At 36.7% G+C, this 72,089-nt stretch overlaps 2 protein-coding genes and 1 pseudogene across 2 annotated transcripts; 2 read left to right on the top strand and 1 right to left on the bottom strand.

Moving 5' to 3' along the window:
• The first annotated feature begins 41,135 nt into the window (after positions 1-41,135).
• LOC116110078 lies at positions 41,136-41,951 on the top strand. Its single transcript, XM_031396311.1, has one exon. It carries the CDS (start codon positions 41,136-41,138, stop codon positions 41,949-41,951), a length of 816 nt encoding a protein of 271 aa, XP_031252171.1.
• Positions 41,952-47,513: 5,562 nt separating this feature from the next.
• LOC116110077 lies at positions 47,514-50,613 on the top strand. Its single transcript, XM_031396310.1, has 4 exons — positions 47,514-47,856; positions 48,476-48,609; positions 48,702-49,329; positions 50,537-50,613. Exons 1-4 carry the CDS (start codon positions 47,514-47,516, stop codon positions 50,611-50,613), a joined length of 1,182 nt encoding a protein of 393 aa, XP_031252170.1.
• A 15,705-nt stretch (positions 50,614-66,318) lies between these two features.
• LOC116110068 lies at positions 66,319-71,524 on the bottom strand (annotated as a pseudogene).
• Between the last annotated feature and the right edge of the window lie 565 nt (positions 71,525-72,089).

Raw genomic sequence — 72,089 nt, 5'->3', positions numbered from 1 at the left:
GGCCAGAAAGATGTTAAGAAAAGGGTGCTCGGGGTATATTGCTCATGTAGTGCACAGTAGTGATGTCCCACAACTAGAGATTTAGAATTTGCCAGTAGTTTGGGAGTTTTTAGATGTATTTTCAGAAGATTTTTTAGGTTTACCTCCGGAAAGAGAAGTAGAATTCAGTAGTGAGCTGGCACCAGGGACCGCACCAATTTTTAAAGCCCCTTACCGGATGGCCCCAGCAGAGCTTCAAGAATTGAAAAAGCAGCTTTAGGAACTCTTAGACAAGGGTTTTATTCGACCTAGCCATTCTCCTTGGGGTGCTCCAATTTTGTTTGTGAAAAAGAAAGATGGATCTCTACGAATGTGTATAGATTATAGAGAGTTAAATAAAGTAACAGTGAAGAATAAATGCCCGTTACCTCGCATAATTGATTTGTTTGATCAGCTGAAAGGAGCAGCAGTGTTTTCAAAGATTGATTTGATGTTGGGTTATCACCAAGTAAGGGTTGCAGAGCAAGATATTGCCAAGACTGCTTTTCAGACCAGATATGGGCATTATAAGTTTGTGGTGATGCCTTTTGGGTTAACCAATGCCCTAGCAATCCTTATGGACTTAATGAACCTGGTGTTTTAGGATTGTCTTGATCGATTCATAGTGATGTTTATTGATGATATCTTGGTGTATTCTAAGACAAAAAAGCAATATGAAGAACAGCTAAGATTTGTGCTACAACGATTACGAGATAAGAAGTTGTTTGCCAAATTTTCTAAGTGTGAATTTTGGCTAGATCAAGTTATCTTTCTGGGCCATACCGTCTCAAAGGAGGGTGTATCAGTGGATCCAAGTAAGGTAAAAGCAATTCTGGTAAAAGCAATTCTGGAATGGCAACAGTCGAAGACAGTAAAGGAAGTTAGAAGTTAGAAGTTTCTTGGGGCTAGCAGGCTATTATAGGCGGTTTGTAGCGGGGTTTGCTCAGTTGGCTAAACCGCTTACAGCTCTCACTAAACAGAGAACTCCTTTCATTTGGTTGAATGCCTGTGAAGAAAGTTTTCCAGAGTTAAAAAGAAGAATGACCACAATTCCTATTCTTGTGTTACCATAGGAGGGTGTAGATTATGACATTTATACAAATGCCTCATTTCAAGGACTTGGTGCAGTATTGATGCAGTTGGGTAGAGTAATAGCCTATGCTTCTCGTCAGTTAAAAGAGTACGAGATGAGATACCCTATACATGATCTAGAGTTGACTGTTGTAGTTTTTGCACTGAAAATATGGAGGCATTACTTGCATGGAGCAAAGAGTAACATTTATACAGATCATAAAAGCTTGAAGTATTTCTTCACCCAAAGAGAGTTGAATATGAGACAGAGGAGATGGTTAAAGCTGGTTAAAGATTATGACTATGAAATTAAGTATCAGCCGGGAAAAGCCAATGTAGTAGCTGACTGATAAGAGCTTGAAAGTATATATTTTGTTAGTGATTTAATTGGATTATTTATGGAAAAATGAGTTTAAATTGTGGAATTTGAATTAATTCTTTCATAAGTACCTTTTACGGGATCACGGGTGTATTCTGAGTATTTTCAGGTTCAAACTGATATTTGAAGGAAAAAGAATGATGTCTATGGAATTCATGACACGTAGGAACAAACGGTTCAAGAATCGGAGTTGAAACGAGAAAGTTGTGACACGTCGAAGATACAACGTAAAATCTAGAAATCCTTGAAGATGAGCATGCTTCGATGTTTCTGTCATAACTTGAGCTGTAGAGATCAGAATTCGACGATTCTTGTGGCGTTGGAAATCTTATTCAGAGAGCTACAAAGTTTATGTGAAGACTTCACCAAATTCTGAAGATGATGGATTCATAGGACAGAAAGAACGATCGCTGCGGCGACCGTTTCTTATCGCCGCAGCGATGGGTCACGAGCCTGTTTGGGTTATTGCATTCTCCTAGTCCGAATCTGAATGGGCTCTTTCCTAAGTAACCTCCAAACCCTAGTACTATAAATAAGGGTCTTTAAGTAGTTTAAGAGTTCTGAGAGAAGGAGAAAGGACGGCTACTATTTTGGAGATCAGAATTCTTGAAGTTCTCGTTCGCTAGTTAGAGAAGTTTTTCTATTTTTCTTTCTTGAACTCATGTTATTGAATACAATGGTTGTTTTTATTACTATAATTATGAACTAAATCTCTTTTCTAGGGCTAAAGATGTAGCCCAATTTATGAATATGTGTTGACGTTTTCTTTATCGATTTCTTATTAAGCATTGATTCTAAGTTTTATTATTGTGTGTAATGCTTTCAATTCTTAAGGATCTGAGGGTTGAATGATATCATGGGTTGGGTTGAGATCAAGAGATGAAACCTGATTTGTCTAAGGTAATAAAACCATAGATTGAGCGAACGCTAGAGATAGGTTGCCGCAATCTATGAGGCTCTGGTAAATTCCATAGAACATAATGATCTCTTAGCTTCTAAATCCAATTTAGAGATATTTTGGGTTGTTTTTTAAGGTTAATTCACTAATTGTTCGAGAGAAAATTAGGGGAATATTAGGGAGTTTGGCCTTCAGAATAAGCTTAATTAGGTTAGTAATGATCGTCAATACATAGGATTAAATTGGTGTGAAATTTGTGCTCTAGGGTTTAGCCATATTGATTTTTATACCAAAGTGATTCTAAAATTCTAATTTTGTTTAGATTTTAATTTGCTTTCTTTTTCAATTAAAGTCATCCATAACGTTCTATTTCATCAAATAGCAATACAATAGACTAGTTTGGTACTTGGTAGGTAGTTCTCTTGGGATTCGACACTCGTTTACTCGAGCTTTATTACTTGCACGATTTCGTACACTTGCAAATAGCCTGTCAAGTTTTTGGCGCCGTTGTCGGGGAACTATTTTTTTTTTTTTTACCAATATCAATACGAAATATTTTGTTGCTAATTTGATTTTTTTTATTTTTTTTTATTTTAATTAGTTTAGTTTTAATATTAGGTTTAGTTTGTTCTTTTATAAATGCATTTTTTTTTAGCTTACCAAAGTTTTCTTGTTTTTAGGTCTTGGATCGTGCACATACTAAGAGGGTAGACTTAGTTCATTTTAACCCTAAAAATGAGAGAACACTATGATAGTTAAGAAAAGTGATGGCAAGCAACAACTATATGATGCCTTCAGAATGGAATTTTTCAAGGAGAGTAGTAGGAATTCATGAATTAGATTTAGATGGTTACACTGCTTTGGCCACTCAAGTTTCAACTATTCAACAACAATTGGGTGCTGCACTTAAAGTTAGTGCTATCAAGTCTCCTACTTCAATTTTTGAAATTAGAGATTGCCAAATAGAGAGTTTGTTTGCACAACCCGAACACTTCAATTACATCAACAACTTCCAAAGAAGGCAAGGGAATCCATATTCCAACAATTATACCCCAGCATGGCAGAATCATCCTGATTTCTCTTGGAGTAGCAACAACAATCCTACGCCACCTCCTGTTTTTCAAACTCAAGAGCCAAAATCTAACTTGGAGAATGTGCTAACCAAGTTCATTGAAGAGACAAGCAAGAGGTTTCAGAAGACTGACATCCATGTCCAAAATCAATCAGCCTCTATTAGGAACCTTGAGACTCAGATTGGGAATATTCATAACATATTAGCGGGAGGAGTTCAAGGAGTTTTGCCGAGCGATACAGAGAAGAATCCCAAGGAACAAGCGCATGCAATCACCTTGAGGAGTGGATGAATGTTGGAGAATTCAGAGGGTGGAAAATAGAAGCAAGAACAAGAGAAAGATTTGAAGGAAGAGTAGAACAACGATCGCCGTGGCGATGACATTTATCGCCACAGCAATCGTGAAAATTTGGAGAAGCTCGTCAACAAGAAGGACGATCGCTGCGGTGATGATACTGGTGGCCATGGCGAGCGTGAATCTGCTCCCAATTCGTTAGAATTTTCAACTCATCGCTGCAGCGATGAATCTGGTGGCCGCGGCAAGCGTGAATCTAAGCAAAAACTTCCTTTGAGTCAAGAAAACCTTCCATACCCACAATGGTTGAAGAATCAGAAGCTTGATAAGCAATTCGGTAAGTTTATTGACATGTTTCGAAGTTTACATATTAATATCCCTTTTGTTGATATGTTAGAACAGATGCCGAAATATGCGAAGTTCCTGAAGGAGATCCTCACGCACAAGAGAAAATTCGAGGAACACGAGAAAGTTATGTTAACGAAAGAATGCAGCACGTTGATTCAAAAGAAACTATGACCTAAACTACGAGATCCAGGGAGTTTTACTATCCCTTGTATTATTGATAGTTGTTATTTTAATAAAGTTTTATGTGATTTAGGGGCAAGTATAAATTTAATGCCGTTTTCTATTTACAGGAAACTTGGATTAGGAGAAGTGAAGCCAACAACCGTGTCTCTCCAATTAGCTGATCGATCAATAACATATCCTAAGGGGGTGGTAGAAGACGTCTTGATTAAGGTAGACAAATTGATTTTCCCAGTAGATTTCATAGTGTTAGACATGGAGGAAGATTGAGAAATGCCTTTAATCCTAGAACGACCTTTCCTAGCCACGGGTAAATCATTGATAGATGTTCATCAAGGGAAACTAATCTTAAGGGTGGAAGATGAGCAAGTAGAGTTTAATGTTTTTGATGTTAAGAAGCGTCCATCCGACTTAGACACATGCTTTGAGATTAGTGTCCTTGATAACATAGTGAATAAAAAATTAGAAGAAAACTACCCTTGTTCACCCCTAGAGAATTGTTTAGTCAACTCTAGGACTATGGAGGTTGACTTTGAGATGGTAGATGAACAACGATTAAAGCCCTATGTGAATGGTGAAATTAAGGATATGAGGGCTTGGATTCTCCTAGATGATCTAGATTGAAGAAAATGAAAAGTCAAGCTTACGACTTTAACCAAGCGCTTTTGGGAGGCAACCCAAACTTTTTATTTTTATTTTTATTTTTTTTCTTTTATTGATTAGTGTGTTATTTTGTAGGTGTTAATTTTCAAGTATGTTTTTTTTTTTTTTTCTGCTCAGTGTAAAGAATTTTGATGTTGTGTTTGTTTCTCTAAATTCATAAATTTAACACGTGATGTGTGTGTCCAATGAGGTGCACCGCAAGCTTCTTTGTTTTGACAGAATTAAAAGGTAACAATGGAATGAAACAAGTTGGTGATCGAATTGTCACGCGTATTCGCACTTTACTATTGCAAAAGGGGGTAGCTTTTCTTTTTCTCTTTTGCCTTTTGTTTACATTTGTACATTGAGGACAATGTTGATTTTAAGGTTAGGGGTAGGAATTCACACCTTTGTGCAAATTATAGACATATGGTTTTAGGGAGCATATTTTTTTTTTCTTTTATAGTTTTTTTTTTTTTTNGCATTTGCATCATGAATATGCATAATACCATGCTCATTATCATGAGTAGTAAAAAAATTAGAAAACAGAGAGAAAAACATAGAGCAAAACAGAGAAAGAATGAGAAAGAATAGAAAAAGAACAGAGAAAGAATAGAGAGAAGAACAGAGAAAGAATAGAGAATACTCGGGAAATGAGTTGTAAGGAAAGAAAATTCAGGATTTAAGCAACGGAGAAAGAAGGGTAGCATAGCGGGTTTACTTACTGAGCAATTAGTGCTCACTCCATTGTTTTCAATATTTTTGTAGGTAATAGGTGAGTTGTGGTCGCCCAGAACGTCGCGCAGTGGAAGGGTTGGGCTACACTGTCAAGTTGCTATTTTGAGTATATTTTGTAAATTTTTGTATATAAAGAAAAATTAAATATTGGCCCATACTTTATTACTCATTTATATATGTATTTTCATATATATATTTTTAATGAGTTTTATTGATTATTTTACAAGTATACTAGCTAGAAAGAAAGTATTACATAACATAAAAAGTTTCACATGCCCATTGGGAATCTATGGGTTCAATCAATCCGGAACAAGTTAGGCTGAGTAGTCAAACATCTTGTACCGAATACCATTAGGGAGGATTATAAGTTTATTGAGTTTGGAATAAACATCAAAACCTAGAACCATATCTTTGCCAGGTAAATTAGAACCAAGAACTTTGTGAAAAATAAAACATATTCTAGAAAAAAATTTGATTTTAATGGGTTTGCTGACTAGATAAGTAGTGAAATTTCACTATTAGCATTGTAGAAAACTTCTTGATGAGGTTTCCCTTGGAAGGATGGGAGGATCTTTGGATTGATGATAGTGCGGGTAGCACCATTATGAAAAAATGCTATAACAGAAATAGGATTGGAATATTTAGTGGGGAAGATTTGGACTTTTGCTGTAGGTATGTGAAATGAGAAGGCTAATGATGGAAGAGATTGTGGTATTTGTTGAATATGGTCCTGGTTATGTGTTATGTTTTATGTCCTTAATTTGTTATGTGTTATGTTTTATATCAATGATATTCTTCTCTTCTCAAAAGATGGGGAATCTCATGTTCATCTTCTTCGCAAATTTGCTGATATCATACATTCTTATGGTATTATGCTCTCTGAGAAGAAAATGCAGCTAGGTCAGACAAAGATGGATTTTCTTGGTATTTGCTAATGGAAAATATGACCTCTAGACTCATATTGCTAATGAGTTACAAAAGTTCCCAGATGTTCTCATAACCTAGAAAAAAATACAACAATTCTTGGGAATTGCCAATTACATGCACAGTTTCATTCCCAACATTTCTCAACTCACCTATCTACTTTCCCAGATGTAGAAAAAATCCCCCTTCATGATCTGCCAAGCAACCCAATGCAGTCAAGAGTCTTAAATGCAAATCCTTCCATACACAACCATTGAAGATTCCCTCTTTTGGGAAACGAATCCTTTAGACGGATGCTAGTGACACCCACTGGAGTACAATGCTTTTTGAACAAGATGATGACAAAGTATGACATTTGTATGAATACCAGAGTGGACAGTTCAAACCGCATCAACAACATTATCATTCTACTTTCAAGGAATTATTAGCAGTAAAAAATGCTATTAAGAGGTTTGAATTTCATCTGGTTGGACATCATTTCTTTGTTGAAACATATATAAAGTCTTTTGATAAAATGCTCCGATTCAATAAGAAAAAAGTTCCACATCAGCAATTACTCCTATGGGCAGCATGGTTCAACAAATATTCTTTCATTGTCCAGTACATCAAAGGTCACACCAATATCATTATAGATTATTTATCTAGACCTAAACCTAAACAAGTTTGTTTCATGAACTCTAGGTCAAAACCACTCCCTTGTTTCATGTATCAACCACTAATCCAGTCCCGTTCTTGTTCATCTTCTTCTTCACCAAACCATATGTCGGACACACCTCCTGAATTCGATGACCCTGTTAGACCTCATACCATTGATGAAAATGTCACCCCTTCATGTTTTCTTATTAGATCCAATGAATTGAAAAGTGTGGACAATCCATGTATGATATGCTAGGTGTCCATTCAGATTACCCCTTTTTTAAAAATCTTATGTTTACCACCTGGTCCAGATATCATATTTCTAGAAGAATTATTATGGTTCTTTTGGTATATGTTACACTAGTACCACATTGCAGTTCAATTCTCAGTCCATTATATGTTGAAAATGATTTTCCAGTATCAGACATCCTCAAGCTCTGAGTTACACTTTTTGATGATAAAGTTATTAGAGAAGGAGAAAGGACGGCTACTATTTTGGAGATCGGAATTCTTGAAGTTCTCGTTCCCCATTAGAGAGTTTTTCTATTTTTCTTTCTTGAACCATGTATTGATACAATGGTTGTTTAAATTACTGTAATTATGAACTAAATCTCTTTTCTAGGGCTAAGATGTAGCCCAATTTATGAATATGTGTGACGTTTCTTTATCGATTTCTTATTAAGCATTGATTCTAAGTTTTATTATTGTGTGTAATGCTTTCAATTCTTAAGGACCGAGGGTTGAATGATATCATGGGTTGGGTGAGATCGAGAGATGAAACCTGATTTGTCTAGGTAATAAAACCATAGATTGAGCGAAAGCTAAATGGGTTACCGCGATCTATGAGGCTCTGGTAAATTCCATAGAACTTAATGATCTTAGCTCTCAAATCCAATTAGAGATATTTTGGGTTGTTGTTTAAGTTTAATTCCCTAATTGTTCGAGAGAAAATTAGGGGAATATTAGGGATTTTGGCCTTTAGAATAAGCTTAATTAGTTAGTAATGATCGTCAATACATGATTAAATTGGTGTGAAATTTGTGCCCTAGGGTTTAGCCATATTGATTTTTATACCAAAGTGATTCTAAATTCGTTTTCGTTGATTTTAATTTTGCTTTCTTTTCATAAAGTCATCCATAACGTTCTATTTCTCAATAGCATATAGAACTATTTTGGTACTTGGTAGGTAGTTCCTTGGGATTCGACACTCGATTACTCGAGCTTTATTACTTGCACAATTTCGTACACTTGCGAATAGCCTGTCAAGTTTTTTGGCGCCGTTGCTGGGGAACTTTTTTTTTTACCATATCAATACGAAATATTTTGTTGCTAATTTGATTTTTTTTATTTTTTGTTATTTTAATTAGTTTAGTTTTAATATTAGGTTTAGTTTGTTCTTTTATAAATGCATTTTTTTTAGTTTACCAAAGTTTTCTTGTTTTTAGGTCTTGGATCGTGCACTACTAGAGGGTAGACTTGTTCTGTACCCCTAAAAACGAGAGAGCAATCTGATAGTTAAGAAAATGGATGGCAAGCAACACTAATGATGCCTTTGGAATGGAATTTTTCAAGGAGAGTAGTGGAATTCATGAATTAGATTTAGATGGTTACACTGCTTGGCCGATCAAGTTTCAACTATTCAACAACAATTGGTGCTGCACTATAAGTTAGTGTTATCAAGTCTCCTACTTCATTCTGAAATTAGAGATTGCCAAATTGGAAGTCCGTTTGCACAACCCGAGCATTCAATTACTCAACAACTTCCAAAGAAGGCAAGGGAATCCATATTCCAACAATTATACCCCAGCATGGCAGAATCATCTTGATTTCTCTTGGAGCAACAACAATGATCCTACGCCACCTTCTGTTTTTCAAACTCAAGAGCCAAAATCTAACTTGGAAAATGTGCTTACCAGTTCATTGAAGAGACAAGCAGAGGTTTGAGAAGACTGACATCCTTGTCCAAATCATCAGCCTCTATTAGGAACCTTGAGACTCAGATAGGGAATATTCATAACATTTAGCGGGAGGATTTCAAGGAGTTTTGCCGGCAATACAGAGAAGAATCCCAAGGACAAGCGCATGCAATCACCTTGAGGATGGATGAATTTTGGAGAATTCAAAGGGTGCAAAACAGAAGCAAGAACAAGAAAGATTTGAAGGAAGAGCAGAAGCCGATCATCGTGCTGTACATTTATCGTCGCAGCAATCGTGAAAATTTGAGAAGCTCGTCAGCAAGAGGACATCGCCGCGGCGATGATACTGTGGCCATGGCAAGCTGAATCTGCCCAATTCGTTAGAATTTTCAACTCATCGCTGCGGCGATGAATCTAGTGGCACAGCGAGCGTGAATCTGAGCAAAAACTTCCTTTGAGTCATGCAAACCTTCCATACCCACAACGGTTGAAGAATCAGAAGCTTGATAGCAATTCGGTAAGTTTATTGACATGTTTCAAAGTTTACATATTAATATCCCTTTTGTTGATATGCTAGAGCAGATGCCGAAATATGCGAAGTTTCTGAAGGAGATCCTCATGCACAAGGAAAATTCAGGAACACGAGAAAGTTATGTTAACGGAGGAATGCGCGCGCTGATTCAAAAGAAACTACCACTAAACTACGAGATCCAGGGAGTTTTACTATCCCTTGTATTATTGGTAGTTGTTATTTTAATAAAGTTTAGATTTAGGGGCAAGTATAATTTAATGCCGTTTTCTTTACAGAACTGGATTAGGATAAGTGAAGCTAACAATCATGTCTCTCCAATTGCTCGATCATAACATATCCTAGGGGTTAAGGTAACATTGATTTTCCCAGTAGATTCATAGTGTTAGACATGGAGGAAGATTGAGAAATGCCTTTAATCCTAGAACGACCTTTCCTAGCCACGGGTAAGGCATTGTAGATGTTCATCAAGGGAAACAATCTTAAGGGTGGAAGATGAGCAAGTAGTTTAATGTTTTTGATGTTAAGAGCGTCCATTCGACTTAGACACATGCTTTGAATTAGTGTCCTTGATAACATAGTGAATAAAAAATTAGAAGAAAACTACCCCCGTTCACCCCTAGAGAATTGTTTAGTCAACTCTAGGACTCTGGAGGTTGACTTTGAGATGGTAGATGAACAACATTAAGCCTTGTGTGATGGTGAAATTAAGGATTTGAGGGCTTGGATTCTCCTAATGATCCGATTGAGAAAGAAAAGTCAAGCTTACGCTTTAACCAAGCGCTTTTGGGAGCAACCCAAACTTTTTATTTTTATTTTTTTTCTTTTATTGATTAGTGTGTTTTTGGCAGGTGTTATTTCAAGTATGTTTTTTTTTTTTTTTTTTTTTTTCTATTCATTGCAAAGAATTTTGATATTGTGTTTGTTTCTAAATTCATAATTAAACACATGATGTGTGGTCCAATGAGGTGCACCGCAAGCTTCTTTGTTTTGACAGAATTAAAAGGCAACAATGGAATGAAACAAGTTGGTGATCGAATTGTCCCGTATTCGCACTTCACTATTGCAAAAGGGGTAGCTTTTTTTTCTCTTTTTCCTTTGTTTACATTTGTACATTGAGGACAATGTTGATTTTAAGGTTGGGGTAGAATTCACACCTTTGTGCAAATTATAGACATATGATTTAGGGAGCAATTTTTTTTTTTTTTTCTTTTATAGTTTTTTTTTGTTTTTTGTGTGAGTTTTTTCTCTGGATTAAATTATATGTCTATAATAGGAATATGATTGCAATACATGTAACAAGTAGAGGACATAATTTGTTCCTTTAATTAGGGATGATTGTGAATATTAATGACATTTAGTTTGAGACCCCAGCGGTTTGTGGATTGAAAGTGTTAAGTTTACTTACTTAGAGACGTTTTATTGTGATATTTCATGGAAATTTTGCGATCTCAACAAACTCTAGAACTTATTTGATAACCACTTGAGCGAAATCCTAGAGTTCAGATCACTTAGGAAATGATTTAGCTGTTTTTGGATCGATTGAGCCTTTCAAGCCGACCTTTTTTTTTATTGCCGCTAGTTAACCCTCTGAGCCTTTAGCACAATTTAACCTTCTTTTTCTTTTTTTGAACTTAATTTTACCCTACCCTGATTATGAGCCTAAAACACATCCTACCCTTTTATCCTTAGAGACTTAATTGTTATTCAAGCTTAGTACGAGTATTGGTGAGGAAGTGTAGTTTTGCCACAACCCAAGTTTATGCGAAGAAATTGGTTGGGGGTTGTGGATTGCTTGTAATCAGTGGGGCTATTGTGTGTTTTCTACTTTATTCTTTATTGTTGTAAAAAAAAAAAAAATAAATAAAATAAAAATAAAAAATAAAAAAAAGAGGAAAAAAATAAAAAAAAAGAGAAAGAAAAGAAAGTGGGCATGTAAAGCATTGTGAAGATTTGGAATTATACAAATAGGTTTATATTACTGTCGAAAAGAAAGAGCTCGATAAGGTTGGGAAGCTACTTAGTGAAAAAGGGAAGTGTTTTTGTATGTATTAATAAGAATAAGGAAATTAAGTCTCTTAATTTATTTTTGTTAATTTGCCTTTTCGTTCCTTCATGAACTCATACCCTAGCCTAACTTTACAACCTTTACAAAGACCTATTGATCCAAGGTATGTGAAATTCTACATTAGTGGAGAGGTTTGAAAAGTGAGCCTATGGAGTTTGATTCTATGATTCACTTATAAGTCATAACCCGAATACTGAGATCAAAATTTTGTTCATGAATGTTATGCATAAAACCATCAGGTTTGTCTACTAATGTTTTGTGGTCGTATGGATGTTCTAGGTCAATAACAAAACAGAATTGATGTTTGCATTGTCTGTGAGTTTAGGTGATTTTTAATTATTCTATTTTTTGTTTGTGTATATGCAATTTTGGAGACACCTTTATGATTGATCCAAGAATTTTTGTTAGTTTAGTTTCTTTTATGTTTATTTTTATTTTGGAGTTCATGTTAAGTTTAGTGTGATGTTTGTGGGTATCATCACTGGAAACCCTCCCGAGACTACAACTCATCCAACTAGGGCTGCCTAGGGGTTTAGGCTTGTTGCATACGCTAATGCAATCGTGTCAATCTACAAAAGTGATTTAGTAGTTTTAGATATAGGTTTTAATTGTTTGTTTTATTTTCAAGCTTAGAGAATTTTTTATCGCTTAGTTTGCTAGGGACAAGCAAAAGCTAGTTGGGGGCTGTGATAAGAGCTTGAAAGCCTTGAGTAGAAAAGCTTACTTGTCCTGACTCACAAGGCAGAAAGAATTAATAAAAGAATTGTGCAAAGAAAGTTGAGTCATACTGGGAAGGCTTCCAGGTTAGACATTCAGTCCACTTTGCTGGAAGAGATTAAAGAAAAACAAGCTGTCGATGAGTGGTGTCAAATAGTCAACAATTGCTTGAGGGTAAGATACCAAAGTTCCATCTGTTAGATGGTGTCCTCGTTTCAGAGTCGTTTTGTGCATTCCTCAAGATGATGAGTTAAAGAAGAGAATTCTTACGGAGGCTCATGACACACCATACACACTACTCATCCTAAGCAACCAAGTGTATCAAGATTTAAGAAATGCTATTGGTGGCCAGGTATGAACAAGGATATTGGAGATTTTGTAGCTAAGTGCCTGTTGTTTGTCAACAGTGAAAGCAGAACACTAAGCCGTCAGGGTTGCTTCAGTCGCTTAGTATTCCTGAATAGAAATATGAGAGTATTTCAATAGATTTTATTACAGGTCTCCCTAGAGTGCAAAACGGTTTAATGCTATTGGGTGATAGTAGACAGATTGACCAAGTCAGCCCATTTTCTTCTAGTAAAGTAGCACGACCTCAGATTAGTTGGCCCAGATCTATGTCAGGAGATAGTCAGACTCCATGGTGTACCCAAGACAATAGTATCAGATAGAGATTCCGATTGGTCTCAGTTTCTAAACTAGTTACAGAGGAACTTGGGTACCAGATTGGCTTTTAGTACTGCCTACCATCCTCAAACAGATGGCCAACAGAGAGAACGAATCAGATACTTGAGGATATGTTAAGGGCTTGAAGCATGGATTACATAATGTCCTGGCATGAGATGTTACCCTTGGTGGAGTTTGCTTATATAATAGCTACTCTATAATTAAGATGGCTCCTTACGAGCCTTGTATGGTAGACGTTGTAGATCTCCACTACTTGGGATAAGACAGGCGAGAAAAATGAGTTGAATACAACGCTTGGACCAGAACTAACTCGAAAATGATAGAAGACGTCAAGTTAATCAGAAATAGAATGAAACAAGCCCAAACAGGTAGAAAAGCTATGCAGACTTGAAGAGGAAAGATGTTGAATTCGAAGTGGGTGATAAGTGTTTCTAGAGTTGCCCCCTACAAACGGATGATGCGTTTCGGTAGCAAGGGAAATTAGCACCGAGACACATTGGTCTGTTTGAAGTATTACAGCGAGTGGAAGGTACCTATAGGTTGCTTTACCATCCAGCATGGACAGAGTACACCATGTATTTCATGTCTCGATGCTTCGGAAATATGTAAGTGATCTCTCCCATATATTAAGTGTAGAAGATGTGGACTTAGAAGAAAATCTTGTGTAAGAGGCCGTCCAGTTCAGTATTGGACAGAAAGATTAAAGAGCTCTGAAACAAGATATCCCTTTAGTGAAAGTCCTTTGAGAAATAATAAAGTTGAAGAAGCTACATGGGAGGTGGAGCAAGATATGCAGAAACCGTTACCCGGAGTTGTTTTGTTTGAATTCGGGGACGAAATTCTTATAAGAGAGGAGAATTGTAATACCCACATGGAGGTACCTGATTTAACTTATGATCTTATACCTTTAGTTGATTTTTGCTATGGTATTTTAAGGAAAATGTGAAGAAATGCCTAAACTTGCATTAAGGGTAAAATGGTCTTTTCACTCAAATTAGTTGAAAAAGTGGGAGTGAAAGAGATAGAATTTCATGGAGAATGCAATAAAATGAGGGCTTTATGGTAATTGACTAAGGGACATAGATGGAATTTTAAAGAAAGTGCAGGGGCAATGGGAAACTAATATATAATTTTATGTTATTCAATTGAAGAGTGAAACCCTAGCCACTCTTCAACCCATTTCACGCCACCTTCTCCTCCAAATCCTCTCAATTTCTTCACTTTCTTTTCAAAAGAAATTCATAACGTTTGGGTATTTTTGAGTGGATTTTCAATCCCACAACTTTAGGTAAGATCCTTGCACTAAGAAGTGATTTTTAATTTTAAAGTGTGGAATTTTAATGGTTGGTGCTTATAGGATTTAGAGGAGAAGAGTTTGATCAAGAGACTTAAAGGGTTGGATTGCTCACATCAAAGGTAAGTAAATCCCACCAAGTTATGATTTGTAACGCCCCACATGAGGTACGTGTTACTGTTTCCTCTTCCGCTTTGTTGGTTTTTGGTAAATTGTTTAATTTAGTGTGTGTTTGAATGTTTGCCCTGAAATTGGTTGAAAATAGAAGAAGTTTAGTGTTTCAGTCGTCGCCGGGGCGAAGAATAATCTTCGCCTCGGCGAAGAGGTGTTGAAGCCGCAGGGAGCTGCTGGCAGTTTCGCCGCGGCGACAGAGTTTCTTCGCCGCGGCGACAGGCCGTTAAATTGTTGTTGAGTTTTAGATATTTTCTTCCTAAGGGCTATTTGACCATTCTACCCCTAATTAGCAGGAAAAGTGGGGAGTTAATTGTAGAATTTTTCATGGAGAATTGTTGCTATGGGGTTTTGTAATGAATCAAAGGATATAGATGGATTCCCAAAGAAGAGTAAGGGCAAAATGGGAATGATTGTGTTATATTTCATTAAAGGAATTAGAATTACAAACCCCTAATTCTTCTTCTCAAACGCAACTCTCCATCTTTACTCCTCTCAACTTCTCTTTCTTTTGATCAAGGAATTTCAAGGGGTTTTTGAAGTGATTTGGGGTAGAAAAGCAACCTAAGGCTTCCTAAGGTAAGGATTCTATTTAAGTTGTGTGATTTGTGAGGTTTGATCCATATTGAAGTTTAAGGTTTTGTTCTTTGGTTAGAGTAAGAGAAAGTTAAGCAAACAAGTGAAAAGAAGAGTTGGTGAATTCTCTCCATAACAGGTAAGTAAAACCCAACCCAAGTTGAGATTTATGAATTTTCTTGATTAGGGTTTTGATAGAAATGATGTATGTATGTGATGTACATGTGATTATGCCATGTATGGAGGTTTAAATAGAGATTTCTATGCCTTAAGAATGCTTATATCTTGCAAATGTAGAAATGAGTTTTTGGGTTGGAAAGGTAGTTTGAGATGGAATTGAAGGGCATTGTGGATCCCTTTTTAAAGTGTTTTGTTTGACAAGTTTATGGCTTTGTGAAGGGGTTTTTCCCCATTTTGGATGGTTAGAGAAAGATTTAGAATCATTGCATATAGAGTTTTATAGTGCACATGAATGTTTGATGAAATGCCTAATAGAGGTTTGAGTATGATTAGTGAACCTTAATTCTGCAATTGGCCTGTTGGCATTTCTAACTATTAGTGATGAACCATCCATAGGCACTAATTGTGCATTGAAAGTGACCTAAGAAAGTGTACGAAAATTGTGTATGCAATTCCCTATGAGTAGAGAGCTGGTAGGTACAACCACTTTAAGGGTAGAGAGCATTGAAAAGTACTACAATAAGTGAATTAGAAGAGTAGTATAGTTGGGATGATGCTTTGTGACCATCACCCGATAGTTATGGGATCGGTTGATGCTTTGTGACCACCACCCGAATAGCCCTTATGATGGGTCGACGCTTTGTGATCGTCACCCGATGAGTAGTGAACGGGTAATGCTTTTGTGACCACTACCCGGTAGTAATAGATAGTAGGTTGATGCTTTGTGATCTCATCCGACATTTAGTAGAAAGGGTTGATGCTTTGTGACCATCACCCGATAGTGACTAGAGACGGTAAATGCTTGGTGATCGTTACCCAATTCATAGGAACGGAGTGCTAGGTGATCTCCCCCCGATAGTTGAAGAATCGAGTTGGTGCTCTGTGATCCTCACTCGGTAGTCACTAAGAACGGGTTGGTACTGTGTGAATTCCACCCGATAGCCTAGAGAGAGATGGTGCTGTGTGAACACCATCCCCGTACCTCCGTAATGAGGCCATGATGTTTAGTAGAAACAGAGATAGAATCAGAAAAAGTAAGAAAGAATAAGAGTTATCATACGGGAAAGACGATAGAGGGTTTTACTTACTGACCTTATTTTTTGTGCTCACCCCGTTTTTTCCTTTGTGGATGCAGGATCTAGGTGATGATTAGTCGCGCGGGCGTCGGCAAGCGAAGAGAGATAGCTACACTGTTTCCCCTGTTTTGTCTTTTAAACAATTTTTGTAAACAGTACTTTTTGTGTATAAAAGACATATGAATTGTAATGAAAAGAAACTTTGGGCCCAATTTTCTATTGTTTTATGCATGCATTGTAGAGTTTTTCAGCATTGTTACATTTTTGGTATCAGAGCAAAGATTTTGGGATTGAACAGTGTACTATTCTCATCGCCACGACGTCCCTATAACCAGCTGTGTGAGTAATTCTTTCCTTACGTAATTGTTTCTTGAGTTCATTAGTGCGATATTATTTGTAGATAGGGCGTAGTTTATCGAAATCGCGGTAAGGGTGTGGTGAATGAAGGAGAACTTCTAACCCACCAGAGTCTACGCCCCCTCCCTTGATGAAGCTAGAATCCGGGGAATTATTCAGCAAGTTATGGCAGAAACTCAGGGAGAGTTGTACCCCCTGTTCAGGTACCGCCAGTTACACATGTCGAAGAGGACAACCGGTATCCTCCCCCAGTACAGAACAGAGTGGAAACCGATTTACGGTCTTTCTAGTCAGCATCAACCCTCAGAGTTTAAGGGTACTACAGACTCCGTAATAGCAGAAGAGTGGCTTGGTCAGTAGAACGAGCCACAGGTTTATTTCCCATGTCGGACCGGGAGAAGATCCGGTATGCGAGTTTCTTGTTGGGGTGATGCCCGAATTTGGTGGGAATTAATGGAAGAACTCATATGTGACAGTAATGACGTGGAAGAGTTCAGGCAAGAGTTTAGGCCGAGTATAGAACAGAGGACCAAGTTCATGAAAGGTCCAAGAATTTATCAGTCTCCAGCAAGGGACTAGCGCTGTGAAAGAGTACTCAGTGAAGTTCAACGCTCTTGCAAGGTTTGCACCCGGAATAGTTAGCACTCCGGCCTTGAGAAGGGATAAGTTTGTACATGGATTGAAGCGGAGATACCCGAGATATAATGACAAGCTCCACCCTCCTCGAAATTATAGTGAGGCTTTGAGGCGGCGATGAAGGCAGATTTTTGAGAATAAAATCTTCCCCGTAGGATCCTCGACAGGAGGACCAAAGGAGCTACCCTCTACTCCCCAGAGAGAGAAGCATGAGGGTGTAGAGGTAAGAATGAAGAATAGAAGAAGAAGTTTCAGTATAGACAAAATAGAAAAGATGGAAGAATAAACGACCTCGGACGGAAGGGTTTCCTCCTTGCCCGAAATGTGGGAAGAATCACCCGAGAAATGTCTGGGGATCAGAGAGTGTGCTATAGTGCCGACAGCCAGGGCACATGATGAGAGATTGTAAAGCTCCTCTTCCACCAACGACTCATAGTTCAGGAGGTACTGCGAATGCCAAGTTTTTACGTGCACAAGGGAAGCAGAGGCCATTCCATCAGCCGTTACTGGTCATTTTATTTCATTCAGTTCCTCTATCGTTTAATTGATTCAGGCGCTACTCATTCGTTCATATCTTATGGGATGCTTGAGAAGTTAGGTTTGAAACCTACTAGAGCGACTCAACCCATTAAGATAGAACTACCCGATGGTGTTAGTGTTGTGCTCAGAGATTTTGTTAAGAGAGTCCTTAGTGATCCAGGGTAGGAGTTAACTGTTGACTTAATAGTTTTCAATGCCCGACTTTGATGTGATTCTGGGCATGGGACTTCCTAGGGAGATATGGAGTAGAGATTGACTATCGAGAAAGAAGGCGAGGTTTAACCTCATAGTGGAGATAAGTTTAGTTTTGTGGAGAAGGCCATCAGTTGAGCATACTGATTAGTATGTGAAAGCCAGAAGATGTTGAGAAAGGGGTTTCGGTTATATTGCCCATGTATGCAGATGGTGATGTTCCACAGTTAGAGATTCAAAGGGTGTCAGTAGTTCGAGACTTTCTAGATGTGTTTCCGGAAGAGTTACCGGGTTTGCCTCAAGAGAGGGAGGTAGAATTTAGTATCGAACTAGCACCAGGGACAGCACCAATATCTAAAGCCCCTTATCGAATGGCCCCAGCTGAGCTCCAAGAATTAAAGAAGCAACTCCAAAGCTTTTAGATAAAGGCTTCATCCGACCGAGTCATTCTCCTGGGGAGCTCCAATCCTGTTTGTGAAAAAGAAGATGGATCACAAGGATTGTATTGATATAGGGAGTTAGATAAAGTTACAGTGAAATATACCGCCTACCCCCGGATAGATGACCTTTTTGATCAGTTGAAAGGAGCGGCAGTGTTCTCCAAAATTGATTTGAGGTCCGGGTATCATCAAGTAAGAGTGGTTGAGCAAGATGTGGCTAAGACTGCCTTTCGTACAATATAGGGGCATTATGAATTTGTAGTGATGCCTTTTGGCTTGACTAATGCCCCAGCATTTTTATGGACTTGATGAACAGGGTGTTCCATGAGTATTTGGATCAGTTCATTGTGTGTCTTCATCGACGACATTCTGATTTACTCAAAGTCAAGAGAAGAACATGAGAAGCACTTGAGATTAGTATTGCAACGGCTGAGAGAAAAAAGTTGTGTGCTAAATTTTCTAAGTGTGAGTTTTGGCTGAATCAGGATATTCCTGGGTCATACCGTGTCGAAGGAAGGGATTTCGGTAGATCTGTAAAGTGCAGGCAATCCTGGAATGGCAAAGCCAAACAGTGAAAAATCAGGAGTTTCTTAGGCTTAGCAGGTTACTACCGGCGATTCGTAGCGGGATTCGCCCAGTTGGCTAAACCGTTGACAGCCCTTACTAAACAGAAACACTCCTTTTGTCTGGTCAGCAGCATGTGAAAAGCTTTCAAGAGTTGAAAGAGGTTAACATCAGCTCCTGTACTAGTGTTCCGTAGGAGGGTGTAGATTATGACATTTATAGAGCGCCTCTTTGCAGGGACTTGGCGCCTGCTGATGCAGTTAGGTAGGGTTATAGCTTATGCTTCTTGTCAATTGAAAGATACAAACCAGATACCCTAGCCATGACTTAAAATTAGCAGCCGTGGTCTTTGCCTTAAAGATTTGGAGGCATTACCTTTATGGTGTGAGAGTAATATACACCGATCATAAGAGTTTAAAGTACTTCTTCACTCAAAAGAGTTAAATATGAGGCAAGAAGGTGGTTAGAGCTGGTCAGATTATGATTGTGAGATTAAGTACAACCGGGGAAAGCCAATAGTAGCCGAGCCTTGAGTAGAAAAGCCCATTTTTTCCGGCTTCCAAGCAGAAAAAGTTAATAGAAGAATTGTCTAGGAGCAGATTGAAGTGGCTCCGCGAAGAATTGCCAGCCTAGAGGTACAGTCTCTTTACTAAGGAAATTAGAGAAAAGCAAACGGTTGATGAGTGGTGTGTCAGAAAACAGTTCAGCAAGTGCTTGAGGGCACGCAGCAGAGTTCTTTGTGAAGATGGTGTCCTCTTTTCAGAAATCGGTTGTGCATTCCTCCAACAGGAGTTAAACAGAAAATTCTTATGGAGGCTCATGACACACCGTACCCACTCATCCGGAGCACCCAAGATGTATCAGATGTAGAAAGCTACTGGTGGTCAGGTATGAAGAAAGACATCGCCGAGTTTGTGTGCTAAATTCTAACTTGTCAGCAGGTGAAAGCAGAACATCACACGGCCATCAGGTTGCTTCAACCACTGAGTATTCGAGTGGAGGGAGAGTATTCAATGGATTTTATCACGGGTCTTCCCAGAGTGCAGAAAGGATGTAATGCTATATGGGTGATTGTGGATGGTTAACCAAGTCAGCCCATTTTCTCCCAGTAAAGGAAGTACCACTAGAGTCAATTAGCTCAGATATACCTCAAGGAAATGTCAGATTGCATGGTGTGCCCAAGACATAATGCAGATAGAGATTCCAGATTTGTTTCAGCCTTCTAGACAAGTTTACAGAGATTTTGGGACCCTTTAGCTTTCAGTACTGCCTATCATCCTCAGACAGATGGCCAAACCGAGAGAACGAATCAGGTGCTCGAGGATATGTTGAGAGCCTGTTGCATGGATTATAGAGTATCCTGGCATGAGATGTTACCATTAGTGGAATTTGCCTAACAACACATTTCATGTCTACATTAGAATGGCGCCTTACGAGGCTTGTATGGTAGACGTGTGTAGGTCTCCGCTTCATTGGGATGAAGTAGCGAAGAGATGAGTTGAGTACCGCGCTTGGGCCAGAGATGACTCAGAAACTGGTAGAAGATGTGAAGTTAATCAAAATAGAAATGAACAAGCCCAAGATCACAGAAGAGTTATGCCGACTTGAAGAGAAAGAGGTAGAATTCCAAGTGGGCGATAAAGTGTTTCTGAAAGTTTCCCTTACAAGCGATAATGCGCTTCGGAACAAGGAAAGTAAGCACCATAGGTATGTAGGTCCTTTTGAGGTCTTGCAACGAGTAGGAAAAGTGGCCTACAGATTGGCACTAACCACCTAGCATGGACAGGGTGCATGATGTCTTCCATGTCTCGATGCTACGGAAATATGTAAGTGATCCCCTCCACATCCTGAGCATAAGGAACGTTGAAGTAACAAGATCTAGTATATGAGAACGTCCTTTTAGATTTTAGATCGAAGGGTTAAGAACTTCGGAACATAGTGTTCGCCTAGTGAGGTCCTTTGGAGGAATCACAAAGTGAAGAGGCCACTTGGAAGTAGAGCGGGACTGCAGAATCATTTCCAAGTTATTTGCATGAATTTCGAGGATGAAATTCTTTTAAGGGGGAAGATTGTAACGCCCCACTTGAGGTACGTAGTTTTGTTCTTCCTTTGCTCTTTTTGAGTTGGTTTTTGGTAATATTGTTTGTTTGAGTGTTGTGTTGAATGCTTGCCCTGAAATTGGTTAAAATAGAAGAAGTTTGTGTACCAAGCTTCGCCGGGCGAAGAAGAATCTTCGCCGTGGCGAAGATGTGTTGAAACCATGGGAAGCTACTGGACAGTTTCGCCGCGGCACAGCCCTTTAAATGTTGTTGAGTTTTAGATATTTTCTTCCCTAAGGCATTTTGACCTTTCTACCCCTAATTAGCAGAAAGTGGGGAGTTAATTGTAAGATTTTTCATGGAGAAATATTTTGATATGGGGTGAGTTTGTAAGGAATCAAGGATATAGATGAATTCCAAAGAAGAGTAGGCCAAAATGGGAATGAGTGTGTTATATTTCATTAAAAGGAATTGAATTAGAAAACCCCTCATTCTTCTTCTCCAAAAACGCACTCTCCATCCTTACTCCTCTCAACTTCCTTTTCTTTTGATCAAGGATTTCCAAGGGGTTTTTGAAGTGATTTGGAGAAAATCAACCTAAGGCTTCCTAAGGTAAGATTTCTACTTAAGTTGTGTGATTTGTGAGTTACTTATTATGAAGTTTAAGGGTTTTTGTTCTTTTTGTTAGAGTAGAGAAAAAGTCAAGCAAAACAGTGAAAGGAAGTTGGTGAAGTCTCTCCTTAACAAGGTAAGTAAATCCCAACCCAAGTTGAGATTTAAGAATTTTCTTGATTAGGGTTTTGATAGAAATGATGTATGTATGTGATATGCATGTGATATGCCATGTTGAAGGCTTAATAGAGTTTTATGCCTTGTGATTATTAATCCTTTCAATATGAGAAAGATTGTTGGTTGGAAAGGTAGTTTGAGATGGAATTGAAGGGTTATTGATCCCCTTTTTGGAAGTGCTTTCTTTGACAGGTTTTATGTTTGTGAAGGTGGTTTTTCCCCATTTTGGATGGTTAGAGAAAGTTAGAATCTTGCTATAGTAGAGTTTTATAGTGCACTTGAGTTGTTTGATGAAATGCCATAGAGGTTTGAGTATGAGTAATGAACCTTAATTCTTGCAACATTGCATGTTGGCATTTCCATAAGTGCATTGGTAGTGAACCATCCATAGGCACTAATTGTGCATTGAAAATGACCTAAAAGTGTAGAAAATTGTGTTTGTAATTACCCTATGAGTAGAGAGCTTGTGGGTACACTACCTTAAGTGTAGAGAGAATTGAAGAATGTTAGAATAGAGTGAATTAGAAGAGTAGTATTTGTTGAGCTTGTGATCATCATCCGACAGTTATGGAATCGGGTTGATGCTTTGTATCACCACCCGATACCCTTAGATGGGTCGATTTGTATCGTCACCCGACGAGGAGTGAAAGGTTAGATGCTTTGTACCCTACCCGGTTAGTTGTTGGACAAGTGGATTGATGCTTTGTGATCACATCAACATTAGTAGAACGGGTTGATGCTTTGTACCATCACCCATAGGTGACTAGAGACGGTTATGCTTGGTGTCGTTACCCAAAATTCATGAGGACGGGTAGGTGCTAGTGATCTCCACCCGATAGTTAAGAAAACCGAGTAGGTGCTTGTGATCTCCACTCGGTGTCACTAGAACGGGTTTGTACTGTGTGAATTCCACCCGATAGTCTAGAGTGATGTGCTGTGTGAACGCCATCCGGCCGTACCTCCGGTAAATGAGGCCATGGTATTAGTAAACAGAACAAAACAGATTAGAAAAAGGAAAAATTAAGAATTATACATACGGGGACAGACAGTTAGAGGGTTTACTTACTGAGCATTATTTGGTGCTCACCCCGTTATTTTCCTTTGTATGCAGGATCGTAGTGATGATGCATCGGAGAGCGTCGGCAAGCGAAGAGAATAGCTACACTGTTTCCCCTGTTTGTCTTTAAAATGAATTTTGGTAAACAGTACTCTTTGTGTATAAAAGACATATGAATTAATAATAAAAGAAATTTTGGGGCCCATTTTTATATTGTTATTATGCAGCATTGTACTAGTTTTCAGTAGTTGTTACTTTAGCTTCATCGATTTCTCTAATTCTTAAGGCTGCCACTAGATTAAATCTTGAGCGCTTGTCTAGGGTTGTTTAGTGGTAAGATTAATTAAGATCGCTTGTTTCTTAATTAATTACAATTAAGGAGAGATAGGAAAATAGTTCCAATGGTGAATATTCAGGTATGAATTGATTTAATTTTGCATCAATGATCAGTTGTAAGATTCCGATGGTGGATGTTGACTGAGACCAAGTTTCGTTGTATTAATTGATTTTGATTTGAATTGTTTTTGTTTTTGCTAAGATTGTTTTCTGTTTTACTCAAAAACCCCCAGCCTTGTTCACATCATTGAAAATTTGGCTAGACACTCTTCGTGGGATCGACCCTTGCTTACCCTGTTTATAGTTCAGTAGTTAGGTTAGGAAGGTTTTTAATCTTGGTTGCCTACGACAGCACACCATGGAAATAAGTTTAATTTTGGCGAGGGTCACCAGCTTAGTATGTTAATCAGTAGTGTAAAGGCTAGAAAGATGTTAAGAAAAGGGTGCTCGGGGTATATTGCTCATGTAGTGCACAATAGTGATGTCCCACAACTAGAGATTCAGAATGTGCCAGTAGTTCGGGAGTTTTTAGATGTATTTCCGGAAGATTTGTCAGGTTTACCTCCGGAAAGAGAAGTAGAATTCAATAGTGAGCTGGCACTAATGACCGCACCAATTTTTAAAGCCCCTTACCGGATGGCCCCAGCCGAGCTTCAGGAATTGAAAAAGCAGCTTTAGGAACTCTTAGACAAGGGTTTTATTCGACCTAGCCATTCTCCATGGGGTGCTCCAATTTTTTTTGTGAAAAAGAAAGATGGATCTCTACAGATGTCTATAGATTATAGAGAGTTAAATAAAGTAACAGTGAAGAATAAATACTTGTTACCTCACATAGATGATTTGTTTGATCAGTTGAAAGGAGCAGCAGTGTTTTCAAAGATTGATTTGAGGTCGGGTTATCACCAAGTAAGGGTTGCAGAGCAAGATATTACCAAGACTTTTTTTTGGACCAGATATGGGCATTATGAGTTTGTGGTAATGCCTTTTGGGTTAACCAATGCCCTAGCAATCCTTATGAACTTAATGAACTAGGTGTTTCAGGATTGTCTTGATCGATTCATAGTGATGTTTATTGATGATATCTTGGTGTATTCTAAGACAAAAAAGCAACATGAAGAACACCTAAGATTTGTGCTACATCGATTACGAGATAAGAAGTTGTTCGCCAAATTTTCTAAGTGTGAATTTTGGCTAGATCAAGTTATCTTTCTGGGCCATATCGTCTCAAAGGAGGGTGTATCAGTGGATCCAAGTAAGGTAAAAGCAATTCTGGAATGGTAACAGCCAAAGACAGTAAAGTAAGTTAGAAGTTAGAAGTTTCTTGGGGCTAGCAGGCTATTATAGGCAGTTTGTAGCGGGGTTTGCTCAGTTGGCTAAACCGCTTACAGCTCTCACTAAATAGAGAACTCCTTTCATTTGGTCGAATGCCTATGAAGAAAGTTTTCAAGAGTTAAAAAAAAGATTGACCACAACTCCTATTCTTGTGTTACCACAGGAGAGTGTAGATTATGACATTTATACAGATGCCTCATTTCAAGGACTTGGTGTAGTATTGATGCAGTTGGGTAGAGTAATAGTCTATGCTTCTCGTCAGTTAAAAGAGTACGAGATGAGATACCCTACACATGATCTAGAGTTGACTGTTGTAGTTTTTGCACTGAAAATATGGAGGCATTATTTGTATGGAGCAAAGAGTAACATTTATACAGATCATAAAAGCTTGAAGTATTTCTTCACCCAAAGAGAGTTGAATATGAGACATAGGAGATGGTTAAAGCTAGTTAAAGATTATGACTGTGAAATTAAGTATCAGCCGGGAAAAGCCAATGTAGTAGCTAACTGATAAGAGCTTGAAAGTAATATTTTGTTTGTGATTTAATTGGATTATTTATGGAAAAATGAGTTTCAATTGTGGATTTTGAATTAATTCTTTCATAAGTACCTTTTACAGGATCACGGGTGTATTTTGAGTATTTTCAGGTTCAAACTGATATTTGAAGGAAAAAGAATGATGTCTATGGAATTCATGACACGTAGGAACAAACGGTGCAAGAATCGGAGTTGAAACGAGAAAGTTGTGACACGTCGAAGATACAACATAAAATCTGGAAATCCTTGAAGATGAGCATGCTTCGATGTTTCTGTCATAACTTGAGCTGTAGAAATCAGAATTTGACGATTCTTGTGGCGTTGGAAATATTATTCAGAGAGCTACAAAGTTTGTGTTGAAGACTTTACCAAATTCTGAAGATCACGGACTCACAGGACAGAAAGAACGATCGCCACAGCGATGGGTCATGGGCCTATTTGGGTTATTGCATTCTCCTAGTCCGAATCTGAATGGGTTAAGGAATTTAACTCTTTCCTAAGTAACCTCCAAACCCTAGTACTATAAATAAGGGTCTTTAAGTAGTTTTAAGAGTTATTAGAGAAGGAGAAAGGACGGCTACTATTTTGGAGATCGGAATTCTTGAAGTTCTCGTTCCCCAATTAGAGAAGTTTTTCTATTTTTCTTTCTTGAACTCATGTTATTGAATACAATGGTTGTTTTTATTACTGTAATTATGAACTAAATCTCTTTTCTAGGGCTAAAGATGTAGCCCAATTTATGAATATGTGTTGACGTTTTCTTTATCGATTTCTTATTAAGCATTGATTCTAAGTTTTATTATTGTGTGTAATGCTTTCAATTCTTAAGGATCCGAGGGTTGAATGATATCATGGGTTGGGTTGAGATCGAGAGATGAAACCTGATTTGTCTAAGGTAATAAAACCATAGATTGAGCGAAAGCTAGAAATGGGTTACCGCGATCTATGAGGCTCTGGTAAATTCCATAGAACTTAATGATCTCTTAGCTTCTAAATCCAATTTAGAGATATTTTGGGTTGTTGTTTAAGGGTTAATTCACTAATTGTTCGAGAGAAAATTAGGGGAATATTAGGGAGTTTGGCCTTTAGAATAAGCTTAATTAGATTAGTAATGATCGTCAATACATAGGATTAAATTGGTGTGAAATTTGTGCCCTAGGGTTTAGCCATATTGATTTTTATACCAAAGTGATTCTAAAATTCTGTTTTCGTTTAGATTTTAATTTGCTTTCTTTTTCAATTAAAGTCATCCATAACGTTCTATTTCATCAAATAGCAATACAATAGACTAGTTTGGTACTTGGTAGGTAGTTCTCTTGGGATTCGACACTCGATTACTCGAGCTTTATTACTTGCACAATTTCGTACACTTGCGAATAGCCTGTCAAGTTTTTGGCGCCGTTGCTGGGGAACTATTTTTTTTTTACCAATATCAATACGAAATATTTTGTTGCTAATTTGATTTTTTTTATTTTTTGTTATTTTAATTAGTTTAGTTTTAATATTAGGTTTAGTTTGTTCTTTTATAAATGCATTTTTTTTTTAGCTTACCAAAGTTTTCTTGTTTTTAGGTCTTGGATCGTGCACATACTAAGAGGGTAGATTTAGTTCATTTTAACCCTAAAAACGAGAGAACAATATGATAGTTAAGAAAAGTGATGGCAAGCAACAACTATATGATGCCTTTGGAATGGAATTTTTCAAGGAGAGTAGTAGGAATTCATGAATTAGATTTAGATGGTTACACTGCTTTGGCCACTCAAGTTTCAACTATTCAACAACAATTGGGTGCTGCACTTAAAGTTAGTGCTATCAAGTCTCCTACTTCAATTTCTAAAATTAGAGATTGCCAAATAGTTAGTTTGTTTGCACAACCCGAACACTTCAATTACATCAACAACTTCCAAAGAAGGCAAGGGAATCCATATTCCAACAATTATACCCCAGCATGGCAGAATCATCTTGATTTCTCTTGGAGTAACAATAACGATCCTACGCCACCTCCTGTTTTTCAAACTCAAGAGCCAAAATCTAACTTGGAGAATGTGCTTACCAAGTTCATTGAAGAGACAAGCAAGAGGTTTGAATAGGCTGACATCCTTGTCCAAAATCAGTCAACCTCTATTAGGAACCTTGAGACTCAGATTGTGAATATTCATAACATATTAGCGGGAGGAGTTCAAGGAGTTTTGCTGAGCGATACAGAGAAGAATCCCAAGGAACAAGCGCATGCAATCACCTTGAGGAGTGAATGAATGTTGGAGAATTCAGAGGGTGGAAAACAAAAGCAACAACAAGAGAAAGATTTGAAGGAAGAGCAGAAGAACAATCGCCGTGGCGATGACATTTATCACCGCAACAATCGTGAAAATTTGGAGAAGCTCATCAACAAGAAGGACGATCGCCATGGTGATGATACTGGTGGCCATGGAGAGAGTGAATCTGCTCCCAATTCGTTAGAATTTTCAACTCATCGCTGCGGCGATGAATCTGGTGGCCGTGGCAAGCATGAATCTGAGCAAAAACTTCCTTTGAGTCAAGAAAACCTTTCATACCCACAATGGTTGAAGAATCAGAAGCTTGATGAGCAATTTGGTAAGTTTATTGACATGTTTCGAAGTTTACATATTAATATCCCTTTTGTTGATATGCTAGAACAGATGCCGAAATATGCAAAGTTTCTGAAGGAGATCCTCACGCACAAGAGAAAATTTGAGGAACACGAGAAAGTTATGTTAACGGAAGAATGCAGCGCGCTGATTCAAAAGAAACTATCACCTAAACTACGAGATCCAGGGAGTTTTACTATCCCTTGTATTATTGGTAGTTGTTATTTTAATAAAGTTTTATGTGATTTAGGGGCAAGTATAAATTTAATGCCGTTTTCTATTTACAGGAAACTTGGATTAGGAGAAGTAAAGCCAACAACCGTGTCTCTCCAATTAGCTGATCGATCAATAACATATCCTAAGGGGGTGGTAGAAGACGTCTTGACTAAGATAGACAAATTGATTTTCCCAGAAGATTTCATAGTGTTAGACATGGAGGAAGATCGAGAAATGCTTTAATCCTAGAACGACCTTTCCTAGCCATGGGTAAATCATTGATAGATGTTCATCAAGGGAAACTAATCTTAAGGGTGGAAGATGAGCAAGTAGAGTTTAATGTTTTTGATGTTAAGAAGCGTCCATCCGACTTAGACACATGCTTTGAGATTAGTGTCCTTGATAACATAGTGAATAAAAAATTAGAAGAAAACTACCCTCGTTCACCCCTAGAGAATTGTTTAGTTAACTCTGGGACTATGGAGGTTGACTTTGAGATGGTAGATGAACAACGATTAAAGCCCTATGTGAATGGTGAAATTAAGGATATGAGGGCTTGGATTCTCCTAGATGATCTAGATTGAAGAAAATGAAAAGTCAAGCTTACGACTTTAACCAAGTGCTTTTGGGAGGCAACCCAAACTTTTTATTTTTATTTTTTTTTCTTTTATTGATTAGTGTGTTATTTTGCAGGTGTTAATTTTCAAGTATGTTTTTTTTTTTTTTTTTTCTATTCAATGTAAAGAATTTTGATGTTGTATTTGTTTCTCTAAATTCATAAATTTAACACGTGAAGTGTGTGTCCAATGAGGTGCACCACAAGCTTCTTTGTTTTGACAAAATTAAAAGGCAACAATGGAATGAAACAAGTTGGTGATTGAATTGTCACGCATATTCGCACTTTACTGTTGCAAAAGGGGGTAGCTTTTCTTTTTCTCTTTTTCCTTTTGTTTACATTTGTACATTGTGGACAATGTTGATTTTAAGGTTAGGGGTAGGAATTCACACCTTTGTGCAAATTATAGACATATGGATTTAGGAAGCATATTTTTTTTTTTTTCTTTTATAGTTTTTTTTTTTTTTGTTTTATTGTGTGAGTTTTTTCTCTTGGATTAATTTATATGTCTATGATAGGAATATGATTGCAATAACATGTAACAAGTAAAGGACATTAATTTTTTCCTTTAATTATGGATGATTGTGAATATTAATGACATTTAGTTTGAGACCCCGACGGTTTGTGGATTGAAAGTGGTTAAGTTTACTTACTTAGAGACGTTTTATGTGTGAATATTTCATGGAAATTTTTGCTATCTCAACAAACTCTAGAACTTATTTGATAACCACTTGAGGCGAAATCCTAGAGTTCACATCACTTAGGAAATGATTTAGGCTATTTTTAGACCGATTGAACCTTTCAAGCTGACCCTTTTTATTGTCAGCGCTAGTTAACCCTTTGAGCCTTTTAAACACAATTTAACCTTCTTTTTCTTTATTTGAACTTAATTTTTACCCTACCCTAATTATGAGCCTAAAACACAATCCTACCCATTTTATCTTTAAGAGACTTAATTGTTATTCAAGCTTAGTATGAGTATTGGTGAGGATTTAACCTTCTTTTTCTTTATTTGAACTTAATTTTTACCCTACCCTGATTATGAGCCTAAAACACAATCCTACCCATTTTATCCTTAAGAGACTTAATTGTTATTCAGGCTTAGTACGAGTATTGGTGAGGAAGTGTAGTTTCGCCACAACCCAAGTTTATGCGAAGAAATTGGTTGGGGGTTGTGGAGTGCTTGTAAGATCAATGGGGCTATGTGTGTGTTTTCTACTTTCTTCTTATTATTGTTGTAAAAAATAAATAAATAAAAATGAAAAAACAAAGAGGAAAAAAAAATTAAAAAAAAAAAGAGAAAGAAAAGAAAAGTGGGCATTGAAAAGCATTGTGAAGATTTGGAATTATACAAATGGGTTTATATTACTGTCGAAAAGAAAGAGCTCGATAAAGGTTGGGAAGCTACTTAGTGAAAAAGGGAAGTGTTTTTGTATGATAGTAATAAGAATGAATGAAAATTAAGTCTCTTAATTTTATTTTTGTTAATTTCCCTTTTCGTTCCTTCATGAACTCATACCCTAGCCTAACGTTACAACCTTTACAAAGACCTATTGATCCAAAGTAATGTGAAATTCTACATTAGTGGAGAGTGGTTTGAAAAGTGAGCCTATGGAGTTTGATTTCATGATTCACTTATAAGTCATAACCCGAATACTGAGATCAAAATTTTGTTCATGAATGTTATGCATAAAACCATCAGGGTTTGTATACTAATGGTTTGTAGTTGTATGGATGTTCTAGGGTCAATAACAAAAATGGAATTGATGTTTGCATTGTCTGTGAGTTTAGGTGATTTTTAATTATTCTATTTGTTTTGTGTATATGCAATTTTTGAGACACCTTTATGAATTGATCCAAGAATTTTTGTTAGTTTAGTTCTTTTTATGTTTATTTTTATTTTTGGAGTTCATTTTAAGTTTAGTATGGATGTTTGTGGGTATCATCGCTGGAAACCCTCATGAGACTACAACTCATCCAACTAGGGCCGCCTAGAGGTTTAAAGACTTGTTGCATACGCTAAATGCAATCGTGTCAATCTACGAAAGTGATTTAGGATAGTTTAGATATAGGTTTTAATTGGTTGTTTTATTTTCAAGCTTAGAGACTTATTTTATCGCTTAGTTTGATAGGGACTAGCAAAAAGCTAGTTGGGGGTTGTGATAAGAGCTTGAAAGCCTTGAGTAGAAAAGCTTACTTGTCCTGACTCACAAGGCAGAAAGAATTAATAGAAGAATTGTGCAAAGAACAGATTGAGGTCATACCGGGAAGGCTTGCTAGGTTAGACATTCAGTCCACTTTGCTGGAAGAGATTAAAGAAAAACAAGCTGCCGATGAGTGGTGTCAGAAAATAAGTCAACAAGTGCTTGAGGGTAAGATACCAGAGTTTCATCTGTTAGATGGTGTCCTCCATTTCAAGAGTCGTTTTGTGCATTCCTCAAGATGATGAGTTAAAGAAGAGAATTCTTACGGAGACTCATGACACACCATACACTGCTTATCCTGGAGCAACCATGATGTATCAAGATTTAAAGAAAGGCTATTGGTGTCCAGGTATGAACAAGGATATTGGAGATTTTGTAGATAAGTGTCTGGTTTGTCAACAAGTGAAAGCAGAACACTAAAGGCCGTCAGGGTTGCTTCAGTTGCTTAGTATTCCTGAATGGAAATATGAGAGTATTTCAATGGATTTTATTACAAGTCTCCCTAGAGTGCAGAACGGGTTTAATGCTATATGGGTGATAGTAGACAGATTGACCAAGTCAGCCCATTTTCTTTCGGTAAAGGATAGCACGACCTCATATTAGTTGTCCTAGATCTATGTCAAGGAGATAGTCAGACTCCATGGTGTACCCAAGACAATAGTATCAAATAGAGATTCCAGATTTGTCTCAGTTTTCTAGACTAGTTTACAGGGGAACTTGGGTACCAGATTGGCTTTTAGTACCGCCTACCATCCTCAAACAAATGGCCAGACAGAGAGAACAAATCAGATACTTAAGGATATGTTAAGGGCTTGAAGCATGGATTACAGAATGTCCTGGCATGAGATGTTACCCTTGGTGGAGTTTGCTTATAATAATACCTATCAGTCTATAATTAAGATGGCTCCTTACGAGGCCTTGTATGGTAGACATTGTAGATCTCCACTACATTGGGATGAGATAAGCGAGAAAAATGAGTTGAATAGAACGCTTGGACTAGAACTAACTTAGAAAATGATAGAAGACGTCAAGTTAATCAGAAGTAGAATGAAACAAGCCCAAGACAGGCAGAAAAGCTATGCAGATTTGAAGAGGAAAGATGTTGAATTCGAAGTGGGTGATAAAGTGTTTCTAAGAGTTGCCCTCTACAAACGAGTGATGCGTTTCGGTAGCAAGGGAAAGTTAGCACCAAGATACATTGGTCTGTTTGAAGTATTACAGCGAGTGGGAAAGATAGCCTATAGGTTGGCTTTACCATCCAGCATGGACAGAGTACAACATGTATTTCATGTCTTGATGCTTCGGAAATATGTAAGTGATCCCTCCCATATATTAAGTGTAGAGGATGTGGACTTAGAAGAAAATCTTGTGTATGAGGAGCGTCCAGTTCAGATATTGGACAGAAAGATTAAAGAGCTCCGAAACAAGAGTATCCCTTTAGTGAAAGTCCTCTGGAGAAATCATGAAGTTGAAGAAGCTACATGGGAGGTGGAGCAAGATATACAGAACCGTTAGCCGAAGTTGTTTGTTTGAATTTCGGGGACAAAATTCTTATAAGAGGAGGAGAATTGTAATGCCCACATGGAGGTACGTGATTTAGTTTATGCTCTTATACCTTTAGCTAATTTTTGCTATGGTTATTTTAAGGAAAATGTGAAAAAAATGCCTTAAACTTGCATTAAGGGTAAAATGGTCTTTTCACTCAAAATTAGTTGAAAAAGTGGGGAGTGAAAAGAGATAGAATTTCATGGAGAATGCAATAAAATGAGGGCTTTATGGTAATTGACTAAGGGACATAGATGGAATTTTAAAGAAAGTGCAAGGGCAAAATGGGAAACTATATATAATTTTATGTTATATCAAGGATTGAAGAGTGAAACCCTAGCCACTCTTCAACCCATTTCACGCCACCTTCTCCTCCAAATCCTCTCAATTTCTTCACTTCTTTTTCAAAAGAAATTCATAGATCTTGGGTATTTTTGAGTGGATTTTCAATCCCAAGCAACTTTAGGTAAGATCCTTGCACTAAGAAGTGATTTTTAATTTTTAAAGTGTTGAATTTTGATGGTTTGTGCTTATAGGATTTAAGAGGAAGAGAGTTTGATCAAAGAAGATTCTTAAAGGGGTTGGATTGCTCACATCAAAGGTAAGTAAATCCCACCCAAGTTATGATTTGAGAAATCAAGTGTGTAAAGATTTTACATATATGTAAATGCTTATGATTTTGAGAATTTTTGATGAAATTGATGAATTATTGATGAGTTTGATGATTATTGATGAATATAATTTAGCCATGAGAAGTGGTTTTGGTTGTATGATGATTAATTGAAGTTAGAAAGAGTTGAGTAGAATTTTTGAGAGTGTATTGTTTTGGACAGGTTTATCAATTGTTTAAGGGAGTTTTACTCCAAATATTGGTGGCTTGAGAAAGAGATAGAATTGTAGTCAAATTAGAGTTTTATTTTGCATGTAATATGTTTGATGAAATGTCCAAGAGAAATGTATGCATGAGTTTTATTCATTTATGAATTGATATGAGTTTGTAGATGGTAGAGAGAAACTTATTTTTATGCTACATGGCATCCTTGCATTTAAACATTTGCATTTAGAAAGAATTATAAGCATGAAACCATCAATATGCATATATCTCCATAAGAGCATGAAAAAACACTAAAATATGTTAAAGAGAAAATAGAAAGAAATCAGAATATTAAAGATATTCAAATCTGAATTCTTACTTAAAGATGTGTAAAAAAAATAAAAAGAAGAAAAGGTTGTTGCGATGGGGAGCTCGTGAGTGACATAGTCCCACATGCACGCCGCCTTTAGTGGCGGCCTCAGAATTTAGAAAAAAGAATTGTACAGTCTGTTAGAAGTGCGTGTGGATGAGGACTGTACCAAGAATTAGAGAATTCACTCACACGACTAAGGCTCCAAATCCATGCCTCAACCGAGTCCGATCGGCAAGAAAAGAATAGAAAGAAAGAAAGAAAGAATAGAATAGAAAGAAAGAAAGAATAGAATAGAAAGAAAGAAAGAAAGAAAGAATAGAAAGAAAAGAAAGAAAAGAAAGAATAGAAAGAAAAACTAGAAAAGAAATAAAGAAATAAAGAAAAAGAAACAGGAAACAGAAAATAGAAAATAGAATAAGAAAAATAGAAAAGAAAATGCATACTTTATGCATTTGTGCATTTGCATCATGAATATGCATAATACCATGCTCATTATCATGAGTAGTAAAAAAATTAGAAAACAGAGAGAAAAACATAGAGCAAAACAGAGAAAGAATGAGAAAGAGTAGAAAAAGAACAGAGAAAGAAAGAGAGAAGAACAGAGAATACTCGGGAAATGAGTTGTAAGAAAAGAAAATTCAGGATTTAAGCAACGGAAAGAGAAAGGTAGCATAGCGGGTTTACTTACTGAGCAATTAGTGTTCACTCCATTGTTTTCAATATTTTTGCAGGTAATAGGTAAGTTGTGGTCGCCCAGAACGTCACGCAGTGGAAGGGTTGGGCTACACTATCAAGTTGCCATTTTGAGTATATTTTGTAAATTTTTGTATATAAAGAAAAATTAAATATTGGCCTATACTTTATTACTCATTTATATATGTATTTTCATATATATATTTTTAATGAGTTTTATTGATTATTTTACGAGTATACTAGCTAGCAAGAAAGTATTACATAACATAAAAGTTTCACATGCCCATTGGGAATCTATGGGTTCAATCAATCCGGAACAAGTTAGGCTGAGTAGTCTAGGATTGGAAAAACATCTTGTACCGAATACCATCAGGGAGGATTATAAGTTTATTGAGTTTGGAATAAACATCAAAACCTAGAACCATATCTTTGCCATGTAAATTAGAACCAAGAACTTTGTGAAAAATAAAACATTTTAGAAAAAAATGGACTTTAATGGGTTTGCTGACCAGATAAGTAGTGAAAGTTTCACTATTAGCACTATAGAAAACTTCTTGATGAGGTTTCCCTTGGAAGGATGGGATGATCTTTGGATTGATGATAGTGCGGGTAGCACCAGTATCAAAAAATGCTATAACAGAAATATGATTGGAATATTTAGTGGGGAAGATTTGGACTTTTGCTGTAGGTATGTGAAATGAGAAGGCTAAAGATGGAAGAGATTGTGGTATTTGTTGAATATGGTCCTGGTTATGTGTTATGTTTTATGTCCTTAATTTGTTATGTGTTATGTTTTATATCGATGATATTATCCTCTTCTCAAAAGATGAGGAATCTCATGTTCATCTTCTTCGCAAATTTGTTGATATCATACACTCTTATGGTATTATGCTCTCTGAGAAGAAAATGCAGCTGGGTCATACAAAGATGGATTTTCTTGGTATGGTCTTTGCTAATGGAAAATATGACCTCTAGACTCATATTGCTAATGAGTTACAAAAGTTCCCAGATATTCTCATAACCTAGAAAGAAATACAATAATTTTTGGGAACTGCCAATTACATGCGCAGTTTCATTCCCAACATTTCTCAAGTCACCTATCTACTTTCCTAGATGCAGAAAAAATCCTCCTTCATGGTCTGTCAAGCAACCCAATGCAGTCAAGACAACCATTGAAGATTCCCTCTTTTGGGAAACGAATCCTTTAGATGGATGCTAGTGACACCCACTGTAGTACAATGCTTTTTGAGCAAGATGATGACAAAGTATGACATTTGTATGGATACCAGAGTGGACAGTTCAAATCGCATCAACAACATTATCATTCTACTTTCAAGGAATTATTAGCAGTAAAAAATGCTATTGAGAGGTTTGAATTTCATCTGGCTGGACATCATTTCTTTGTTGAAACATATATGAAATCTTTTGATCAAATGCTCCGATTCAATAAGCAAAAAGTTCCACATCAGCAATTACTCGTATGGGCAGAATGGTTCAACAAATATTCTTTCATCGTCCAGCACATCAAAGGTCACACCAATATCATTATAGATTATTTATCCAGACCTAAAACTAAACAAGTTTGTTTCATGAACCCTAGGTCAAAACCACTCCCTTGTTTCATGTATCAACCACTAATCTAGTCCAGTTCTTGTTCATCTTCTTCTTCACCAAACCATATGTCGGACACACCTCCTGAATTTGATGACCCTGTTAGAACTCATACCATTGATGAAAATGTCACCCTTTCATGTTTTCTTATTAGATCCAATGAATTGAAAAGTGTGGACAATCCATGTATGATATGCTAGGTGTCCATTCAGATTACCCCTTTTCAAAAATCTTATGTTTGCCTCCTGGTCCAGATATCATATTTCTAGAAGAATTATTATGGTTCTTTTGGTATATGTTACACTAGTACCACATTGCAATTCAATTCTCAGTCCATTATATGTTGAAAATGATTTCACAGTATCAGACATCCTCAAGCTCTGAGTTACACTTTTTGATGACTTTTCTCGAATGATTCAAAACCCTGGAAAAATGGAAGTTTGTGTTTGCTCATCAACTTGCTCAATACAGAGTCCTATGTCCACCAAAATGGCATGGTCCATTATGTTTTTTCATAGACACCACTCCATCAGATCCGATGGCCTATGTTTTTCACAGTATCAAGTCACATTTCATCGATCATATCCATATGATCTCGTCCATAATATGTTTGACCATCCTCTTGAGATTAGGTCAATTTAGAAAATTCTTTTTTAGAAAAATCAAACGATTCTAGATGAGATATGGCCATCTTTTCGCGATGATGCCCCGTGGGAACGCTTTCCTCTAGCCTACACTGAGATATTACTCCAGGCCAAACAAACATGTATAAGTGCTGTCACTACTCAATTAAATGCTACTTCAGACTATCTAGAATGGTGGTGCCCAGATTCTTAGCTAGATACTGTGCAGGAAGAAGAGCTTCAATAGTCTCGTGATTACTATCTTCATAAATCCAAGCAACATCAGTACATGCATGCACCCAAGTACCTCTGCAAGGTAGTCATCTCAGTCTCCACACATTTATGAACTCGTACCATTGATGAAAATGTTACCACCCTCATGTTTTCTTATCAGATTCAATGCATTGAAAAATGTGGACAATCCATGTATGATATGTTAGGTGTCCATCCAGATTACCCCTTTTCAAAAAAAATTTGTTTACCTCAAAGTCTTGATATAATATTTAAAGAAGAATTATTATGGTTCTTTTGGTATATGTTACACCAGTACCTTATTGCCATTCAATTCCCGATCCATCATATGTTGAAAATAATTTCCTAATATCAGTCATCCTCAACCTTTGAATTACACTCTTTGATGACTTTTCTCAAATGGTTCAAAACCCTAGAAAAATAGAAATTTGTGTTTGCTCATCAGCTTGCCCGATACAAAGGTCCTATGTCTACCAAAATGGCATGGTCTATCATGTTTTTCCACATACATCACTCCATCAGATCCGATGGCTTATATTTTTCACAGCATCAAGTCACATTTCATCGATCTTATCCATATGATCTAGTCCATAATATGTTTGACCATCCTATTGAGACTAGATCAATTCAAAAAATCCTTTTTGAAAAAAATCAGATAATTCCAAATGAAATCTGGCCATCCTTTTGCGATGATGCTTCGTGGGAATTCTTTCCTCCAGACTACACTGAGAAATTACTCCAAGCCAAACAAACATGCATACGTTCAATCACTGCTCAATTCAATGCCACTTTAGATTATCCAGAATGGTGGTACCCAAACTCACAGCTAGATATTGTGTAGGAAGAAGAGCTTCAGCAGTCTCGTAATAACTATCTTCATAAATTCAAGCGACAATAGTATATACATGCACCAAGTACCTCTGCAAAGCAGACATCTCAGTTTCCAGACATTTCTCCTGATACTCATCCAAATACATCTTCTTGACAAATCCTTGCTGACTGGATTCAATCAATGGGTTGTCTCGATTTTTAGGATGAAGACTCGTGGCACGTTACAAACCTGTCAGACGATTAAAGCTCTGCGTGTCTTAAAATAAAGGTTGTGTCCTTTATGGAAAATAGTCATGGAGTAAACATTTTGCCAGCTCAATGTAATATCTTTTGTATGAATTGTAAAAGTCAAGTATTGTAGGCAAATAAATGAAAAAAAAAAAAAAAAGTCAAAAAGTCTAGTCATGTATTAAATGACTCAATTATGAGTCTTGCATGCAATGTATTACTCTTCTCTATAAATAAAGGCTTTTACCTTCTCGTAGGAAGGAGGAGCATTGTGAAAAACTCTTGTATATTTCTCTTCATCAAGAATCTCTCACTTCTCCTTTGCATGTTTTATTTGCACATCTTTACCATAGTTCTTCCATGTTTCTTTCATCCTTCTAAACTTTCCCTCAACCTCAAGGGTGTTGCGATATTCTGATAATGTTAAGGGTAGCAAAAGATCCCATATATGTTCTTAATTTATGTTCTTTGACATGTTTAATATATATATTCTTCATTTATATNATCCTACCCATCACTCTATTACTTGAGCGACTAGTGCACTTGCTAGTTTTGCATGTTGTAGAAAACACGCATCAAATGGCTCAGCAAATATTCCTTCGCCGTCCAGCACATCAAAGGTCGCACCAACACCATTGCAGATTATTTATCCAGACCTAAAACTAAACAAGTCAGTTTCATGAACCCTAGATCCAAACCTCTTCCTTGTTTCATGTTCCAACCATTAACCTAGTCTAGTTCCTATTCATCATCTTCTTCACCAAACCATATTCCAGAAGTATCTCCTGAATTCGATGACCTTGTTTGAACTCGTATCATTGATGAAAATGCTACCACCCTCATGTTTTCTTATCAGATTCAATGCATTGAAAAATGTGGACAATCCATGCATTATATGTTAGGTGTCCATCCAGATTACCCATTTTCCAAAATCTTTTGTTTACCTCCAGGTCTTGATATCATATTTCCAGAAGAATTATTATGGTTCTTTTGGTATATGTTACACCAGTACCACATTGTCATTCAATTCCCGGTCCACATATGTTGAAAATAATATCTCAATACCTGTCATCCTCAACCTCTGAGTTACATTCTTTAATGACTTTTTCTCAAATGGCTCAAAACCCTAGAAAAATAGAAATATGTGTTTGCTCATCAGCTTGCCCAATAAAAAGTCATATGTCTACCAAAATGGCATGGTCTATCATGTTTTTCCGCAGACATCACTCCATCAGATCCGATGGCCTATATTTTTCACAACATCAAGTCACATTTCATTGGTCTTATCCATATGATCTCGTCCATAATATGTTTAACCATCCTGTTGAGACTAGATCAATTCAAAAAAATTAGATAATTCCAGATGAAATATGACCATCTTTTCGTGATGATGCTCTGTGGGAACTTTTTCCTCTAGACTACATTGAGAAATTACTCCAAGCCAAACAAACATGCATATGTTCCATCACTGCTCAATTCAATACCACTTCAGATTATCTAGAAGGGTGGTACCCAGACTCACAGCTAGATACTGTGCAGGAAGAAGAGCTTCAGCAGTCTTGTAATTACTATCTTCATAAATCCAAGCGACAACAGTACATGCATACACCAAGTACCTCTGCAAAGCAAACATCTCAGTTTCCAGACATTTCTCCAAATACTCATCCAGATACATCTTCTTGACAAATCTCTGCTAACTAGATTCAATCAATGGGTTGTCTCGATTTCCAGGATGAAGACTCGTGGCGCGTTACAAACTTGTCAGATGATTAAAGCTTTACTTGTCTTAAAATAAAAGTTGTGTCTTTTATGTTTATATGTAAAATAGTCATGGACTAAATGGCAATTTGCCAACTCAGTGTATTATCTTTCGCATGAGTTGTAAAAGTCAAGTATTGTAGGTAAATAAATGTAAAAAAAAAAAAAAAAAAAAGTCTAGTCATGTATTAAATGCCTCATTAATGCGTCTTGAATGCAATGTATTAATCTTCTCTATAAATAAAGGCTTTTACCTTCTCATGGGGGAAGAGGAGCATTGTGAAAAAATCTTGTATATTTCTCTTGCTTTTACATTATTATCTTATCAATAATCTCTCACTTCTCCCTTGTATATTTTCTTTGCACGTCTTTCTTATCATAGTTCTTCCACGTTTTCTTCATACTTCTAAACTTTCCCTAAACCTCAAGAGTGTTGTAATATTCTGATAATGTTAAGGTAGCAAAAGATCCCATATATGTTCTTCATTTATGTTCTTTGATATGTTTAATATATATGTTCTTCATTTATGTTCTTGATATGTTTAATTTTCGCTAGCCCTTTTAGATGATGTTAGAAGATGTGTGGGTGTAAGTGTGTGTGGGATAAGATGAGGGCCTTGACCATAATTTCGACCAATCATTGTGTTGATTGGTTTCACTTAGGTTAGCTATCATAGTTTCCCACATGCATAAACTCCATAGTCGATCTTCCGGCAGCATCTCTAGGGTTACTCATAAACTCCATAATCAGTCTTCTGGCAGCATCTCTAAGGTCTAGTAACCCGTATGGTATCAGAGCCAGCACACTTCTAGATTCCAATTTCTGTGTGTGCAGAGGACTACCTCCCCTCGGATATTGGCTTCTTTAAGTTACTTATTGGTTCCAATTTTTTTGTGTGCGGAGGACTACCTCCCCTCAGATATTGGCTCCTTTAAGTCATGGTTGTGTTTTATGTTTGGGTCTTGAGCTATTCTTACAATTTGATGTGGTATTACGCATCTAAGAGGTTGAACTCACGCATATGGAATCATCTTCAGCTTTATCTACGTTCACTGCTCCAATAAATACTAGCTTATCTAGATCTTCTTCTAAAGTAGATAGTTTGTATGAAATATCTTATATTCCAGAAAATCAAAAAATCCAAGATATTATCCCTCCCATTGTAAATCTTTATACAGCATTTTCCAAGTCTTCTTCTTCTTTGTCTAAAACCTTTAAAACTCTTGTTAGTCCTTCCAGAAAGCCAGCCAGAGACTATGTCTAGACTAGTACTTTTGATAAGTGTCAAATTCCAGCCACAACTTAAGAACAATATGTTACTTTGGAAATCCCTCAAGAATCCATTGCCCAATGGATCCGTGAAGGATACTCTCATGTACACTTTGGTGTTATTAGGCTAGCTCTATCTTATCATGGCAGAATAGGAATCCCAGTTTATATCCGAATCGCTTTGTTAGACACCAGATTGTCCAATATCAACATGCTTGCATAGGAACAGCGCATACAACTTTGAATGCTGGGACAATCATAATGACATTGTTTCCTAATTTCAATATGTCTCCCTCTGATGTTCATTACTCCAAAGCTCTTAAAGTTCAATTACAGATAGTTGGTGCAGATTTAAATCCAAGAAGTATTGCAGCTACTTTGCATTATCAAATGGTTTGGCGGATCCAAGACCATGCTCTTGATCTCGCTATTCCTACGACTACTAATGCGTTGCTCCTTACTGTTGGCTCTCAGAATACTCCTCACTGCATCAATATTCCTAGGCAGATTTCCAGAAATGATTTGATTAAATTGTTACCAAACTCTTGGGAGACGAGTTACGAGTCTCTTAATAAAAAAGAAACTCCAATGGTTTCTACAAAATCCACCATGCATGATAATAGTGATGGAACAACAACTATCAGATTTAAGTCTCCAGCAACTCCCAGTGCTCCACCTTTGAGTTTTCGACAAACTCAATTCATGATCACTCCAGTCTCACCAACTACAGTAGTACGGGAACCTGGACTTTTCATTCATTCATTTCAACAATCTAGTATTCCTGTCTATCATCAATTTGATCCAGTCACTGGTCACACTCCATTTGATCTTGACTACCAATGCTTGGACTGTCGTGATGATCCGATTTGGGAAATAGACAAGCATTATCTTTCCAAACGAAACTTTTCCAAAAGGAAAAAACAGACAGCTCGGTGTAGTAAAAAAGATCTTCACTCTAGATTTGAAGACCATGATCCTGAAGTTGGCCTTCTTAGTCAACCATCTAGTAAATTTGACTATTATGTCAAATATTCTCCACCGGCCTGGAAAGAATCACCATCCATTACACCTTCATGAGAAATCCCTCCAAAACCTAAACCCAAATCACCTTTAAAACTATCTAAATCACCTTACTTTAAAAAACAATCTTTACCATGTTATTAGCAGGCTCTCCGGTGGATTGCAAAAGAAAACAAACCAACCCATTCACCCCTTGTTCATACTCCACATGTCCAGTCTATTATGATGATTCAATCTCCTGAACCCCAAAAGATATGACAAAATTTCAATTATGACACAGACTTTCCTTCTTTTAAGGAAACTGGGACTCAATAACCAAAAGTGGTTCCTTCCAAAGTCATACAGTCTGATGGATCCACTCCAAAACTCTCCCAAGCTGAAGCAGTTCTCAATTGGTAGACTGAAAATGCTTTAACCTAAAACAAAACCATTACCAGAATTGAACAAAAATTGGATCTGATAGCTCATCGGGTGGACTCTCAGTCTCAGAACCACACTATGTTGATTTCTCGATTATAAAAACCAGATTAATCAGCTCCAAAACTGGATTGATCAACTCCATTAGGAATTAATGCATATTGTCAACACCTCTCATGGCTATTCAGCTTAATGTCCCCAGAAGGAAGCAAAAATGAAGTCACTAAAAACCCAAATGGCATCACTTCAATAGGAATATCTTAAGCAAAAACTCAGACAACCACAGACTTTCTTGAAATGTCTTTGGTGCCAAATCCTTTTAATTCTTCAACAGCATGGCCACGACTCTCTTTTTCACCTTTCCTAAAGATTAGTCAACCTTTGGTCTTGCCTCAAATACCTTCTAGTGTTGTTCAGGCTTTTGGCAACACTGAACAGTTATATGCCAAGTTCCATAAAGAACGTGATGAAAAGATTAAGCTGGAACAAGAACAAAAGAAGCAAGAAAAATATTATGCTAAAACTCAAAAACCATCCGATGATATACCTGACTCTTTCTCTTCCAGTCATTCAGATGCTCCATCTCCTAAGTCTCATCGTCCTTTATCTAAGGATAAGGCTCCAATGCAAGTAATGATGATGGAAGATCGCCAAACTTCTGCTGATCCTGTCTCTTAAAATTATCCTGTCTCTTTCAATTTTATGAGATCTTTTTTTAGAGACTTGGCAAAAAGACAACGTCTTGCAGCTTCAGGTATTTCTCAGGATTCTTTGTCTATCTTCCATACAGAATCAGAAGCTGATATCCCTTCTATTGATGAATCATTTGAAAGTGGCTTTGACTCTGAAATTGATACTTCTGATCAACATCTTCATGTTTATCCCCGACTGATGACCCATCAACCCGAATCTTCAAGACTACCTACTGTCTCTAAGGTTGATGATGAGATGCCTGAAGGTGATGATTCCATTCCAGACTTTCCGCCTATGTATCGATAATCCTGTCATACTATGATTGAGCATGACTCTTATGCAACTTCAGCAAAGCTCCATACTTTTACTGTTGATGATCTTCCTCCACACAAATGGAGAAATCGGATGTCTGAATTTCAAGCTTGGTTGCAAGCTAAGATGCTTAAACCTAATGCCCAAGTCTCTACTGTACTTACGCAGTTTACAGCTAGATTTGGTGGCATTCTCCGTGATTGGTAGATTAGTCTTCTAGACATTTGATTAAAAAAAGGATTTCTCAAATTTCCACCAAGGGTAGCCACACTGCCACCCTAGTTGCTAACTGATAATCATATTTTACACTATGATTTTGCATTGAATTTTGATAGGATTTAGGATACTTTTCATACAATTTGGGCCATAATTGCTACCTAATTCTATTAATTTGTCTTTGTAGGCCTAAACGATGATTTTTAGCATAAATGACAGTTTTGAGCGTAAATTGTGTAACTTGAGCTTGGAAACTTGGAATGACCTGAATTTAGAAGCTTTGGAAAGCTAAGAAGAAGAGCTACAACTTTCATGTTTTGGGTTTTTCCTAATTCTGACTGGACAAGGGTGAAAACGTGGCTTGAAGTCGTGAAAAGTGCGCTGGGAACTGAAGAAAAATGTCTTTGGACGTGCTTCGGTATTTCTGCCATAACTTGAGCTGTAGACCTCTGATTGTGATGATTCTTGAACTACCAGAAAGATAATTTAAAGGGCTACAATTCATATGTTTAACACTTTTTCAGATTTATAATCTATCATGCTCAAATTTGGCCCGAAAGTCTTCACCGTGGCAAGTACAAAGCTTCGCCGCGGCAAAAAACTGTAGCAGATGTAAAAAATAAAACGACGCGTTTTGACTTGCTGGGGCTTCGTCCTTAAGTGAGAGAGGTATAAATTAGAGGGAAAAGGAAACAAAAGGAGTCTTGGTTCATCATTTGGGAGGCAGCTCATGGAAGGAGAAGATTATTGAAGATTTAGGCTTCAAATTAGAGAAGATTTCTCCATCTTTTGCTTGTTTTTCAATGATAAATCTTGATTCAGTTTGTTTTTGTAATTTTATTTCGTTTTTAAGTATGAACTGAGTTGTTTAGCTAGGGTTTGATGTAATCTTGATATAATGATTCAAATTTATATGAATTGATTTACTTTGAGTTTTAATTTCATGATTGAGTGTTTATCTCTTTGCTTAATGACTTTTGGATGCTTGATCACCATTCAAATGTGTGTTGTTCACAATGAGACTGAGAAGTGATTTGTGATTGTGCCTCCTGGGATAAATACCATAGATTAGCAAACACTAGAGATAGGTTTAGCGATCTATGAAATCTAGATAGAATTCCACAAAGCTTAAAAGCCTTTGAACTATTAATCTTCATTTTGTTGGGTGCGGAAGCTTAATAGGGATAAGTAGGGAAATGTAGCATGAGAATGTATGTTTACAACTTAGGGAATTCGATTTTCAATCAAGGAATTAGAACTTGGGTAATAGATTCTATGATTTGGGTTAGCGTATTTAGGTGAATTCAACACCCTAGCATTTGTTTTAGCATTGTTTAATTATTTAAGTTGTTGGGTTTTGCATTTGTATTTAGTTGTTAATTTTCCATCAATCCAATTTATTGTTTCTTCAATTAGGACTTAAACCAGGGAAATTGGTACTTAGTAACACTATCCTCGTGAGAACGATACTCTACTCATCACTCTATTACTTGTGCAACTAGTATACTTGCTACATTTGCATGTTGTAGTTACAACACATCACTAACTCCACCCTTCGTAATTCACATCCACGCTATCCATCATATTTATTAGAGCAAATGACATGTTCCCACCCAAAGATTAGCAGAATGGCAAGTTTCCACCCTTGGTCCATATATTCCAAATTTTCACCCTTAAATTAATAGAAAATTGTTTTACGTAATCGTCAAAGGGTAAAGTGGTCATTCGTAAACTCAAGCAGACCAAATTCAAAACAAAAAAACCCTTTCATAGTCGCCGCCCACAGTCGACTCCCGTAACTCCTCAATCATGTGGTGAGTTGCAACAACGCAAGGTACGATCGAAGCCAATCATTCAAGAATCCAAATCAAACCAAAATCCAATCAAATCGAAGCCAATCATTCAAGAATCCAAATCAAACCAAAATCCAATCAAATCGAAGCCATAACAACTAAGAAAAGCAACCCAAATGCGGCAGTAGACGTCAATCGGTGAGTGCCAGAAGGTGGGGTTATAGGGGTTTCGAAAAGGAGGCGTCGGTGGTGGTTTTTTTTTGGGGGGGGGTGGGGGGAGAGGGGGGAGTTTCGGCTACTAGAATTGACTAGAATTTGGCTAAGAAATCCAAAACACTAATGTAATGGTAGCCGGTGATCGGTGGGAGGAGACAAGCGGGAACCTTGAGGGTTTTGGTCAATGGAAGGTGGGGATTCTGATGGTAAGTTTGGGGAAGGCCAATGGCGACGAGAACAGCCCAAATCAGGCATGAGTTGTGGATCGTGCAATTGGGAAATTCACATAAAAACAGGTCAAGTTCGACCAAGAAACTAATCGGTCAAGCTAGGGGGAAAAGGAATTTCGCTTAGGGTGATGATTTATGTTAGTTTGGGTGAGAAAACCAGCGGTCACGATATCTTCGGCATGGTTTTAAAAATCAGACCAAACCAGCCGGTCCAACCAATTGGACCGGGACCCAATCACATGTTTGATTCGAATCAATATAAAACCCAGTTATATTCAATAACCTGCTATGAACCGCCATTGAACCGAGAAAATAGTGAGAACTGCCAGTCCAATCGGACTGCTTGATAAATCGGTCCAATATTTCAAAAGGGGAAAAAAGCCCTAACACGGTAACACCATTCTATCCTCTGAAAATCTGAAATCTAAGCTACCCACTCAAATCACCACTCAAATCGCCACTCAATCTCAATGAACTCCACTCTCTGAAGTCTTAAATCGCAACTCTACTCTCTGAAATCGACGACGACGCCTTCCTCGTCGAAAATTGATGATGATAGCTCCATTCCTTGTTGGAAATCGACGACGACGACGATAGCTCCATTCCTTGTTGGAAATCGACGATGACGACAACAACAACTCCATTCCTCAATGATGACGACGACGACGACGACAGCTCCATTTCTCGCTGGAAATCGACGATGATGACAACAATAGCTCCATTCCTCGATGATGACGATGACGACAGCTCCATTCCTCGCTGGAAATCGATGACAATGATGACGATGGCTCCATTCCTCACTAGAAATCGACAACATCACAACTACATTTCAAAAAGTGTAAGTTTTTCATGAGTCACGCCCCTTCCATTTTTGCAGATCTAGTTGATGTATCTATGTTCTTGTTATATGATGATGAGTTTAGAAATAATTTATAGCTTATCTAGATTGTTCACCAATCATGTCTATCTTGAATTAATTATGTGGGTGAGAATGGTCATTTGACTGATGCCAATGTTGTTACTCATAATTTGAGGAATACATTATCTTTGATTATGAGAATTAGAGATTATTTATTAGTCTATAGGAAAGTTTACGTTATGGAAAAACTGCATCAAGTCTCCGTATAGCTATGTAATTGTGTAATTTCTACTGTCATCTTATAGTTCAAAGCTTTTACTGCTTATTCATAAACAAGTCATATCTAGATTATTTGAGCTATATTAAAAATATAAGTTTTTAGTTTATATTTTAAGTTATCTAATAATGAAATTTGGAAACAATGATTCTTTTGAAAAATGTGATTCCGTCTTATTGTGGAAAGTAGCTCAGCCAATTGTTCTACCTTGTAGTGTTTTTTGTTTGATTGACTTAGTGTGTTGAAGCATGCAACAGATGTTTACGTCAAACATAGCCCTTAATAATTATACTTCATAACAGTTCGCTATGGCAAGAACTACAGCCTTGTATGCCAACTACTTCAAATATAGTGGAATTCTTTTTTGTCCATTAAGCTATTGTGGGTCATATCATACTTAATTTATGTGTTTGCTCTTTTTCTTTGGTATAATTTTATGATCTTGTAGCTTTTATCATGTTTGTCCTTTATTTTCAGTGCAGTTTTGCATTAATTAGATTCAATCCTTGAATGTGTCCATAATATGCTGGTGTTTTAATATGCCAAGTATATAATAAATTGTTGTTATTTCTTGTGTGACTGGTAGATAAAGATTAAAAATAGACAATGTCAACATCTGTCTCTAGGTCTTGTTCACAATCTAGTAGAGGTAGGACTGATATAACATGGGCACGTGTTATTGAGGGTGTAGATCCAAATGGAAGGAAGACATTAAAATGTCTTCATTGTGGGATTACAAAGAGGGATGTTGGTGCTTGTTTAAAAGTTCCTTTTGATGTTCAATACTTGATGAGAGAATCACTAAAAGACATTGGGATAAAGAATAAAGAGAAGGTTGACTCTAGTAAGTATAATACTCCTTACGGTGCTACCATACATGGATTTGAGGGAGATATGTTAAATGAAGATAGTGAAGAGTTTCGTCCATCAGAAATTCCAATAAATGAAGGTAGGTTTGGCAGTAAAAAACAAAGTACAATGCTAGACAAATCAAAAAGGAAAAAAACCTATTGGGGTTGGTGACTATTTTTCTCCAGGACAATTATTGGATCTCAACCATCAATTAGGAGTTGTTTAGCTGGAAAAGATGCGACGTGGAGAGCAGACATGGCTTTGGCAAGATTCTTTTATGATGCTTGCATCCTAATTAATATTGTAAATTCAATTTATCTTCAGCCTTTGGTGGATGCTATAGTTGCAATTGGGCCTAGGTATAAACACCCAAATTATCATGGTTTGCGTGTCAATTTGTTAAGAGATGCTAAGAAGGAAGTGCAGCTTCTTGATTTGGGAAAATGTTGGATGTACCTTAATGGCTAATGGTTGGATTGATAATTCACATAAGTCATTGATCAATTTTATGGTGTATTGTCCTAAGGGAGTTTGTTTTGTGAAATCAGTTGATGCTTCAGATGTTGGGACATTGTTGAAGATGTTTGAGGAGGTATCTTTATGGATTGGATCAAATAGTATTGTCCATTTTGTCTCAAACAATGGATCCAATTATAAAGCTGCTGGAAGAATGTTGTCTAAGAAATATCCGAGCATTACTTGGTCACCCTGTGCAGCACATAGCATAAATTTGGTGTTAAAAGACATAACTAAGATGGATCACATAGTTTATCTTGCGAGACATGCTTCTGAGGTGACAAAGTTTGTATATAATCATACATTCTTGATAGCTTGGCTGAGGAAAAGACAGGTAATATACCTTTAGCTCATGTTCTTGTCAAGTCATAACATAATATGCATTTTTTATAATTGACTAACATCAATTATTTATCAATTAAACAGGGTTGGAAAGAAATTGTCCGTCTGAGCGCAACCTGTTTTGCTACAACTTTCATTGCAATGAGAAGCCTTCATGAGCACAAACATGACTTGCAAGCCATGGTGACAGATAAGTTATTTGTCGATTCTCGATATGCAAAAAGTAATAAAGGCAAACATGTTATTTGTATAATTCTAGATAGCGATTTTTTGGATGATATGGGTAAGATATCCAAAGTTGTGAGCCCATTGATGCGCTTGTTGCGGATTGTTGACTTAAATGAGATGCCTGCAATAGGATATGTGTATGATGGCATGTACAAAGCAAAAAATGCAATTAAGAAGTTGTTTAAGAATAAAAAGAGATTATACAAACCTTATACACGAATCATTAAGCTACACTGGGATAGGACGTTGCGCCGTGATATCCATGTTGCGGCTTATTATTTGAATCCTACCTTTAAATATGACGAAGCATCTTTTTGCGCCAAGCCAGAAGTCATGAGTGGTTTCCTTGATACTATTGATAGTAAAGCAAGTGCGTTCAATTTGAACAAGACAGGTTTAATGGAAGAGAGTAGATTATGTTCAAACCAGGAGGAAAGCTTTTCTCGTGGGCTTGCTCTTGAAACCGCCAAAACCACACATCCTGGTATGTAATAGTTATAAAATTTATGAGCTCTTTTGTTTTTTAAGTCTAATTTATTTATTATGTTTAATTTTCAATTAGATGAATGGTGGAGATCATTTGGGTATAGTACTTCAAATTTGCAAAAGTTTGCAATAAAAATTGTTAGCCAAACTTCAAGCTCTTTGGGATGTGAACATAAATACTAAAAAGAGGAATAGATTGGAGCATCAAAGGTTGAATAATCTTGTTTTTGTTCACTATAACTTGCGTTTGCAAAACAGGTATAAAACATTGTCAATTACTCAATTATGCATCACTCTTATTGTTATTATCTATTATTTTCCTTGATATTTTACTTGTCATGCTTTTAATATTTCATTATGGTATTTTAGGAGGTGTTACAATAAAATAAGTTTCGCATCCTATTGATTATAAAGTATCGACAAAACTGAGGTTGGATAGTTGATGATGAAGAGGAGGTCAATGAACTTAATTTGAGGAGTTGGAACAAATTTTATATGGAGAAGGACTATATTTCTGCTGGAGTTGATGATCACCCTTCTTTTTACGATTCAACCGATGGTTCAAAAGATTGGTTTCAAATATTTAAGCAACTTGTATCTATTTTAAATTAAATTACAAGTTTAAATTATGATTTCTATTTTTTACTGAAATTTATTGGATGATGGTGATGGTGATGGTGATGGTGATGGTGATGGTGTGGTGATGGTGATGATGATGATGAATTTTGATGCTAGTGTTGAAGCTGAATCAACATAGAGACAGATCAAAGAAAAAACACTTGCCCACCAAATGTTTTGTTATTAATTATTTTATTTGTCATTTAATATGCAATGAATGAACACAACATCATGTTTGGATTTGGACTTTGGATTATTGTTAATATTTAATTATGTTGGGATTATTATTGAATTTGAACTTTGAATCATGTTGAGCAGTAATTAAGTTGTGTTGTCTTATTAAAAAAATGGAAATCTTAAAATCTAAAAAAAAAAAAAAAAAGGGTTTTTTTTTTTTTTTTTTTTTTTTTTTTTTTTTTTTTGGTCAGTGCTAACGTCAGCATGAGACATCACCAGTCCAACAGTTGGACCGATTGACCCGGGTAGCAAAGCAGGTTGCCTCCGATCCGGGTTTTAAAACAGTGATCTTTAGTTTATTTTCTTAACGGTTTTTTGTGGGCTTCTTGGGGATTTTTGGTTTTTGTTAGTTTGGGTTGTGGATTTCCGTGTTGGCCCTGTTTTGGTCCGCGATTTGGTGATGGCTCATTTGCAGGTGGTTGCTTAAATAAATTTGATAAGAGTTGTTGGGATTCTTGGTGATGAAGTTTGTTTGGATTGAAATAAAATTTTGAAGTTAGGTGTTGATACTGGCGATAGTGGCTAGTGTTGTGGTAGTAGATTCTCTAATTGTTTAGTTTTTGGATCTAGGGTATTTTGATTTCATGGTATAAAGTTGGATCCGGTTGCTGTGGTCATGGCAGCCTCGGTGATAGTTGATAGAGTTTCTGACGACAAAGACTAGGTGATGGTGACAGTGGTTGGGTGTTAGAGGGGGATGATGCGAGGATTGAAAATAAATGATGTTATTAAAATAATTTGAAAGTAACTGATTATTTTTCTAATTCTACTAATTTGAGGATTAAAAATTATTTAATTTATTTGTCAATGGTAGTATAGTATAAATACCCTTTAATAATGTATCGATGAAAGTAAAATCGTTAACGATGCTACTTAAGAGTAAGAATCTAGAATATATAAAACAAAGATGAAAACTTTGCAAATTTGGATGGAAACATGCCTTCGCCTCTATTCATATGTTTCTTCCATATCATTGTATATTGTAACCATTTCTCAGTATATAATGGTATAACTAACACATTTGTACACATATATTAAAGGTGAGATTAAGTGTGTTGATGTTTGAATAGACATTCAGTTTGAATTTTGATAGAAGAAAATTTTATTCTACTTTTCCTACTATATTACATAGAGTTTATTTCCTTTTTGCCCTTATTTTATGAACGAAAGTGATTTTTTTCTTATCTACATTAGATTGTACTTGCAGTAATATTTTGATTTATGCTTTACTGGTGATACTAATTAAAATTATAAGATTTGATTTTGAATGATAAATGGGTTGATTTGAGTTGCTTCACTGTAACCCTTGGAAACGGACACGTGCAACCCTACTCAAATAAACTGCAGTTTCAACCATTAGGAGGAAAATCATTGAATTAGTTTCAGCTCTGAGAATTCAATTGAGCCAAATGGTAAATTGTTCCCTGTTAAACATGCAATATTGCAATTCAATCAAAGTAATAGAAAATTAAAGCAATTCAATCATCCATATATAAATACCAGAGCTTGTCGCTGCCCATCAGGAACAAATAGGAAAAAACAAAAAAAAGAAAACATAGAGATTGTCCATGGAAGTAGACAAACTAGAATTAAAAATACGCTACAAGAGTTTTTAATTTGTCAAAATACTAAACACATGTATAGCCTCTTCCAACTGGAAAGTCTTTGAAAATAAATTAACACCCACACATACATCATAGCTTTGGCAAGTCTATAGGAACTTAACTTTCACATCGTTAACTGTTAAGACAGGCGGGATAGAGAGAATGAGGGTGAGAAAAGAGCAGAGAAAATTACCTACCTATGGTTTTGCGAGGCGGCGAACTGCTACTGCTGCTGTTGCTACTGCTTCTTCCTCTCAAGGCCTACAAATAAATCCAGTTTCTATCAGTGCAAAGCTTAAAAAAAAAAAAAAAAAAAAAAAAAAATACAAACCAAATTGGGTTAATTTAAAGCTACCATCAAAGGAGCTATGCTAACTAGCTCCAAAGACATTAATTTTCTGATGACTGTCAAAAATCCAGGCAAAAAATGGGCATGTACGATATTTGAGAAAAACTGTCAACTGACACATTAAAGAACAAAATTTAAGCACAGGGTTAAGTTCCAACTAGACCACATTCATTAGCTACACCAGTACCTAAAAATGGTGAGAAAACCAATTGCATCAGATCCCTGGATTTATCTGTTGCCCAAATATCAAGCACACTGAAACATCTAACCAAATGTAGTAGGTCGGTCAGCCTGCCCACTACTCTTTTCTCCCACTCACAATTATTAGTTAATCATTCCAGAAGTAGCCTCCATATTTATCCATCATGATTTTTCAATCTGATTTGAATATTTTAGTAAATATGTAATAATAATCTGTAATAATTGATTGAGGAGAAATGTGTTGTGCACTAGTTTCATTTCATCCACATTGCATTGCATAAGATTCAGTACTATGTTTAATAGAAAAAATACATTCCCGACAGATTTGAGCCTATCCCACATCTATAATTCTAGTCCTTTTCCACTCTCCATACCACATCCTCATTGCAACCCCTCATCTTACTTCTTAAGGGAAAACTGATAGCATGATAGATTATCAAAGTCTAATTGTTTAAAATTAATTCGATTAAAAAATATAGCAAAATTATCATTGTTGCATGACAGTGTAGACAGACATATGTTAATAAATAAATAATATATAGAAATCTAGGTAGGACCATGATTTGCCAAATACATTATATAATTGTGATAAGAAAATTACTTTCTAGAGACGACTCCTTGATATCCTTCTGGGTACCTGTTACAATGAAGAGACAGTGGAGCTAAATTAGACATCAAGCAAGGAAGGTTCTTACCTCAAAACAAAAACAAATACACTAACCCGTCGGACTAGGTGTCCAGTAGGATGATCCGCCCGCGTCTTGCAGCTGGTACTCGGCCTCTTTTAGACAAAATCATCAAAAAATGCTCTGTTAGAATTTTCAGAAAGTGGAAAAAGGTTGTTAAAGCAAAAACTTAATAATAAAGGGCAAGAAAGAATCTATCTTTCCTTCCTAATAAAATTCACTTGTCTTCCTTTTTAATAAAGTTATCTCTACCATGAAATAAACATAGGATAAAAAAAAGGATAATAGAAAGAGACCAAATTTTTTTTTTTTAATAGTTTAAAATGAATGTTGCAAACTAAAAGTGAATAACATTCATTGGAGACCCTTTAAAACTCCCAAAAAAGTGAATGCCATATGTCTTACTATCATCACTGGAAGAGTCTGAAACAAGTTGTAATGTAAAAGGGAAAGTACGATGCGGGGGAAAGGGGGCAAGATAAATACCCAACAAGAAAAGTTTAGACAATCAGATGTTACCTCTAGGCGAGAGAGACCTTGAACGAGAACGAATTGGCCTACGAATAGGGGAGCGACTGCGTCTGCGCAGTGGAGACCTCTTGGAGGACTGCGAGCTCGTCTAGGAGAGAACCTGAGTGAAATAAACTTTGCTTATGAGATAAGAACCAGTGACATGAATGTATAATGCACATCTATTTTAGGAAACTAATGCTTGAATGCTAAATTCATTTAACATGCAATTAGAGTATGAAATTATACCCAACCATGTACAGTGACTTTTTCTTCTCTTGCCCTCATAATAAAGGGCAGAATTCGCTTTCACTTTATACTGAAATACTGCTCATATTTTCCAAATTCAAGCAAAATGGAAGTTATATCTCCCATGCTATTTGCCATATTCTTATCCAAGAAATACCACTCGCTTAAGGGTGGTGGGTGCTCATGGGTTGGTTTAGGGGTTGGGCCTAAAACAAATTATCTGATTACAGTTGGTTTATCCGTTTTGGACCTCATGAATCTGACAATACTTTTTTAACCAGAATTTTTCCAACTTAATCAATCAGTAATTACCGGCGCCTTGGAGGAAGCGGGGAACGTCTGCGGATGGACTAACCGCGCATTCTTCGGGGAGAGGGCCTACATGGACAGTAATTAGTCAACACTTTAAAACCACTCAATACTAAACAAGCAAAAAATAATGAATGTGATTAGTAGCCAACCTGGAGGAGATCATGCCGCCTTGGTGGAGGGGATGGAGAACGACCTCTAGGAGGAGAAGCAGGTCTTCGCCGGGAGGTGTGTCACCTCGGTGATAAGGAGATTCTAACCTACGACGAAGGAGACTCTGCACGTCTACGTGGAGGAGAATCTGGCAGTCTTCTGGAGATCCACTCTTCTAGGTCCAGGAGATCTCCTCCGAGGAGAGGGTAGTGGCTTCCGCCGGGAGAAGCTGATTATAAACGTAAAAAGTTAAGCTTTTACTAAATATGTACTAAATAACTGTAATTATCCAAAAATAGATCTACAGAAAGTGGCATACATTCTCTAGGTCGTTTCGGTCCATATCTTCTCATCAGCCCCACTAACATTATCAGTTCTAGGAGCATCTCTTTTGAAGCAGCAGGAACAGGCTTTGGAGGTGGTGTGAAACCTTTTTGGGCGAGATAAGGTAAACGTGTCCATGAACAACATTACCATCAATTTGGGCCTGCCTTAAGGCAATTAAACAACAGTTTCCAACCTCCCATTTCTCAATAGCAATCAATTTTAACCCAATTTTTTTGTGGACCTACCCATCCATGTATAATTGAGCCTTTTCGCATCTGCCCTTGTCTTGAACTGAACATATCCACTTTCCTTGGAAGATTAACCTAAAAATGCAAACCAACTTAGAGCAGGGGAAATACAAATAATTAACAGCATGGAAGAACTATATAAACTTGCCACGGTCCATCACCAGCTCCACATTTACAACTTCGCCAAAGTACTGCAAAGTAAGAAAAGGAACAAGGCCAGAACAATCATAACCTAATAAAACAGCGAAACCAATAGCTTGCAAAATTTCTCAGCTTTATAATGATAGCAGGATCCTTCAATAAGTTCCATATGTTGTCACTGAGATGCATATAAAAAAAAAAATCACATATATACTCAATAACATAATAATTAATTAATTACGGAATGTTTGAGTTATATAATTTTATCTGCAGCCCATGTTCCTCTGGTTTGAGATATAACCCAGTCTAAAATTCAATATGATGTAAGGTAAGTCTTAAACTACCAGCAACCATTGTACTACAACGAAGATAAACCACCCCAAACACCTAAAAGATTCAAATGCTGTCCAGTGCGAACAACTACTAGGAAACCTTCCTCATCTGGTATGAAAAATTTTATTCCACACTTAACTCCCTCTAAACGAATAAAAGCTATATTAAAAAATAAAAATGGTACTTTCTGTAGGATTCTGAAGACACTTTTCCCTGTAGATGAAAATAATGACTCCCCAAAAAAGAAGCAGAACTCTATAAAATAATTCCATAATCAAAAAATTCTACTTGTTATTCAGTTGCAACAGTTAAAAAAAAAAAAAACACTCGCCAAAGAAACTACTGGCCCAAAAGAAAGTTCTACAATGTTATAGTATACTGGATGCGTAAACCATGTGAACTTTCTATACATTCTCGCAGAGTACAATCTCTCTCTCACAATACTTTCAGAAATTATAAAAATCCATACTTAAGATGCAACACAAGACCCTGATGCCATCTAGCAGATTTATTTCTATTACGCCTAATATTGTGCAGCTGTTTCAAAACCCTCCCCATACAATGACAAAAAGTTGATGTACTAGATAGACTATTTTGATAATAAGTATTGGTACAGGACCATTCTATTAATCTTCTCCTTCTATTTCTTTTCTATCTTCTTCCTTGAAAAACTAATTCCTAAATTTCATTTGTTTAATGAAAAAAATAAATTATTGGCAAAAGTGCTCCTACAGAGAAGTTGTCTGTTTAACAACCATCCAAGTGAGTATAGAACAACCACTGCCTTTCGTGCACAGACCAAAACTATGCCACCAGTTACATAATAAAACAAAAAAAGCTTGAAAAGCACAAGATACCAAAATCTAGGGGCCACAACAGAATCCATTTGCCACATCCATGCAAGCATAGCAGGATAGTACCCCCAATTCTAAAGCACAGAAGCACAATCTCTAAAGCAACATTAAAAATCATTGAAGTCAGAAAAAAATTCCTATGCAAAATTAGTTTCCAGGAAATAAAAGAAGTTTTAATCCTAGAAACACAGCAGCTTAACCAGAAATAACATGAGACAACTAAGAAAAGCAGAAATAATGTATAGCCACCAAAAAGCAAAAGAGCAACAACAAAATAAAGAGCAAAGAAAAAAAATTAGAAAATATGGAGACAACTTACTGAATATTTCTCTAAATGGCCCTCATTCACATTCCTGCTAAGCGAGTCGATGTAGGAACAAAAGAGAGTCATTTTCAGAAGCTTTCCTGAAATCAATTATACAGTACAGATAAAATGTCAAAAATGTAAATACATTAAAAGGAAGGGTGGGTTTTTAATCTGATGAGCCATCTGGGCAAAAACCAGATAGCAAAATTGAGCAAAGGTTTATGATAAGATATAGACTCTGGAAGATGTATAATCTACAGTAAACAAAAAATTAAAAAACAATTGCTAGTGTATGCTTGGTGAAACCCCAAAACCATAATAAAACTGGCAGAAATGAAAAACACATTTCTGTCAAAGTATTGCTTGAGAGTGTCCTGTTAGCATCTCAAAGAATCCTCCTGCTTTCCAAGCAACCCCAAAATTAACTACACATTAGAAAGTACTTCTCTGGAGTAGTAAAAAAAAAAAAAAAATAAGGTTTTCAGCAAAACAAAAAATTAAAATTAAAAAGTCTACTATTTCAGAAGCAAAACTTTAATTGTCACCAAAACTACCAGCAATAAAATGAGTTTCAAATGTAACTATAACAGAGTCTCAACATCAAAAACTAGAATGCTATAATTAGACAGCTACCAAATATATTTTACAGCATAAAAACTTTTTTCTATAATATAAATAAAAAAAGTCAAACCAAACACTAACACCCTAAAGCTTTCTCTACAAAAAATTATACATCGCCTGTCACCCCTCATAACCTTGAACTTTCCAAAGCCCAGAATACATAAAGAACGAAAAAATAGAAACAAATAAAAATGAATGTTTGAATTTCATTGAAGAAACAAGTTTAAAAATTTAAGTTTTTACCTTGGAGGTGGAGAAGCTCTTTTAGATTGAGGCGGTGGAGTCCGACCCCGCCTAGCTCCTACAGCAGGACTGTGGAAACCGAGTATTTAAAAGGTAAGTTCAACCATCAAATGTACTAACATACATTATATTGTACCATACAACTTATTTCAATTACTAAATTTTTTAAAATTTGTTAAAGTACTAGACCGCAACATTAAACTAACAGTAAAAAATTATTTTACATTTGTATCACAAACAACTGATGACTTACTTCAATACCTAGTAACAAGTATACACGAATATGTAACTAAAACCATTGTGAGATAAAAGTGCCAATTATGTAGCACTTTTGAATGGTAAAATTAAAATCAGCCATCTTATCTTATCACTGATGATCAAAAACAGGTAAAAAATTAAATCTTGAAACAAAGCACACTAACTATAATTTTTCCTCAATAGCGGAAATGCGTTTCACAATACAGCCAATAGAGGGGCAAAATGGTAAAGTCACTCTTCTTGCGCTGGGGCGGAGGACTGCGGCTACGAGAACTGCCGCTACGCGAAGGAGGAGGAAGACGAAGAGAAGGATCGGGAACGAGATCGCGAGCGAGAAGGGGATCTGGACGGGTGGAGCGAGAAGGGGAGCTGGACCGTGAGGAACGGAGTAGGAGCGTGAACGAGAGCGGGAGGAAGAGCGGAACCGGACCGTGACGGTGGCGAGGGACGGCCTCGTGTCGGGTTCGCCATGCGAGCAGTTGAGAGAGGAAACCCTAGATAAACCTCACTTCGCTTCAGTGGATAGGAGGACAGGGATGTTTTGAATTGATTTGCTTTGGCAAGTAATAGCGTAATGGGCCTGATTGGGCCGAATTCAGTTATTATATTATTTTTTTTTTTTTTTTTTTTTTTTTTTTTTTTTTTTTTTTTTTACCTTGTTTTAAAGTTAATGCATTTGACCCTGAATTTAAAATAAATAAATAAAATTCTAACATTTTTAATGAACTATTAATAAGTCAAGTCAGATTTCATAATATTGTGATTTAATGGATCTATCTAATTTCTTTCTATGCTTTATTTTAATAATTAAAATAATAAAGAAATTTTGTTTTTTCAAAAACTTAAAAGAATTTTTTATTGTTTATCAGATCTCAAGGAAATTATTATCATCAACCAATTTTTTAATAATTTGTGAACACTTACATTTACTTTAAAAATAGTGAGTAAGGTATCCACAAGTGCTTAAGCTAATTAATAATAATTTTATTTCAAAAGTAGTAAGTTTTTGTTATACAATCTTATATGAGTAATGCTACATGTACGAACAATTCTTATAAAATTTATGTACAAACTGATGTGGCAGAAAATGAATGGAAGAGGAGTACAAAAAGTCAAACTCATCATATTCATTCTTCCATTCATTTTCTGTCACGTCAGTTTGTACACAAATCTTTGTAAGATTTGTTTGTACATTAAGCATTATTGATTTTATATAATATATGTATATGGTGGTGTGTGTGTGTGTATGTATGTATGTATGTATGCATACTAATTATAATTAATTCAAAGACTGGTAAGGAAAAAAAAGGTCATAAATGATATAAAATACAGTGTTGATGGTGTGATTGATGCCCTCCATGGTACTTTTAGATTTTTCCTTTTAAATTATGTTTTGTTCGGTTAATCAATTAAAAGATACTAAATTTACAACTTTTTCTTAAATATAATTATTGATGCGTGTTTCCTACAACATGCAATATATAGCAAGTATACTAGCCGCACTAGTAATATAATGATGAGTGAGTATCGGTTCAAGAGGATTGTTGCTAAGCACTAAGTTTTCTACCGTTTTCAAGTTGAAGAAATCGAATTCTTTTGGATTAAAGGGAGCAATTTAAACTATAATTAAAACAAAATTTTACTAAAATAAACTTAAACTATGAAAGCAGATTTAAAACGGGATAAAATTAATTCAAACAAACGGGTAGGGTTTTGACTTCATTCGGACTCTATGGGTTAAACCTTAAGAATTAAACTAAATTCATATTCTCATGCATTGATTGTAAATCGAACTCTCTAAAGTGTCCAACATACCTTCTCAGGCTATGTTGTCCTACTCTTCCCTATTAACCTTCCGCACCCAACAAAATGAAAGTTAATAAATCTAAGTTCATTAAGCACAAGAATCCTACATTGATTTCATCGGTTCTTAAATCTATCTCTAGCATCCAATAATACAACAGTGATTACCCAAGAAGCTTAACATGAATTATCTCTCAATCTCATCATGTTCGTCACATATAAACAATAAAAATAGAATAATCACACAATCAAAGCAAAATCATATGAAATTAATAATCATCAACTTTCTAACCCATTAGAATCCGAACTACATCAAAACCCTAACCCAAAATAGGTTAGTTCATGGCTAAATCTATAAAACAATTAAAAGAAATGAAAAACTCCAGGTTCAACATAATGGAAACAAAAGAAAAGGAAAAGAATCTCCCCAAATTGATGAATCCACTGGTTTCCTCGAATCTTCCAACTTTGTTAATCCAAAATCACAAAAAAAATTGAATCTAAAATAATGTAAAAACTCTCTCTATCTCTCCACGAACGCCCTCAACAAAAAGACTGAGTATTTCTTTTGTACCTCGCCCAAAATATTACAACTTAGCCTAAACACGAAACTGTGCGTTTTACAAAAAATGGAGTACGTAGACTTCGCCGCAGCGAAGAAGGAATCTCGCTGCAGCGACAAAGGAGCTGAATCTGGTGCGTGTTTGGCCCATTTCGTCGCAGTGAAGAACAACCTTCGCCGCGGCGAAGCTTCCTTCTAAAATTCCAAAATTGCCCTCTGCGTGCTTCTGAGTCCAAAAACTCCAAATCTGCCTTTATTCGCTCAAAATTTCCATTTTAACCTGAAACACGAAATGTAAGGAATTAAGTCGCAATTTAGGCAAAAATAGACTAAGAAGTATTTAAAATCCGGCCTAAAAATTTAAATAAACTAGTATAATCCTCGGATTATCAAATACCCCCAAACAAAGGACATGCTCGTCCCTGAGCATCAGGTACAAAACAAGATAAACGAAAAATACAAACGTTCAAAAACACAAAACAGCAAATGACAAAAATTAAATAAGAGAAACAAAAGACTCGACTCACAAAACAACTGCCTAGAATTTATACCAATCTCAAAAGTTGTTGCAAAATTATTAATAGAAAAATGTTTAACACTCCAAGAAGTTATAAGTTGCATCGACTTTCTTTCTCAATTGGTCCCCCGAGTAGGTAATCCCCACTTCAATCCACCTTCCGACTTCCCAGATTATTTTATGCAAGAATGCAAAGTTTATCAAATGGTGGCAGACTCCATAAGCCTAAATATCGAACTACTCTCCACTAATGAGGACTAGACAAAGATAAGAATCAGCAGGTCTTTATAAGCTTGTAACGCTAGGCTCGGGAAGTGGGTTCCAAGAAAAAGGATATGAAATACAAAGTAAGAGAACTCGGTTTTCCTTATGCAAACACTCAAATCAAATTGAACTCCACTTCTTCTCAACCACCACTCAACGTCTCCACTAATGTACAACCCTCAAACTTGTATCTTTCTTATTTATGATACCATATATGCGGCGGGGAAGTGCGTCTAAGGTGTACGTGGCGTTGTTACACCAGAGGTCGCCAAGTACTGCCAGGCAGTTTTTAAGGCGGTTACTGGTTTCCAGCCGATATACCCTTAAACTTGGCAAATGTTTTTCGTTTTTCGTTTTTTTTTTTTTATGATATCAAACTAATAACAAATCAATTGAATTGAGGTGAACTACCTCTTTTGTTTTTATTGCCCTTCTCACAACCCCCAAACTATTCTTTTAGTTTATTCGTACAACTCTTCATGTTCTTTGTGTTTGCATTAGGATCGAATTCTCCTAAGGGTACGACAGAGTGTTTAGGGTTAAAGGATCAGACAATTTTTGGGTTGCCAAGAAAAATAAAGCAATAATGATTCATACGGCTCAAACGGGTGACTAGGGACAATTTCATTCGTAGGTCGGCTAGAAAGGCTCAAACGTTCCAAAAAGAATGCCTAATCATCTCCTCAACCATGTCTAATCCTAGAATTTCGCCTCAAGCACTTCTCTACTAGGTTCTAGAGTCCACTAACATTATCAAACTTTACCTAAGTACATAAAATGAATCTAAGCATGCCGAAAAAGCGAAAATGGTGGTTGAACCACTCAACAAACCTCAACCAAAATTCAGTCAATAAACCTAAATTTGAAGCAATGCTTAACATTTCTCAACAATCCAATTCGCATCATTGATTTATACAATTCATCATCGGCAAAAACAATCAAACCAAAGTAAAATAAACAAAATCAAAATTTTTTTCTAATTTTCCTACCCCCAAACAAAAGATGACATTGTCCCCAATGTCCCATTATGCATACATTAGGAATAGAAAATAAAAAATTAACAAAGGTACGAGAAAGTTCCCTGGTCAATCCGTGAAGTGTTGCTCCACAGTGCACACCCAGTCTTTGACTTTTTCATCACCCAAAATCTGTCAAAACAATTGAAACTGTGGTGTCCATTATTACAACCTAATCTCGTCCTTGCAACAACTACAAATTAAAGGAAAATGAAACAACTAAAACGACTACAACAATCCAAAACAAGAATATAAACTGAGTTTAATGTTTGAAATGAAAAACAAAATCAACTAAAAACTAATAAAAATACAGAAAAACAAAACAAGTGTTCCGATGCTCATTCTTCTCCTCCCTTGTCTTCCTCTTCCTCCTCTTCTGACTCTGAGCCCATCCACTCATCTGAATCCTAGTCGACCCATTGGAATCCTAAAGTGTCAACGTTGAGCTTGTTAAAGCTACTCTTCTGCATCTCATACATCATCTGGGTCTGTTCAGCCAACCAAGCTTGACGTTTTTTCATATGTTTCATCATACCCATCATCTGCTGCATTATCTCCTTTTGTGTAGCTGTGGAGCTGGAGGATGTGACTAGGCTTTGTGCGGTTCTCTGCCGCTTTGTTCCTGCTTTTGGTTGCTCAGCTTCTGGGCGTTCAAGATGCTTCTGAAAATAATCTGAATCGAGGATAGGGGCAGCATCAATACGTTGCTCATCACCTTCCACCTTGGCTCCATCTTTAATGCACAAGGCTGTAATGAGATGTGGGAAAGAGTAACTTGATCGCCCTGGTTTGGCCGCATGATGAATGTTGTTCAAGATAATTCGTCCCACATTTATACTCTTTCTTGTGGCAATTGAATAAAGCAGTAATGCCTTCTCGTAAGTTACCATGCTATAGTGTGTTTCCGACATCAATCTCGCACTAACAAAATATTGCCACAGCCGAGCCATCGGTGTCAAAGAAGTTCCCTTAATGGTCTTCTTTTGTTTCTTCGACACTGACCAAGTTGCATCCGATTTTGCAATGACTGGAAGAATGATACTATCCTCAAATTGTGTCCTCCTAAACCTTCCGTACTCATACTGATCAAACCCAAGCAAGTTATAAAACTTATTGATCACATCTTCTGTAAATGGCACATCAATCCCTCTAACAAATACGGTACCCTCTTCACAGTTCAGGAAATTGGCATAAAACTCCCTTACTAGCGGCTCTACAGCCGACTGTGCAGGAGCACTCATAAACAGTTCCCATCGTCTCCCTCGACTCTAGTCCAACGCCTGACTCGCAGTCAATCCGCGCTCATGAATAAAGCCCTTATCTCTTCTTTGGATAGCCACTTGATATCATTTCTGGGCCTCTTCATTCACAAAGCGGCTGTCCACTTTCTTTCCTTTTCCCTTTCCTTTGTATGGCAACTTAACTTTGGGTGCCATTTTCTATAATTCAACTCACAGCGCACCCCAAAAATTCAAGCCTAGGTTCCCCACAACAACCAATTCAAACCTGAAAAATCAAATTGAAAACACTTCCAAAAATTCGTAATCAGACCCCCAAATTACAAGCTCTCCAAATTTAACAACACACTCCAAAACTCAACACCCACACTCCTCAATATCACAACATGCACAATAAACCCTTCTTCAACAAAATCAAACTCACAAAATTTGCAACTTAACCAAAAATAAAATTTTCAGATCTACAACTTAAAACTTGAAATTTTGTGAAAATGAGTTTAGGGAACTTGAGATCTTACCAATATTAAGGATTATTCGCCACCAATTTACTCAGAATCAGCCCAGATTGGAAAGCCCCAAATTTCTTGAACTTGAAATTTTCGTGAATTTTCAAAAAATGTGTTGTTGAAATGAGTTGTTTTTGTGTTTAGGAGGGTTAAGGAGTGAAAACTTTGGTTGGGAAAGCACTTGGGAGGCAAAGGATTGAAATTGGAAAATTTTTCTCTCAAATGTATTTGAAAAAACGTGTGGAAAATGAAAAGACAAAGTGAGTATATATAGAAAACATTCTTCGCCGCGGCGAAGTTCTTCGTTCTTCGAACCCTAATTTGAAACCCAGGTTTCACTGCGATGAAGCAAAATACTTCAACGGGGTGAAAAATTACAGTGGCTAATCGCCACGGCGAGAAAAAATCTTCGCCGCGACGAAATTGCCTTAGCGAAATTTCATCCAACCTTCTTCGCCGCGGCGAAGACAAATTCTTTTTCTGGGCAATAAAATACAGTAGCTGCCACAAATTTTCAGGTTGCTTTGCCCTGGCAAAGAACAATCTTCGCCGCGGGGAAGTCTGGGACTTTTCAAAACTTATTTTTACCTAATGTGTTTCGCCGCGGCAAAGTCTGGAGCATTTTCTTTCCTTGCATTAGCTGAAACTTCACCTGAAACACCCTAAAACACACAAATTAAAAAGAATCAAACACACTGAAATAAAAATAGAAGAACAAAAATTTAAAAAACTTGGGTTGCCTCCCAAGAAGCGCTTGTTTATAGTCGGTAAGCTCGACTCTCTTAATTTTTCACGTCGGAATGTCAAGCCATATTGGGATGGATTTGCAACTCATCACCCCATCTATGTATGGCTTCAATCTCTGTCCATTGACTGTAAAAGTGCCATTTTCTTCATGTGTAACTTCCACTGCTCCGAATGAGTGAATTCTTGTAATTGTGAATGGTCTGGACCATCTAGACTTAAGTTTTCCGGGGAATAGCCTAAGTCTAGAATTGAACAACAACACTCTTTGCCCCACTTCAAAATCCTTATTCTTGATATGCTTGTCATGCCACCTTTTTGTCTTCTCTTTGTAAATTCAAGCATTTTCATATGCTTCGAGATGGAACTCATCGAGTTCGTTCAAGGTCAGCATCCTTTCCTCCCCAGCAGCTCTTAAATCCATATTTAGCTGTTTGACTGCCCAGTATGCTTAATGCTCAAGTTCCACCGGTAAGTGACATGCTTTCCCATAAACCATCCTCAAGGGAGACATACCAATCGGATTCTTAAATGCAGTTCGGTAGGCCCATAATGCATCATCCAATTTCCGTGACCAATCCTTCCTAGATGCATTAACTGTCTTTTCTAAAATGTCTTTAAGCTCTCTATTAGACAGTTGCACTTGCCCGCTCGTTTGTGGATGGTAAGGCATTGCAATTCTATGTGTCACTCCATATTTACCCAACAGTGCATCCAATTGCCTATTGCAAAAGTGGGAACCTCTATCACTAATAATTGCCCTTGGTACCCCAAACCTTGAGAAAATATGCTTTCTCACAAACTTAATCACTACCCTGGCATCATTAGTCGGCAATGCAACTGCTTCAACCTACTTTGACATGTAATCCACCGCTACCAAGATATATGAATTCCCAAAAGAGTTTGGGAAGGGACCCATGAAATCGATCCCCCACACATCAAAAAGCTTAACCACCAAGATGTTGTTCAATGGCATCTTATCTCTTTTTGAAATATTACCACTCCGTTGACATTGGTCGTACTCCTGAATCATCCGGAAAGAATCCTTAAAGAGGGTTGGCCAATAAAACCCCGATTGTAGAACCTTGGCTGCTATCCTAGTTCCTCCAAAATGGCCACCTACTTCCTTCTCATGATAATGCCGTAGAATGCTTTTCATCTCCTCCTCTGAGACACATCTCCGTATCACTTGGTCAACACAGTGTCTGTATAGAAATGGTTCTTCCCAAAAGTAGCACTTCAAATCTGAGAAGAATTTTCTCTTTTGTTGGAACGTCATACCACTTGGGAGCACCCTTGATGACAAATAATTTGCAAAGCCTGCATACCATGGTGCTTCATCCACTCTTATCAACTTCTTATCCGGAAAGGTTTCTGTAATTGGACTTTCCTCTTCATTTCCCTGGATTGGTCTCTCAATTCTCGACAAGTGATCTGCCACCACATTTTCTGGCCCCTTCTTATCGCGAATTTCCAACTCAAACTCCTGAAGCAATAAGATCCTGTAACGCCCTACTTAAGGTACGTAGTTAAGATTCGTTGTATTGCTTAAACGTTTATTGATTCAGCTTCAAGTAAGTTTATATGTTGTTATTTTTGTTTGGTTGGTCCTTGGTTGAATGGATGTATTGGTTTGGTTGAGTGGTTGCCCTGAAAATTATGAAGACTTGGCAAAATTTTGGGGTTACAGGCTTCGCCGGGGTGAAGAATAAGCTTCGTCATGGCGAAGAGGTGCTGCAGCCCATGGAGTAGCTATTGGAGTGTTTCGCCGCGGCGACAGATTTGTCTTCGCTGCGGCGACGAGTCTGCTGAAAAGTGTTATTAAGTTTTAGATTTTTTTTTCCTTAAGGGCAATTTGACCATTCTATCCCTAATTAGCAGGAAAAATAGGGAGTAAAATGTAAGGAAATTTCATGGAGAATATGTTAGTATGGGGGTGTGATTGTAAGGAATCAAAGGATATGGATGGAATTCCAAGAAAGAGCAAGGGCAAAATGGGGATGTTTGTGTATAAGTTGAGCTAAAAAAAGGGTTAAGTGTAGAGAACCCTTTATTTATAAATAAATAATATATAGAAATTAGGTAGGACCAATGATTTGCCAAATACATTATATAATTGTGATAAGAAAATTACTTTCTAGGACTACGACTCCTTGATATCCTTCTGGGTACCTGTTACAATGCAGAGACAGATGGAGCTAAATATTAGACATCAAGCAAGGAAGGTTTCTACCTCAAAACAAAAACAAATTACACTAACCCTCCGTGGACTAGGTGATCCAGAGTAGGATGATGACGCGCGTCTTGCAGCTGGTACTCGGCTCTTTTAGACAAAAATCATCAAAAAATGCATGTTTAGAATTTTCAGAAAGTGGAAAAGGTTGTAAAGCAAAAACTTAATAATAAAGGGCAAGAATCATATCTTTCCTTCCTAATAAACTTCCACTTGTCTTCCTTTTTAATAAAGTTATCTCTACCATGAAATAAAACATAGGATAAAAAAAAGGATAAAGACAAGAGACCAATTTTTTTTTTTAATAGTTTTAAAATGAATGTTGCAAACTAAAAGTGAATAACATTCATTGGAGACCCTTTAAAACTCCCAAAAAAGTGAATGCCATATGTCTTACTATCATTCAACTGGAATGAGTCTGAAACAGTTGTAATGTATAAAGGAAAGTACGATGCGGGGGAAAGGGGGACAGATAAATACACCAACAAGAAAATGTTTAGACAATCAGATGACCTCACGGCGAGAGAGACCTTGAACGAGAACGAATTGGCCTACGAATAGGGGAGCGACTGCGTCTGCGCAGTGGAGACCTTCTGGAGGACTGCGAGCTCGTCTAGGAGGAGAACTGGTGAATAAACTTTGCTTATGAGATAAGAACCAGTGACATGAATGTATAATGCAATCTATTTTAGGAAACTAAATGCTTGAATGCTAAATTACATTTATAACATGCAAATTTAGAGTATGAATTATACCCAACCATGTACAGTGACTTTTTCTTTCTCTTGCCCCTCATAATAAAGGGCAGAATTCGCTTTCACTTTATACTGAAAATACTGCTCATATTTTCCAAATTCAAGCAAAATGGAAGTTATATCTCCCATGCTATTTGCCATATTCTTATCCAAGAAATACCACTAGCGCTTAAGGGTGGGTGGTGTGCTCATTGGGTTGGTTAGGGGTTGGGCCTAAAACAAATTATCTGATTACATGTTGGTTTATCCTGTTTTGGACCTCATGAATCTGACATACTTTTTTAACCATTGAATTTTTCCAACTTAATCAATCAGTAATTACCGGCGCCTTGGAGGAAGCGGAGAACGTCTGCGGATTGGACTACCGCGCATTCTTCGGGGAGAGGGCCTACATGGACAGTAATTAGTCAAACACTTTAAAACCACTCAATACTAAACAAGCAAAAAATTAATGAATGTGATTAGTAGCCAACCTTGGAGGAGATCTATGCCGCCTTGGTGGAGGATGGAGAACGACCTCTAGGAGGAGAAGCAGGTCTTCGCCTGGGAGGTGTGTCACCTCGGTGATAAGGAGATTCTAACCTACGACGAACAGGAGACTCTGCACGTCTACGTGGAGGAGAATCTGGCAGTCTTTAGGAGATCCACCTCTTCTAGGTCCAGGAGATCTCCTCCGAGGAGAGGGTAGTGGCTTCCGCCGGGGAGAAGCTGATATAAACAGTAAAAAGTTAAGCTTTTACTAAATATGTACTAAATACTGTAATTATCCATAAAATAGATCTACAGAAAGTGGCATACATTCTCTAGGTCGTTTCGGTCCATCCTTCTCTACATCAGCACTAACATATCAGTTCTAGGCATCTTTTTTGAAGCAGAGGAACAGGCTTTGGAGGTGGTGAAACCTTTTTGGGCAGAGATAAGGTAAACGTCGCATGAACAACATTACCATCAATTTGGGCCTGCATTAAGGCAATTAAAAACATCAGTTTCCAACATCCCATTTCTCAATAGCAATCAATTTTAACCCAATTTTTTGTTGGACCTACACCATCCAGTATAATTGAGCCTTTTCCGCATCTGCCCTTGTCTTGAACTGAACTATCCACTTCCTCTGGAAGATTAACCTAAAAATGCAAACCAACATTAGAGCAGGGGAAATACAAATAATTCAACAGCATGGAAGAACTTATATAAACTTACTGCACGGTCCATCACCAGCTCCACATTTACAACTTCGCCAAAGTTACCTGCAAAGTAAGAAAAGGAAACAAGGCCAGAACAATCATAACCTAATAAAACAGCGAAACCATATTAGCTTGCAAAATTTCTTCAGCTTTATAATGATAGCAGGATCCTTCAATAAAGTTCTCATATGTTGTCACTGAGATGCATAAAATAAGAAAAATCACATATATACTCAATAACATAATAATTAATTAATTACGGATGTTGAGTTATATAATATTTTATCTGCAGCCCATGTTCTCTGGTTTGAGATATAACCCAGTCTAAAATTCATTATGATGTAAGGTAAGTCTTATAACTACCAGCAACCATTGTACTACAACGAAGATAAACCACCCCAAACACCTAAAAGATTCAAATTTGCTGGTCCAGTGCGAACAACTACTAGGAAACCTTCCTCATCTGGTATGAAAAATTTTTATTCCACACTTAACTCCCTCTAAACGAATAAAGCTATATTAATAAATAAAAAATGGGTACTTTTCTGTAGGATTCTGAAGACCAATTTTCCCTGTAGATGAAAAATGACTCCCCAAAAAAGGCAGAACTCTATAAAATAAATTCATAATCAAAAAATTCTACTTGTTACTTAGTTGCAACAGTTAAAAAAAAAAAAAACACTCGCCAAAGAAACTACTGGCCCAAAAAGAAGTTCTACAATGTTATAGTATACTGGATGCGTTAAACCATGTGAACTTTCTATACATTCTCGCAGAGTACAATCTCTCTCTCACAATACTTTCAGAAATTAATAAAATCCAATACTTAAGATGCAATCAAAGACCCTGATGCCATCTAGCAGATTTATTTCTATACGCCTAATATTGTGCAGCTGTTTCAAAAACCCTCCCATACAATGACAAAAAGTTAGATGTACTAATAGACTATTTTGATAATAAGTATTGGTACAGGACCATTCTATTAATCTTCTCCTTCTATTTCTTTTCTATCTTCTTCCTTGAAAAACTAATTCCTAAATTCATTTGTTTAATGAAAAAAATAATATTATTGGCAAAAGTGCTCCTACAGAGAAGTTGTCTGTAACAACCATCCATGAGTATATGAACAACCACTTGCCTTTCGTTGCACAGACCAAAACTATGCCACCAGTTACATAATAAAACAAAAAAGCTTGAAAAGCACAAGATACCAAAAATCTAATGGGGCCACAACAGAATCCATTTGCCACATCCATGCAAGCATAGCAGGATAGTACCCCAAATTCTAAAGCACAGAAGCAAATCTCTAAAGCAACATTAAAAATCATTGAAGTCAGAAAAAAAATTCCTATGCAAAATATAGTTTCCAGGTAATAAAATGAAGTTTTAATCCTAGAAACACAGCAGCTTAACCAGAAATACATGAGACAACTAAGAAAAGCGAAATAATGTATAGCCACCAAAAAGCAAAAGAGCAACAACAAAACCTAAAGAGCAAAGAAAAAAAAATTAGAAAATATGGAGACAACTTACTGAATATTCTCTTAATGGCCCTCATTACATTCCTGCTAAGCGAGTCGATGTAGAGAACAAGAGAGTCATTTTCAGAAGCTTTCCTGAAATCAATTATACAGTACAGATAAAATGTCAAAAATGTAATACATTAAAAGGAAGGGTGGGTTTTTAATTGATGAGCCATCTGGGCAAAAACCAGATAGCAAAATTAGAGCAAAAGGTTTATGAATAAGATATAGACTCTGGAAGATGTATAATCTACAGTAACAAAAAAAATTAAAACAACAATTGCTAGTGTATGCTTGGTGAAACCCCAAATCCTAAATAAAAACTGGCAGAAATGAAAAACACATTCTGTCAAAGTATTGCTTGAGAGTGTCCTGTTAGCATCTCAAAGATATCCTCCTGCTTTCCAAGCAAACCCCAAAATTAACTACACATTAGAAAGTACTTCTCTAGGAGTAGTAAAAAAAAAAAAAAAAAATAAGGTTTTCAGCAAAACCAAAAAATTAAAATTAAAAAGTCTACTATTTCAGAAGCAAAACTTTAATTGTCACCAAAACTACCAGCAATAAAAATGAGTTTCAAATGTAACTATAACGAGTCTCAACATCAAAAACTAGAATGCTATAATTAGACAGCTACCAAATATATTTACAGCATAAAAACTTTTTCTATAATATAAATAAAAAAAGTCAACCAAACACTAACACCCTAAAGCTTTCTCTACAAAAAATTATACATCGCCTGTCACCCCTCATAAACCTTGAACTATTCCAAAGCCCAGAATTACATAAAGACACGAAAAAATAGAAACAAATAAAATGAATGTTTGAATTTCAATTGAAGAAACAGTTAAAAATTTAAGTTTTTACCTTGGAGGTGGAGAAGCTCTTTTAGATTGAGGCGGTGGAGTCCGACCCCGCCTAGCTCCTACAGCAGGACTGTGGAAACACGAGTATTTAAAAGGTAAGTTCAACCATCAAATGTAACACAATTATATTGTACCATACAACTTTAAATTTCAATTACTAAACTTTTTTTAAAAATTTGTTAAAGTACTAGACCGCAACATTAACAACTAACAGTAAAAAATTTATTTTACATTTTGTATCACAAACAACTAGATGACTATTCAATACCTAGTAACAAGTATACACGAATATGTAACTAAAACCATTGTTGAGATAAAGTGCCAATTATGTAGCACTTCTTTGAAGGTAAAATTAAAATCAGCCATCTTATCTATCACTGATGATCAAAAACAGGTATAAAATATAAATCTTGAAACAAAGCACACTAACTATAATTTTTCCTCAATAGCGGAAATGCGTTTCACAATACAGCCAATAGAGGGGCAAAATGGTAAAGTCACCTCTTCTTGCGCTGGGGCGGAGGACTGCGGCTACGAGAACTGCCGCTACGCGAGGGGAGGAAGACGAAGAGAAGGTCGGGAACGAGATCGCGAGCGAGAAGGGGATCTGGACCGGGTGAGGAGAGAAGGGGAGCTGGACCGTGAGGAACCGGAGTAGAGCGTGAACGAGCGGGAGGAAGAGCCGGAACGGACCGTGACGGTGGCGAGGGACGGCCTCGTGTCGGGTTCGCCATGCGAGCAGTTGAGAGAGGAAACCCTAGATAAACCCTCACTTCGCTTCAGGGATAGGAGGACAGGGATGTTTTGAATTGATTTTGCTTTGGCAAGTAATAGCGTAATGGGCTGATTGGCGAATTCAGTTATTATATTATTTTTTTTTTTTTTTTTTTTTTTTTTTTTTTTTTTTTTTACCTTGTTTTAAAGTTAATGCATTTGACCCCTGAATTTAAAATAAATAAATAAAATTCAACATTTTAATGAACTATTAATAAGTCAGTAGTCAGATTAAATATTGTGATTTAATGAATATCTATCTAATTTTCTTTCTATGCTATTTAATAATTAAAACTTAATAATAAGAACATTTTTGTTTTTTCAAAAACTTAAAAGATTTTTATTGTTTTCAGATCTCAAGGATATTATCATCAACCAATTTTTTAATAATTTTGTGAACACTTACATTTACTTTAAAAATAGTGGTAAGGTATCCACAAGTGCTTAAGCTATTTAATAATAATTTTATTTCAAAAGTAGTAAAGTTTTTGTTATAAAAATCTTATATGAGTAATGCTACATGTA

This window comes from Pistacia vera, unplaced genomic scaffold (assembly GCF_008641045.1).
Source record: "Pistacia vera cultivar Batoury unplaced genomic scaffold, PisVer_v2 Contig595, whole genome shotgun sequence".
Classification (NCBI taxonomy): domain Eukaryota; kingdom Viridiplantae; phylum Streptophyta; class Magnoliopsida; order Sapindales; family Anacardiaceae; genus Pistacia; species Pistacia vera.
Note: the sequence above shows the minus strand (reverse complement) of the source record. Positions and strands in the feature narration are given on the sequence as shown.

What these genes read in the sequence shown, in the direction of transcription:
- LOC116110078 (XM_031396311.1), top strand. Translation starts at nt 41,136, where the DNA reads ATGACATTGTTTCCTAATTTCAATATGTCTCCCTCTGATGTTCATTAC.
- LOC116110077 (XM_031396310.1), top strand. Translation starts at nt 47,514, where the DNA reads ATGTCAACATCTGTCTCTAGGTCTTGTTCACAATCTAGTAGAGGTAGG. An exon ending in CTTGGCTGAGGAAAAGACAG is followed by an intron (nt 48,610 to 48,701) that starts GTAATATACCTT and finishes TCAATTAAACAG; the next exon opens with GGTTGGAAAGAAATTGTCCG. An exon ending in CGCCAAAACCACACATCCTG is followed by an intron (nt 49,330 to 50,536) that starts GTATGTAATAGT and finishes GGTTTTTGTTAG; the next exon opens with TTTGGGTTGTGGATTTCCGT.